This window comes from Equus caballus, chromosome 2, assembly GCF_041296265.1.
Source record: "Equus caballus isolate H_3958 breed thoroughbred chromosome 2, TB-T2T, whole genome shotgun sequence".
In the NCBI taxonomy this organism is placed as follows: Eukaryota; Metazoa; Chordata; class Mammalia; order Perissodactyla; family Equidae; genus Equus; species Equus caballus.
This window is the reverse complement of record NC_091685.1, coordinates 112,820,821-112,892,909: the sequence shown is the minus strand read 5'-3', so window position 1 is coordinate 112,892,909 and position 72,089 is coordinate 112,820,821. Positions and strand designations below refer to the sequence as shown.

Sequence of the window (72,089 nt, the reverse complement as noted above, 5' to 3'; positions counted from 1 at the left end):
CAAAAACCCCATAACATTAAATTTACCATCTTAATAATTCTAGTGTACATTCAGTGGTGTTAAGTATATTCCCATTGTGCAACAGATCTCTAGAACTTTTTCATCTTGCAAAACTGAAACTTTATGCCCACTAAGTCCTGATTCTCCCTCCCGCCTTCCCACAGCTCTTGGCATCCATCCTTCTACTTTCTGTTAATATAATTTTGATTACTTCAGATATTTCGTATGAGTGGAATCATACAGTATTTGTCCTTTCGTGACTAGCTTATTTTGCTTAGCATAATGTCCTCAAGATTTGTTCATGTTTGTAGCGTGAACAGGATTTCCTTCTCTCTCAAGGTTGCTTGATATTCCATTGTATGCATATTTCACATTTTCTTCATCCATCCATCTCTCTATAGACTTTTGGGTTTCTTGCACCTCTTGGCTATTGTGATTAATGTTGAAATGAACATGTGTGTGCAGATAGCTCTTCAAGAGCCTACTTTCATTCTTTTGGATATATACCCAGCAGTGGGATTGCCAGATCATGTGGTAATTTTATTTTTAATGTTTTTAGGAAACTCCATTCTGTTTTCCATAATGGTTGTACCATTTTACATTCCCATCAACAGTGCACAAAGGTTCCAATTTCTCTGCATCATCACCAACACTTGTTATTTTCTGTCCTTTTGATGGTGGCCACTTGATTTCTGTGAGGTGATATCTCATTGTGGTTTTGATTTGCATTTCCTTATGATTAGTGATGTTGAACATCTTTTCATACACTTGTTGGACATTTGTATATCTTCTTTGGAGGATTGTCTATTAAAGTTCTTGATCCACTTTTTTTTTAAAGATTGGTACCTTAGCTAACATCTGTTGCCAATCTTCTTGTTTTCTTCTTCTTCTTCTCCCCAAAGCCCCCCAGTACATAGTTGTATATTCTAGTTGTAGGTCCTTCTGCTTATGCTATGTGGGACGCTGCCTCAGCATGGCTTGATGAGCGGTGCTAGGTCTGTGCCCAGGATTTGAGCCTGTGAAACCCTGGGACGCTGAAGCGGAGCGTGTGAACCCAACCACTCGGCCACAGGGCCGGCCCTTGATCCATTTTTAAATCAGGTTCTTTGTTTTTTTGTTGTTGGGTTGCAGAAAGTCCTTATATATTCTGGATATTAACCACTTATCAGATATATGATTTGCAAATATTTTCTCTTATTCTGTAGGTTGCCTTTTCATTCTGATCATTGTTTTCTTTGATGAACATAAGTTTTTAAGTTTGATGTAGTCCCATTTGTCTCTTTTTGCTTTAGTTGCCTGTGTTTTTGGTGTCATGGCCATGAAATCATTGCCAAATCCAGTGTCCTGAAGCTTTTCCCCTATGTTTACTTCTAAGAGTTTCATTCTTCTGGGTCTTACACTTAGGTCTTTAATCCATTTTGAGATAATTTTTGTACATGGTGTAGAGTCCAGCTTCATCTTTTCGTGTGGATATCCAGTTTTCCTAGCACCATTTGTTGAAGAGACTGCACCACTGTGTAATGTTGGCTCCCTTGTCAAAAATCATGTGGCCATACATGTATCCAATATTTTATTTCTGGGCTCTGTTCTGTTCCATTGGTCTATATATGCCAGCAGCACACCATCTTGATTACTGTTTCTTTGTTGTATGTTTTGAAATCAAGAAGTTTGAGGCCTTTAGCTTTGTTCTTGTTCAAGATTGTTTTGGCTATTTGGAGTCCCTTGAGATTTCATAAATTTTGGGATGGTTTTCCCTATTTCTACAAAAACTGTCATTGGGATTTTGATGAAGATTGTACCGATTCTGCAGATTGTTTTGCACAGTATGACCATTCTAACAATACTAAGTCTTCCAATCCACAAGCACAGGATGTCTTTCCATTTATTTGTATTTCTTTGATTTCTTTTAGCGATCTTTTGTAGTTTTCAGTGTATGTCTTTTACCTCCACGATTAAGTTTATTCCCAAGTATTTTATCCTTTTTGTTGCTATAGTAAATAAGATTGTTTTCTTAATTTCCTTTTAGGATTGGTCATTATTAGTGTATAAAAATGCAACTGATTTTTGTGTGTTGATTTTGTATGCTACAGTTTTGCTGAAACTGTTTATTAGTTGTTTAATAGTTTTATTTTTGTGGAATCTTTAGGGTTTTCTGCATATAAGGTCATGTAATCTGTAAACAGAGGTGATTTTCCAATTTGGATGCCTTTTATTTCTTTTTCTTGTTTAATTCCAGAGTGTGTTGAATAATAGTAGTGAGAATGTGCATCCTTGCTTTGCTCCTGATCTTAGAGGGAAATCTTTCAGTCTTTCACCATTAAGTATGATGTTAACTGTGGGCTTGTCATATATGGCTTTTAATATTTTGAGGCAGTTTCCTTCTCTTCCTAGTTTGTTGAGTGTTCTTATCATGAAATTATCTGTTTTATTTATTTACTTTGTTATTTTTTGGTGAGGAAGATTGGGCCTAAGCTAACATCTGTACTAATCCTCCTCTATTTTGCACGTGGGACACCATCACAGCATGGCTTGATGAGCGGTGTGTAGGTCTGTGCTTGGGATCCAAACCCGCGAACCCTGGACTGCTGAAGCAGAGCGTGCAAACTTAACTACTACACCACCAGGCCAGCTTGATGAAATTATCTGTTTTATTTTTGCTGAATATATCAAGTGCTTAGAACTGTGCTGGCACATAGTAGGTACTCAGTAAATATGGGAGGGGAAAAAGAAAGAAAGAAGAAAAAGGCAATGGTGAGAGGACCAGTCTCTGTACCCTAAATCATCACATATCCAGAGAGCAGGCTTAGCCCTTGAGGTAAGATAGGAAAGGTATACTGTTTTCTCCTCTGGGAAAGCATTCTTCTAGTGTGCTTTACTCATTTGTACAGAGAAAAAACATGTTCTAGACCAGTACTCAGAAGTGGACTGCAGAAGCATTACCTGCTCTAAGGATTGGCTCAAGAAAAGTGTGGAGAAGAGAGCCGCTCACGGTGACAAGAAAGAAAGGGGAGGAGGGAGTGATCAGTCTCCAAAGCTGCGCACCATCACTTTCACTTTATTCTGTTAATGAGAAGTGAGTCAGCTACAACTACAGCCAAACTCCAAGGGAGCTGATTGAGTGCCATGTCTTGAAGGAGGGGGTATCAAAGAATTTGTGGATATATTTTAAAGACAACATTAACAATACGGAAATGCAAGAGATACACTGAGAGAAAATATTCAGAGTACCTACATCTGAAAAAGGATATATTCTTTTATATATATAAATAAATATATTTATATATTCTTTTTATAGTATAAGAAGACAATCCAATAAAAATGGGCCAGCTTTTTGTACAGACATTTCAGAAATGAACGTATATAAATGGCCAATTAGCACAAAAAACATGCTCAAATGAGATACCACTACATACCCAATAAATGGCTAACATACAATAAAGTAATCTCAATACCACGTGTTAGTGAGTATGTATAACAACTGGACCTCTCATACATTGCTGGTATATGTGTAAAATGATACCATTCTTTTGGAAAACTTCTTGGCAGTTCCTTATAAAGTTAAACATCTACTTACCCCATGATCTTGCAATCCTCCTTTTAGGTCTTTACCCAAGAGGAAAAAAGACATGTCCACAACACATCTTAAATATGAATGTTCATAACTGCTTTATTCATAATAGCTCAAAGCTGAAAACAACCCGAATTTCCATCAACAGGTGAACAGAGTTGTGATATAGTCATACAATGGATTACTACTCAGCAATAAGAAAGAACAATGTGCTGATATATATACAATAACATGGGTGGATCTTCAAAACGTGATCCAGAGCAAAAGAAGCCTGATACAAAAGAGTACCTCCTGCATAGCTTCATTTATATGAAATCCTGGAAAGGAGAAATCTAATCTATAGTGAAAGAGAGCAACCAGTGGGTGCCTGGGCCTGTGAGAAAGGGGAAAAAAAGGCGAACTACCTGGAATGATGGAATGTTCTAAACATCTTCATTGTGGTGGTGGTTACATGGGTGTATAGCTTTGATGAAACTCATAGAATTGAATGCTTCAAATGGGTGCATTTTATTATATGTTAACTACTCCTTAATGAAGTTGATCAAAAAAGGAAAAAATAGTATTTGGCAGCTAGATAAAAAACCCAATATAAAAGGAAAAATTTTAAAGATTTTTCAAAGTAAGAGAATATCGTTTTCAAATGATTATATTTTCAAAGTAAGATCATAAAGATATTCTATGATCTCAAGGTAAGAAAGGATTTCTCAAAACCACAAACCATAAAGAGAAAAAAACACAACCTGTACACTCTTTTTTCACTCAAAGTTTGTCATTTATGTTCTCATCCATGATCTTTACATTTGTGGAAGTTATTATGAGTTTGTCTTCATGTCTAAGGAAACTTTTCTGAGTTTTCTTGACAAATGCACCCAAGGTTCCATGTGTCCAAATATGCTTTCTCTTTCCTCCTCTCATGATTACAGATGGACTTTACCTTTTTAAATTTCCTGATGTCAAGGCGGCTCACCTGTCTGAGGACACTCGAAATCGTTGTGGTGTAGTAGAGATCTCATGCAATTCAAGGTCACTATTCATTGTGTGAACGTCCGTCACACTTTATTTAAACTTCAGTTTGTTTTGCTGCAAATTAAGATTTCCTGGTGAGGATAACATGAGCTAATAAATGTGAAAATACTTTGTAAATAGAAGAAACTAAATAATTTTCTTATTCTTTCATCTTTATTCTTTATACTTACAAATTTCTTTACCCTAGTCATTGGGGACAAATATCCCGTGTCATGGAAATAGCTACTCCTACCACTTAGATTCGTCATGCCACTCCTTTCCGAGTTCTCCGAGTCATTCGCCCATAAATTATCTGCTATCTGGTTTATATCTTCAATGACATCCTCTCTACTGGTTCTGGTTCTTTCGACAACAACATATTTCTACCACAACATATTTCTACCATGTAGTGTAAAAAACAAGCAAACAAACAAGGGAAAACTTTTTCTTACTAATCCTCAGACTTCCTCATCCTATACCCTCTCTGTACCCTCCTTTAACATTACTGCTTTCATAATTTACCCCTCTCTCTTTATCCTGCTGTAATCTACCACTCCTACTCCTAACGTGAAGCGGTATTTTTAAAGGTCAACAAGACCCTGATAATCATAAAAAAGAAATATTTTAAAATTTTGCCCTCACTGTGCTCATCTTCTCTGAAGCTTTTGACACTATGGACCCCTCCCCTTCTTGATTCCCTCCCTGCTATTTCTCTTTTCTCATTCTATAAGTGTGCTCTTTGACCTCTAAGTACTATAAGTTTAGCCCATCAAGCTTGCTTACTCACTTACTCTTCTATCAGTCTTCCCCGAGTCACCCTATGCTGCTGTCTCTACCACAAATAGTCTCTCCTCTCGGTTTATAAAGCCCAACCCTTTCATGAAAACCTTTTTGATACTAACCAGTGAATTTGAGTTCCCATCTTTCCTCTAAATGAATGTACCCCTAGAACTTATTTTTTAATTTAATTCAATTTTTTATTTTTCACTGCAGTAACATTGGATTAAAACATTATATAACTTTCAGGTGTACATTGCAACATATTTCGAATTCTGTGTAGATTACATCATGTTCACCACCCAAAGACTAATTATAATCCCTCACCGCACGTGTGCCTAATCACCCCTTTCACATTTCTATGTCTCTTTATCTTGTTTTTGTCTCTATAATTCACTGATCTACCCATCCTCACTTCAGTTTGGAACTAATTTGGAGGTAAGACATATTTCACTTAAATGTGTCTCTCACAGAAAGCCTCATGTATCTTGCACATAATAGGTATGTATCATAGCCTCTACAAATAAAATTATACCTGGGGGCTGGCCCAGTGGTGCAGCAGTTAAGTTTGCACGTTTCGCTTCGGTGGCCCGGGGTTCACTGGTTCAGATCCTGGGTGTGGACATGGCACTGCTTGGCAAGCCATGCTGTGGTAGGCGTCCCACATATAAAGTAGAGGAAGATGGGCATGGATGTTAGCTCAGGGCCAGTCTTCCGCAGCAAAAAGAGGAGGATTAGCAGATGTTAGCTCAGGGCTAATCTTCCTCAAAAAAAAAAATTAAACCTAACGACAGAATGTTGTAAGGAGGAAGGAAATATCTGGTTTTGCCCATTATAAGCATGAGGGAGTGCTCAATTGTGCTACAATAGATATCATCAAGGTACATATTCATACTTGAGCCCTGGTATTCTTTATCCATTATGGAATCAAAAGGAACCATCGAGAAAGACTCATCTCACACTGTGAGATTAAAAATACTTTATTTTACTATAGGTAGTTCTAAAAGTGGTGAGCCTATATTGCAAGGTTAACCACCATAGTATATGTTTCAGGTAGTGCATTCCCTGTTTTAGGATGTAAGGTTGAGAAAGCTATTGCTCCAGGAAAGTTAGTTATGGCAGAACAGAAAACAACCAACCAACCAAAAGGCAACCTTGACTCTTGAATTCTAAATAGACTCTAAAAGCTCAGAGCTGAGATAATGGATTAAGAGAAAAGGTTTTTAAGTGTGAAAAGCCTGAATTTTGAGAATAAACAGCTCAAAATTCATACCATAAAGTGTATTTTTGAAATACTATATGATGATATGAGATAATTTTGTGACTAAAAATGAAAGAAAAATATCTGTAGAGCTGGGTTGAGAAAAGAAGAGATGAAAAATAAAGCAAGAAAGTTAGTCTTTGATGAGTATCTCAGCATGAGTTACCCCCACCCCTGGGTTAAAGTCTGGGAAGTTGAGGCAACAAAACCGTGAAAAAGTTGAGTATCTGAGAAGAGATGAAACTTTGTCCTATCTGAACTTTGGTCTTGAAAAGTGACATCACAGCTTTCCTTGTGCCAACACAGCGCAGCAGGGTAGAGTAGACCTGGCTGCGCAGACGGAAGAGCCTGGACCCTGTGGGCTCCATACCCTGCAGATACAAGGCAGGGCCACTGATATCTCAGTTCTAGATTCCATGAAGAGAGGCGATGACCTCTGAGCTGAAGACATGACAGGACCCAGCCGAGACAAGTTCATTACTGGGTACAAGTGCTCCCATCTGATGCCATGATGTCCTTACAGAATACCTATAACTTAGGTGTTTTCCTAGGGAGAAAGAAGTGACTTAACCTCAACCTTAAATGCCTAAGAAGAACTGAGATTCTTCGATCGTATGTTCTGCCATCAGGTGAATGGCAGTATGGGGTAGAGAAGAAGCCGTAGAAAATTTTTTAAAAAGCAAAATTTTTGAACAATTGTGTATATATGACTAAAATGTCACCTGGAATAACATACTACAGTTCAAATGTTGGGTTACAACCCATTAGAGCGCTATCAATTTGTGTGTTGCACCTAGCATTTTCAAAATAAATTAAATAAATAAATAAAATAAAATACAAAATACCATAATGCATCATGCATAAACAGGGTAAATATTATTTTAAAGAATTCCTTTTCAGGTTTACACATATGCATATGGATACTGTGTGACACAATATGTATGGATACACATTGTGACCAGAGTTTCAAAAGTATGAAAACTCTTATTTTGAAGGATAGATAATTGATTCCAAGGTACAACTTTATTTACTCTTCATAAGGGAACTGGCACACAACCAGAGGCACTCACAACTAGAATATACCACTATGCACTGGGGGGCTTTGGGGAGAAGAAGAAAAGAAAAGATCGGCAACAGTGGTTAGCTCAGGTGCCAATCTTTGGAAAAACAAAAAGGAACTGGAGATAATTACTAATTAAAAAAGGGGTAAAGAAGAGTCCTTTGTTGGTATTTCTTTCACAGAACAAGGCCATTCCTTAGAATGAGGCATCGAATCACCTGGTGCTACAATGGTTGTGCAGTAGCGTTGAAGATTCTGGAGGGGCCAGCCCCATGGCCGAGTGGTTGAGTTCAAATGCTCCACTTTGGTGGCCCAGGATTTTGCCGGTTTGGATCCTGGGCGTGGACCTAGCACCATTCATCAAGACATGCTGAGGTGGCGTCCCACATAGCACAACTAGAAGGACCTGCAACTAGAATATACAACCATGTACTAGGGGACTTCGGGGAGAAGAAGGGGAAAAAAAAGATTGGCAACAGATGTTAGCTCAGGGCCAATCTTTAAAAAAGAAAAAGATTCTGGATAGGTTGCATAAGCTAACTGAAATACAGACCATTACAAGAACCAAAATGATGATTATTTATTATAAATGACTGAGAAGTCAGGAAACTAGATTGCTGCATCCAGACCATGAAAACGAGACCCATAAAACAGCTGGGTCTGTTCCAGAGCAACAGGTGGGGCTTCCCTTAATTCTAGTCTCAAACTTTCCCACCTGACTAGTGGTATTTATTCGGGTGCAACAAGAGTGTTCGTCAGTACACATCCTGCCCCTTGTGTAGCTGACACAGATCAAGGGCTCTATGAGTATCCGTGATAATCCTCACCAATGAATTTCAGTTAGTTTTTGGGCAGCCTCAAGAGTATTTGCAATGTTACTAACAACTTCTTCTTGGGTTAGAAACAAATTTCATTCATTTTACCTATTTTAATTATGCCTACTGTTGGAATAACAGTCCACACTCTGCACATGCCCCCGAGTGGGAGTCTGACTCCCTCATGTTACCCCTTCATATAGCTCCCCTGAGAAGTGCTTATTTTACCCATTTTGGAGGTACCTAGGTGTCCTCTGAAAGTCTCTAGCTACTACAATGTATACACAAGAGAGCTGTGCATGTTAAGTAATTAAAAGTCTCGTGTCCACATAAAAATTAATATCTTAGGAGGGCACAGGTTATCATAATAAGTGTGAGTTAATTATTGATCCTCTGCACTGGCTGGCAGATTTCTTGAGTGGAATTAAATAGTTCCTGCAAAGATGGCTGGAGAATCTAAAAAAAAAAAAGAAAAAGAAAAAGTAACAGATTAACTACTGCAGCCAAAGTCATATATCCAATATCTGTTCTCAACTCAGGTGAGGTCAATGCCACTGACGTGCCTGTATAGGTTTCAGTGGAAGTATTTTGTTGATTTCCCTAAAGCTAAAGATGGGTTTAATAATGTGAGGAAAATTCAAGTACCTGACGGGACCAGTAAAACGAAATATGCCTTCTGATATTTCAACTGAGTAGTTATCAAATTTTTTTAGCAGGATCAGGTCAGGGATTCCAAATCCAGTAATCCATTAGATTCTCTCTCCTTTGGTGGTAGCGAAAGGCTAGAGAAGGTCAGGCTTCTGAAAATGATATATATGTGTAAAAACATATTGATAAACCTTTTGGGGGCAATTCTAGGGGTTACCAGTATACAACAAGTAAGAAAGGATAAATAGTCCAATGGCCCAGGGAAGATGATTTGTGGTTTTTAAATTAGAAAATATGGATCCAAGGATCAATGCCCAGAAGCTTACCATAGTACTGTTGTGATCAGTATCTGATAAGGTCTTTTAATCGAAGTTTGAGGACAAGCTTCTTCTAGAAGACTAAATCTCTGGGTTTTAGGTCATTCAGAGTCCGCTTAGTAGGATGTTATGGGGATGCTGCTCATACTTGCTGATAATAAGACCAAGCACGTGCAGGAGTCTGTTGCACTACTGGACCACATCAGCTTGCAGCAGAGAGGGAAGGTGAAATTCCTAAATACATGGGGCAGTCTCTTATTAACACACAACGTGAAAGCTGATGAATTCCCCAACATAGTTGATCTCATTGTCATTAAAGCTAATGAAAAACTTCAGGCCAAGGGAAGTTGAGTATTTCTGAAAGCACTGCTAATCTTAGTCTTAGAATTTCATTTACTGGCTCCACTTTTTCTGAAGATTGGGGATGAAGTTTTTGCTAGTAAAAGCCAAGTCTTTGCCAAGTTCATTAATAAGAGTGCCAGTGAAATGTATGCCCTGTTGCTGGAGAGATGGGTTAGATTTCCCCATATCACAAACAAATTTTTCACTACCATCAGAGCGTTCCTTTCCAGCAGCAAAAAGCCTCAATGCATCCTGAGAATAAGCAATGAACAGAAGATAGTTATCGCCCACTTGTGGAGGTGCAGTGGGTTGGATTCCTAGCCATGTCCCATCTTCACAGTCCTGCCGGCATTATGTTGTTGGCAAGTAAGATGAGCACTGGAAACATGTTGGGCAATACTCTTAAAATTACGCAGCCGGTGGTGATTCAATATCACAGCCAATTCAGGTATAGTCTCATGGGCAAAATAATGAAGCATTTTTTCTAAACTCCAGAAGGTCATTTTGTATGACCACACAACACTTTTGTGAACACCACAATTATCTTCAAGCAGTGTGCATTCTCACCTTCCCCAGTGTTATCTCTCGGAATCAGGGGCTTACCTTTGGCGATTAATGATGGCCTCTTTGAGTCTCTCCAAGACTTTTCCTTTGAGTGGTATGGGGGCAATAATCTTAGTTAACCATGCCTGTTTAGCATAGTGGCCAACTAGATTATTATTGTAAGGTTCTTGATCATTATGCTTTGAATGAGTCGCCACTTTTATTACACTAAAAATTTAATTTTTCCTTTTTTTTTTTTTCTGCTGAGGAATACTTGCCCTGAGCTAATATCTGTGCCAATCTTCCTCCATTTTGTATGTGGGATGCCACCACAGCTTGGCTGACAAGTGGTGTAGATCCATGCCCAGATCTGAACCCACGAACCCATGAACTCAGGCCACCAAAGCAGAGCATGCCGAACTTAACCACTATACCATGGGGCTGGCTCCAATTTGTTCCCATTTGTAATGTGAGTTTCTGCAGAGGTCAGGACACCTCTTTGATTCCAGAGCATTACCTACATCAAGGTCCATCCTGCAAGCTGACCTGCTGTTGGTATAAATATTTGCTCTCTAACTCTTGTGTCTTGGCTGTCTCAGAGGGGAGCGATCAGTTCAGCCACCTGGTGGATTGAAGGTTCGTAGAAGCTCATATTCTAGTGGTGAATCTCAGTCTGTGATAATACAGCCTGCTTAACATTTTCCATTTCTTATTTTTAGGTACAAATAAATTTAAATCAGGGTCATCCAAGGGAATTTCCAAAAAACTTGTCCCACAAAGGCCAAACAACTATAGGATTCTCCTTCCTTAGGTAGAGAAAGGAGAATTGCTGGGTTCCAGGTGTTATAGCAATGGATAGAGATATTTCAAAGGGAAAGTATCAGCGTTCGCTTGAATATTGGTAAGGTGCCTGGTTGAGAAGTGCTGGCAGTCTGCACGTTACGGAGAATCATCATGTTTGTGGAGATAACAGAACTATATCAGCTGAAGCTTTCTCAGACTCTGCCACTGCGGCCTTTCCACAGGTGCACATGCAGTGGCCAATGGACTGCCATAAGTAATAGTACGAATAGTCCATACTGAGTTTTTCACTAGTCTCCTATTGGTAGATATCTGGACCATGTCTAGTCTTTTGCTACCAAAATAATGATTCACCTCAAAAATTTCACACATGTGCCAGTCTATCTAGAAGAGGAAACGGCTTCAGGAATAGCTAGATCCAGGGCAAAAGAATGCTGGCAGGGCCTGCCGTGTCCATCCCAGGCTCTCCTTCTTTGGCGTTATTCTCAGGAAGGCTCTTCCCACATTGCCTGGCCTGGGCTCTGTCACCAGACCCCCATGTTTAAATCCTGGCTCTATCACTTACTGGTTGTGTGATTTGTGGATTTACTATTTTTTCAATGTTTCAGTTTCCTCATTTTAAAAATGGAATTGAAAATGATTACTATTTTATAGGATTACTTGGGAGAATTCAGTGATTTTATATAGAAATTATTAATACCTGTTTACTAGAGTTCTTGTAACATAGTAAGCACTGAATAAATATTAGCTATTATTATCATTGTTATTTTTCTAAATGATTATGGAGCCAGTCACCATGACCAGGGTTAAACCCCTGTAAACTATACGTATTGAGAATGGTGAAGCTTCTCAAAAGAGATGCTAGGAAGAATAAAAAGTTTATATAAATATAGAGATAAATAAAATACATCCTATCATAATCGCAAAGTACCACATAAAACTAAAATTTGAATAAATGTGCATGAGAAGAGAATGAAAGCTAATTTATCAGAAATGTAATAGTGATTATGTTTGAATGGTCGGATGTTGGTACCTTTTTTTCAACTCCTATGTTTTCAAAAATGTCTCTGTCAAATATGGATTGCCTTTATAATAATAATGTAACCAATAAACCATTCAACAAAATCTTATTGAGCGCCTGCTAGCTACGCATTCATCTGGGCATTAGGCATGGAGGAGAGAGTCAGAGACAAAATTCCCTGCCCTGTGGAGCTCACATTCTGACAACAGCACTCTGCTAAAAATTAGAAGAGACGCAGACCTGGATCTGACAGTAGAACTGTCAGCACAGTTTTAACTCCCCTACTTGCAGCTGTGTGATGGTCAGACAGTCACTTAACATCTCTGAGCCTCAGTATCACCCAGAAGGTAGGGATAAAAGACCTACAGAACAAGGTTACTGTGAGAACTAAGCAAAACAATGGGTGAGTACTATAAAATGTAAATCATTGTATGAATATAGAAGTTGTGATTATCATGGACTTTTCTAAGTTAAGAATAATACCGTCAAATTATTTTTATGACAAATTGTGTCTATAGAAAGTATTAAATGATACAATAGTTAAATCCTTTTTGGTGGAATTGCTAATAGTAGGAAGAGCTATCTGAATGTAAAATTGTGTCCAGTTTTACGTGATGAAGAAGCTGGACTTTAAAATGTCCAAGATCTCATTGTTTATAATAGGAAACATGAAAGTATCTTTGGATAAAGCTGGTAGTTGAAGTTTTATCTTGGAAAGGTATCAGATTTCTACCACTCCTGAAATGCATTTTCTAAATCCTGCCTAATTTGCTAAAAATTCCATTAAATTTAAGCTATAATGAAATGCTCTTAATTTAAATATTATTGAATATGTAAAATATTGCTTTCTGTCCTGCCATTTCATTTTCACCAAATAGTATTCTTCAGCAATCTCATCCAACTAAAGCCTGCATGGAGTTACCTACATTACGAATCATAGAATTTGAAGATTGAAAAGAACATTACGGATTCTCCAATCCAATCCTGAAAAGCTAAATGACTCTCACTCACCGCCGTGAGGTTACCATGTGCACAAGGCCCCTCGGTTTTGACTCCCAGTTCAGCCCTACCAGCTTAGGGCTTCTCCCAATGCAGCCAGAGCTCGCCACAGTTTACGCCCTTCTGTAAGTTTCCACGGATCCTTGGTTCAGAGCACCCAGCGATGTAGGAAACGAAAACGTAATAGATATATTGTTAGATGACACTAGTGTTATTTTTCCACAGAATAGTTACTATTTCTGTGGTTGAATTTTGTAAAAGTTTGCTTCATTGAACTTGTGCTTTCTCTTCCTCTTGGTCCAGGTCATATTAATTGTCACCCAATGTGTCCCTTCTAACAATCGGGCTCTGGACTTGGGGAGCAGAGCAATAACATACTTTGCCCTCAACTTCTTTCAGGTTACATCTAGATCTTCATTTCGAAGGAAATAAGAGGATACCTTCTGAACTGGAAACTTTTATACTTATTTTTTTTTTACTATCAGCATTTTAATATTCATTTTTTTTTTTTAATTTTTCTCCCCAACCCCTCTCCCCCAGTACATAGATGTATATTTTAGTTGTGGGTCCTTCTAGTTGTAGCATGTGGGACCCCACCTCAACATGGCCTGATGAGCGGTGCCATGTCCACGACCAGGATCCGAACTGCGAAACCCTGGGCCACCCAAGCAGAGCACGGTAATTTAACCACTCGGCCACACCTGCCCCTATATTTACTTTTAAAGCAGCTCATCCCATTATCTTATTGCTAAGATTGTGATTTGACCCCCATTCTTATTTGAAATCCCCCAAATCTATATCTTAGAGACAGGGAAAACAAACAAAGCAGACAAGAGAACCTTCCAGTTGTGCTCCTGTTTACAATGGTGTAAGAGACTAGCGCTGGTCTGTTTCCTGCCTCCCACTGATACTATGTGTAGCCGGGGAGACTCAGACTCCCCTAAGAGCCCTGTACCGGCTTCATCCTGCTCCTGCTCTGCAAGGGGTGGCTTCTCCGGAAGCCTTCTGCCTTGTTCCACTTGGGGCAACACCCAGCGGCAGCATCCCCTCCAATGAGTCCAGCTTCTGCTTTTGTGTCGTTTGTGGCTTGTTCTTACTTTAAAGGATGTCGGGATGGAGAGTTTCTGTTTCTGTACCAGCTCTGGCATTTATTAGTCCTCATTGCCTGCAGCTCTGTCAAGTAGTGTTTTTAGTTTCACCCAGAGGCTTGCAAACAACTGGTACCTCGTAAGTTTCACACAGTTGTTATTAATGATTCCTGCTCCTTAGCACCTCCATAAGTAAGAGTTGGTCAGGACTTGTTTACCAAAAGAAGATAGTCTTTCTTTAGACAGGGAATGTCTTAAAGTGCAGCTAAAAGGAGAACAGATTTATAGGCCAATCTCTCATTTTAATGTTTTTATTGCAAATCAGTAAATGTGATTTCCAAAGTAAAGCTTAATGTAAGTATTTTTAATGATCAATGTTGTTGCAAGTTGGAAACATGTAGAGGAGTAGAAATATATACTCCTGACCAGCACTTTCACCATTTAAATCTGAAGTTTATATTTGCATGGAGTTTTGATCATTGAAAATAATTCTAAAAAATACTTACCATGATCAGGTCACAGTTTGCTAACTAATTTTGAAGTTGTGCCAGAGAATGGAGAAGCTAAACGAAGGAAATATTGTAGAAAAAAAGACTGGAGTAGGACTCAAGGAACAGCCTCTGTAAATTGCTGTATGACCCTGGGCGACCTGCTTCCTCACTCTGAGACTGTCTCTTTAACTTTAAACTGAGAGTGTTTGACTGGATTAGCTGAGAGAGCTCTTCCAGGATTAATTATCTATAGTGGTCTCTATCTCTCTAGTTTTATGACTTGCTAGAAATTACTGGGTGTGTAGGGGGGAGATTGTTTCCATTCTGTTTCTGAATTGTTGACAAGGTATATTGTTCATTTCTCATCATTTGAGCCCATCTGTTTCATAACATTGCAGATTTACAACCCTTATTTCAAGGCCCCCACATTATCTATATTGCAAATGTGGAGGGTCACAGAGTATTTTTAATAAGTTAGGACTGAAACAGCAGGGCCATTACATAAGCTTCCTAAAACAGGCATGTGTTGAAGAAACTAATCACAGAAGCTCAAGTCATAACATTAAGCAGACCCAAAAGAGGGGCATTTACCCTCTATTGCAAACAGTCGTTTTTACTTGGCCCTTGGCAGAGTGTAATGTTTGGATAATACACTTAAATGGTAGAGTTTGCCAACTCCTGATGCATAGGTTATTATTAACACATACTTTTTCTTCTTTTATCGAAGTGATAAATTCTCCACGGTTAGTTTGTGATGTAGGCAATGGGAAGTCATTGAATTTTACAGTTTTAAAACGCATGTGCTTTCCAAGACTCTGTTGTAGCAGTGTTTTCCACGGACTCCATTCTGGTTTATAAGTAGGCAAAACCTCTGGTTTATAAGAGGAAACTTTAGTAAAATTAATGTCAACAAAAAAAATTTGAAGGCTGTTTTTCTTATCTGAAATTAGGTTTAGTTTCAATGCAATTTCCTCTTTTGATCCTGATGTCTGCAATGGTGTCAGCAACCTTGAGTTTATTTATGGCTCCCGGGTATAATCTAGCTATGTGTGAAAGCCTGGTACCAGGCTTCCCTGAATGCCTTGGTGATAAAGGTCAGTCAGAGCAGAACTGTGAGGGGGAGCAGCTCTCTTGACTCTGTTCTGTTTGACCTAGCAATAACACATTGAGCTGGGGTTAGAAGTGGGCTTCTACTAAGGAAGAAAGTTTAGAGATGGATATAGAGATGTGTATTTTATAGACATAGACGTATATACCTAAATAGGCATTCAAATACGATCTGGTAAGTTGAATTTGGGAAGAGATGGCTGAGGTCAAAAATAGTAAAAATCAAAAGATTGCAGCGGCCCCAAAGCAGCAATTTTCAGCTGTATCTTAGGTCTACAATCAAGGCTAATGCCATCACCATGGAAAGAAAGTCAACAACACAGAGGGAGTTTCCACCTTCTTGAGTTTCTGGCACTTAGATTCTATATCTTCTAGAAAACTCAACTGACTCCCCTAAAATTTTGACTTAACATTTGTAAGGTTTTCTTAAGCAATCAAGTCTTTACCTAAACCTGAAGATCAAATGTTAAATACAGCTGAAATAACACCCTCAAAGCTTGTTTTGTTTAGTAGCATCTTTCTTTTATCCATTGAAAATGGTGAAGAAATATTTGTGTGGGTTTCTAAATTCCATTTGCTCTGTTAAAACAACATTGCAGCCAAAGACCCTAATGAAAGTTTCCCTGTGACAAGCCTAAACAATGATCCAATAGGAAAGAGAAACCAAACTAATGAGAAAATGATGTAAAAGGCCAGCTTTCTGCTCTCCCCACAAGGATTTTAATTACAGAGAAATCAGCAGCTGTGCCAGGGGTAACACAGGAGTGCTGGCCATGCAAAATAACACCTTGGAGGGGAATGAATTTAAAGTAAATGGGCTGGAAATATTGGCTTTCCAAGCAATCAACAACAACGCATGAGGGGAAACATGGAGCCTTTAATTAGGTTAAGTGTGCTGATCCCAGACTTCTCTGTAGCATCCGATGGCAGGGAGTGCAGATCCTTACTTGCGATCCCTGATTAAATGGGAAAATAATGGCTCATATAAACTGCCCATCACAGGTCTGGGAAAGCAAGATGGCGTTCAGCCCAGGATCTCCTAGGCCATTGTATACTTGGTCCACTTGGGAAAGTAAATGTCCTCTTGACTCTGTGACGCACCGCAGGAATAGAATATTATCCATTGTTGCCATTGTCTTTTTGTACAGCTCACCTTACACAGAATATTTGAAATAAACACTTTTTGTCTCAGTTAAAGAGGGTTTACACCTTTTTCTCTTCCTGCGCCTTTCTATGTGAAGGTTATAGTTGAACTTAGAGAAATTACCAAAAAATGCTCTTATTAGTCAGCCCACTAATGAGAAGTCCAGATAGGCTGACCAGTACCTGAAATACCCTTGTGTCAACCAAGAATGTCACGGGTTTTGTCAGATGGGTTCAACATGGTAAAAAAAGACAAAATCCAAAGGAAAAGAGAAGCTGTTTTTAGTTTTTGTGACTAGACACTAATCCTGAGCTTTTATTAACACTTTGATTTTTTACATGAGTATTGTGATGCGCTTGACCGACTACTTGAATGTTCTGTTACACATCACGAAATGAAAGAGAATCCCCACTGCTGAGGGAGATAATAAGCACTTTAATTCACCAGTAAGGAGTGTGGCAAGGTGTGGCCCTGTTCACGCGCTCTAGGCCCTCCTTTCTTGGGGACAGGCAGCTGACCATGTGTGATGACACTGCCCTGTCCCTCAGGGCTTTCTGCTCCGAAAGGGCCTGTGTGTTGGAGTCAGATGTGAATTCAAGGTTCCACTGTCCAGTCCATGCAGTTTGCTCAACCTTCCTGAGTGTTGGTTTGCTTAACTAAGCAACTTGTCCAAATGACCTTGTTAGTAGGTGAAGGGGCTGGCATCTGAACTTAAGGCTGACTGACTTTAAGCTTGTGCTAATTTTTCTTTTCATGGTGAAGATGTGTGTCTATATGTAGTCAATAGAGATAAGTTGAAACCTAGATGGATTTCATTAGAAGGCTCAACTTCCTGAATGCTTTACAAAATTCTGGCTGCTGCTTACTTGGTATTAACATGGCTCTGAGATGCCACAGCTCTCGGCTTTCACTGGGTGTTCTGTGGCTGTGCTCTCTCTGCAGCTCCCATCTGCTCCCGTGGCCCAGGTTCTGCTGTAAGTTGTGCGGATAGGAGAACCCAGAGGGGAGGAACTTCTACCTTTCAACGTATCTGCAAATATCAGAGGCCAGGTCTTGGTCTCCTGATCCATGAAAGACAGGCCTGCATTCTGTCAATTCTTTTTACTTCAGTTTATATCTTAATGATTGCGATTGCTTCTAAAGAATTGGATGCCTTCTTCTCCCTTTCCTCCCAAGCTAAAATATTTGGGACTCAGAAAATGTTTGGGCTTCTCTCTGTTAGCTGTACATTCTGACTGCTGGAGCCAGAAGTAACCTCGGTAGGCATTGCCTCAACTTGGTTGTCAGAAAGAATAGTGTTTGCTAGACAACACTTTCTGGAAAGGCAGGGACCACGTCTATCTTTTACCTTTTATGTACTCAATACCTAGCATGATGCCTGGTCCATGGGGAGCACTTGGTAAATATTTGCTGAAAGAATGAATGAGTAAAAAATAGTGACTTTAGTTTTAGAATGATTTGTATACTCATTCATTCATTCTGCAAAAATCCAGTAATCTCATACAGTGGACACATTCATTTAGATGCTTAGGAGTGTATTTACACCAAGAACTCTCTGTTGGATTAACTAGAAAACTATATTTTTCAATACTAGACATGTGCTGGAAGCATTTTTGAGATTTTTCTAAGGTCATGAAGCAATGTATATTTCTTTTAATATTCTCTATTTTTTAAAACAGCTTTAGATTTACAGGAAAATTGTGGAGATAGTACAGAGGGTTCCCATATACCGTACACCCAGTTTCTCTTATTATTAGCGTGATATATTAGTATGGTACATTTGCTATAGTTAGTGAACCAATATTGATACAATATTATTAATCAAAGTCATACTTACTGATATTACCTAATGTCTTGTTTCTGTTCCAGAATCCCATCCTTAAGACCACGTTACATTGAGTCATCGTGTCTCTTAGGCTCCTCTTGGCTGTGACCATTTCTCAAATTTTCCTTGTTTTTGATGATCTTGACAGTTTGGAGGAGTGCTGGTGAAGCATTTTGTAGAATGTCCCTCAATTAGAATTCGTCTGATGATTTTCTCATGATTAGGTTGAGGTTATGGGGTTTGGGGACCCAGGAAGATCACAGAGGTAAAGTGCCATTTTCATCACTTCATGTCAAGATACTTGCTGTCAAGATGGCCTGTCACTGTTGATGTTGGCCTTAATTAGCTGACTGAGGGAAGGTTTGTCAGGTTTCTCCACTGTAAAGTTGCTCTCTACCCCCTTCGTCCTTTCTGTTCTGTACTCTTTGGAAGGAAGTCACTATGCATAGCCCATGCTAGGAGTGAAGAGCTAGGTTCCACATCCTTGAAGGGAGAACATCTACAAAACTTATTTGGAGTACTGTCTGGGAGATTTGTCTCTTCTCCCCCATTTATTAATTTATTTAATCATTTATTTATGTCAGTATGGATTCAGGGATTTTTTTTATTATTTATTTATTTATTTATTTTCAGGAAGAGCTAACATCTGCTGCCAATCCTCCTCTTTTTGCTGAGGAAGACTGGCCCTGAGCTAACATCCATGCCCGTCTTCCTCTGCTTTATATGTGGGACGCCTACCACAGCATGGCTTGCCGTGTGGTGCCACCGAAGTGGAACGTGCGCACTTAACTGCTACGCCACCGGGCCAGCCCCAGGGATATTTATTTTATACTTTGGGCTTAATCCAATACTACTCTATTAATTTTTTTTTCTCAAATTGTTCCAGGTTTGACCATTGGAAGCTCTTCCAGCTGGCTCTTGTGTCCCTTTGACATACCTCCAGTCCCATAATTTTTTAAAAAAATAGTTGGCAGTCTGCAACCCTTATAAGGGCCTTCACCAGAACCTGACCATGCCGCCACCCTGATCTTGTTCTTTCAGCCTTCAGAGCTGTGAGAAATCAATTTCTGTTGTTTATAAGCCACCCAGTATGGTATTTTGTTAAGCAGTCTGAACGGACTGAGACAGAAGCTAAGATCTGGGTGCTCGCTGTGCTTATTGCCATGGGGGTGTCATTGCATCATTGCTTCCAGGTCCTCTCAGCTGACAGAGCATGGAAATATATGTGTGCATACTAATCCATGTATATACACAAATTTTTCCATATGTAGCCATCTATATCTATATTAATCTAAATATGAGTTTATGCTGCTGTCTCTAATTCTCTTCTATTACCATGTGGATCATTCTAGTCTCTTCTCCTTGCTTATCAATAAACTACCATTCTAACAATGATAAACCTGTCTTCCTCCATCTGCCATACATTTACCTAATAGTCCAATTCCAGTATACGTGTATAACAGTATCAGAATTGCTAACACTTACCCCCTGGGAAACAACTTTGTCAACTGGACTACAGTGCTTATGTACAGTTTCTTTTGCCCTTAGTCTCACGAACCCCATTCATTTCCAGTTACTTAGGTCAGCACCCTTTCCCCCTTCCATCCCCTCCAGTGAGCTTGATTCATGCATTTGTAATACAATCACATTTTCTGGGCAAAATCTGCGTTCTATTCTGGGATTTCCCGACCTCCTAAATGATTTTTTAAAAATTTGCATACATTTATTTAGAAGAATATTTAAAAGAAACCTGAAGTTGCTTTCTTTTTTTTTTTTTTTAAAGATTTTATTTTTTTCCATTTTCTCCCCAAAGCCCCCCAGTACATAGTTGTATATTCTTCGTTGTGGGTCCTTCTAGTTGTGGCATGTGGGATGCCACCTCAGCGTGGTTTGATGAGCAGTGCCATGTCCGCGCCCAGGACTCGAACCAATGAAACACTGGGCCGCCTGCAGCGGAGCACGTGAACCTAACCACTCGGCCACGGGGCCAGCCCCTGAAGTTGCTTTCTTTGAGAAAAATAAAACGATAGAGCAGCTCTTGGGAAAATTTAAGAAAATGAGACAATTTTTAAAATAATAAACAAAAGTATAAATATGTAGAATATTTAAAGGTCATAACATAGTACTACAAACAACTTTAGAGCAGTGCCTTTGAAAATTTAAGTAAAATGACAAGTTTTAAAGGAAAATAGGAATTACAACTTTGAGTCAAGAAGAAATAGAAAAAAATCTGAGTAGAATACAATCAGTATATAAATAGAGTAAGTAGTCATAACACTTCAAAGGATAAGAGACCAGATGGTTCACAGGTGTGTTTTATCAAATATTCAAGAAACCAATGACCCCTAATATTATACAAGTTGTTTCTGAGGATAGAGAGAGGAGGAAAGCGCCCCAATTAATTTTGTGAGGTAAAGATAACCTTTATAAGAAAACCAGACAACGGCAGTATGAGAAAGAAAAATTAGACGGCGTTCTCATTCTGGAACATGAAAGCATAAATCCAAGACAAATATTTTACAGTTACTATATTCTATATAGGGTTTCTGTAAATAACTTTATATCCTCTGTGTATATGTATAAAATAAACATCATTTTTTTGTAAATACATATAAAATCAGGACTTGTACAACAAACCAGATGTTGGCATTAAGTGTATGTTTTATCTTACCCAAAATGCAGATGTAATGATCATTTTTATTATATACTGTTTAAAAATGCTTTTCAATTCTTAGTTTAGTCCTCTATAGATCCCTTGAGAGTAGTTCCGTTTTACTTTTTTATGGTCATTTCGTTGAACCAGAGTTTGGAATGAGCATGAAATGAGGATTTTAAAAGTATTTGTTCGAGCTCTTGTCAGAGAAGAGTGTCATGCCATTTAACCCCAGACGACTGAGACACTAAGCCCGCGTCTCAGCCCCTTCTGTTCCGGCCGTGTCAGTCCCCGCCCTGAACACCCCAAGGAGCAGCGTGCAGAGGAGGAAACCTCCAGGTGTCTTAAGTCGTCCGTCATTTTCCCCTCTGCCAGAACGGTTGGCAGTAATGGGTGAAAAGATGAGAGACCCGCCTTCCCCAGCAGTCCCTCCCCAAACAGGAAACTGATTTGTGTTTCCAGACGCATGTAGAGTGAAGACCTGCTTTGAAAGGATTTGGTTGCTTGCTCTTATTGGATTAAGAGGGTGGCGGGTCGAGGTTTATGAGGGGGATAGTAAAAGAGAAGCCAGGGATGACCTGCTTTTAACCCAACCTCTGTGTCACATGGACTCAGGGACAATTTCTGCCTAGAACATCAGCTTCACTTGCCAAATGTCAACTCGATTCGTGTGGAGCAGAAACATGGGTCATCCTAAACAGTGTTCATATAAATGTTAATATAAAAATCACTTAAACTGGGCTTTGGCAACATTTTCTTTGAACTTACATTTGAATACATTTGTCCAATTCTTAGAATTGCGTGTGCATTAACCTCTAAGCAATATTCCATATTGTGGGATGAAGACTTTCTCAAAGATACTGGTGAGACTAAAGGTGAAGTGAGGTCTGGAAGTATTTTACTTGTGTTAAAGAAAAAGTTATTCTGACACTTGTTAAAATGGTAGGGCAGATTTTATTCAGGACTATTGCAATAGGTGTAGAGAATACTGCCATGGGGTTTTCCAGTAGGGGAGAGAGATTGGGTTCGACTCTGGATATAACAAAGGAAAGTAGAGATTTATAGTCAAGGAGGGATCAGTGGATGGAACGTTTCTATTGGAGTGTGGCAATTCTTGCTAAACTGAGCTAACAAGATTCTTGCAGAAGGCGGGCCAGGGTGATAAGATAATCCCTGGGAGGTGGTAAGAGATGAGGAGTTTGGTCATACCTTGAGAGTTATTAGACATATAGGGTGGAGGATTCTGGCTAAAATGACTTAGCAGGACTCTTGCTAAAATTGGGCTATGTAGGCCCTATAAGGATGAACACTGAAGATCCAGGCATAGATGGTTTAGAGGAGCCTGACTAGAGTTAGGTCAAGGAGAGAGGCATTGTCTCTTGCTGGGAGAGGAAGCTGGTATGAAACAGTGAACACAGGAGAGGTAAGTGATGGTTCAGCACTGAATTCAAGAATGGTTTAATATGGACTGACATAGGCCACCCCTGGGTTTATACTGATACACACTTTACGCATCCGAGGAGAATGTCTGGGATGACCCAATGTTTTAAAAAAAAGAATGAGATCAAGCTGACATGGAATGTAGGCCAAAATATCAAGTTCAATGAAAAAAGCCAATTGCAAAACTGTGTATTTAGTATAATTCCATATTTGATAAAATGAATGGTAATATGAAATATTAGTTTAGGGGGCTGGTCCTGTGGCCGAGTGGTTAAGTTCGCATGCTCCGCTGCGGTGGCCCAGGGTTTCACGGGTTCGGATCCTGGGCACAGGCATGGCACTGCTTGTCAGGCCATGTTGAGGCGGCATCCCACATACAACTAGAAGGACCTGCAACTAAGATATACAACTATGTACCGGGGCGATTTAGGGAGGTAAAGCAGGAAAAAAAAAAAAAAATTGGCAATAGTTGTTAGCTCAGGTACCAATCTTATAAAAAAAACAAGAAATATTAGTTTATATACAGAAAAGGAAAAAGTACTAGAATGTAACCAGAATTGTTGATAGTTTTCTTTGGGGAATGGAATTAGAGTGAAGATTCAAGTCTCACATAACGTGTTTTAGTAAAGCTGTAGTTTTTTGTATAACAAACATTATCTTAGCAATTAGAAAACAGTATTTTCAAAGTGGGGGAGGGGCAACAGGGTCCTCATCTCTCCTTAGCATCGTCCGGGAAAGAATTCAACCAAAGGAGCCACATCAACGATCTCACTGGCCCAAAAGGTGACACCTGAATTGTGTCATCAGCTTGCTTCTTCCCCATGCAGGGCACACAGTTCAACTTTCAGCCTGGGACTCACGCAGCGGCTGTGTGAGCTTCCTAGATACCAAGTACACAGGAAGAATTTAGATGGGAACCCAGGTATAATAAAGTGAATCAGAAGAATATCAATAGCAAGTACTCAATGTGCCAACAAAGCAAGTCCTTAGTAGAATGAGCACAAGTCCAATAAACTTTAAAGGTAAGTTTGTGCCACTGGATCCCAAGGAAAGCACAGTCAGAGGAGATTTCCCAAAGGCAGGGAATGAGAAGCACCCCTTCCAACATTGGCTTTATCTATAACCCTGGATTTGACACTGGGCTGCACCCCTTATTAGCTGTGCGATGATGGGAAGTGACTTAACCTCTCTGACTCTTGGTTGCTTCATCAGTGAAATGTGGAAAATAATAGTATTTACCTCGTAAAGTTGTCTTGTAGATTAACAACATAACCCCTTGGCTCAGGCTATAACTCTCAGCGTGGGGCTTGACATATCATGAAGGCCCAGGAAATATCTGCTATTAAAAAACTATAGTAAAAGAAGGTAGATATGTATACGGACAAAACAGAGACAAAACCAAACAACCACAGACAGCTTTTTATATGCTAAAACAGAAAAGCTTTAAATAAAGCTTTATTGACATCATATGACAGACATTATATCACGTGTAAGCATTACAGCAAATTCTATATAAGATACACGAGCAAATACCAAGCAAGGTTGTTGTGATATAGTATAAGACACCATGAAAATGGGGACATTCTACACAGTAAGAGGAACTTAGCAGTACTTTGTGAATTATTTCTCTTTTGTCTCTAGCTCTCCATATTTATCCGTGTCTAAGACAATTTGACTATAAACGTTCAGGCCTAGCTTGAAGGTATTTTAACTCCTCCCCATTTTTTTCACTCTGCTCCCCATGTATCCTATTCTGGTGAAATTCTGGTTCACTACTAAGCGCTAGAGCTCACAATCATACAAGTGGAAGTAGAAAGACGCGGACATTTGGAGCCAGCTGTATCCACTTTGTTTTCGCTCTGTGACCTTGAGCACATTATGTAATTTCTTTGTTCTTTGGGTCCCTTGTCTGTTCAATGAGAATAAAATAATGTCTTCCTCTCCAGGTTGTTAGGAGGATTAAAGAATTGTATTTCCCAAGCCTGGCACTCAGGATGTGCTTAAAGGTTGTTAGCGTCCCTGCTTTTCCAAAAGGAATCTTAGAGATCATTACTCTTCTCCTTTTAAAAATGAGAAAGCTCAAGTCCACAGAAGTTATGAAAAAACACTCACCAACAGTCCCACTTCTACACTCTCTCCACTGCTGTCCTTTCTCTTCTTCGCTTAACTTCAATAGAGGGGAGGAAACTCAGTGGAATCAAAAAGTATTCTTTTCCTCTTTTTAACATAGGTAAGCCACCAAGAGACTTTTAAAGTAGAAGTGAGTTTTATGAAAGGTAATAAGTAGTCTAAGAACTGTTTTAAATCCTCAGAGATATTAAAAACAGAAGTTCTGTTCTTTCAAGATTTCCATAGCAGAACATAAGTATTCTGTATGCTTTGGCACCAAAAACTCCAGAACTGAGTATTTATCTGCACATTTCAACTCAGGCCTCCCGGAATGCTTGCCCACGGAATTGGCAAAGGAATTTCAGTATTTAGAGCGGTCAAGTTTGCTCAGCACACAGCTGTATTTGAAGCACAGCTCTCTGCCATTAGTCAACGGAACTTGCACAAAACCCAAGTAATTTAAATGTAAATGCTGTGACCTTACCCTGCTTTCACATCTCTGTCATCTTTTTCCACATCTGAAGATCACCCGTGGGTAACCCAAGAGAACCCGTGATCATGGGCGTGATGGAAAACAGCAAAGTTCAGCAACCTGTAATTTAGATCTTGGCCTCTTTATTTGAGGAGGAATGGCAAGCTTTATTAAGCAGGAAGGAGATATTCAATACTACCATTTAAAAATAGGCAAAAGAGTCTGTTATTTCTTTAAAAATATGTTTTAAAAAATGACATTTTACCATAATAAAACTGGTTGAATTTTATTTGGTTATTTAAAAAATATATGTCTACTTGTTTGTCTCTCTCCCTTGTCTCACTTGCCTTTTTACTTGTCTCAAGTAAAGTTCTTAACATATCCAGAAAAAGCTGGAAGCGTTCAATGTCGCCAAGGCTACTTGTGGCTGCTATGATACGTGGAAACTCAACCATTGGAAAATGGGCCGTTTTTGTGACTCCACCAGTTGCTCTTAGCAAATTGCTCATATAGCAAACTGTATCTGTTGTTATAACTATTAAACGGTTAAGCCACAATCCAGTGATTTTAGCCATATGGATCTGCAGACTAGCCTGAAATGGGTCAGAAAAATGCAGAAGCCTGTGAGACATTTCTGTGGCTCTTGAGAGTAACACACTGCTTCAAAAAACGGCTCGTTGATCTGGCATTGTGGAACTTTTCCAGCCTGCATGGGAAAAGTAGCTAATGCATTAATTTTATTTAATAGGTCTGAGTTCATTTTATAGGAAAGGATGAGACTGAACAGTCAAACCTCTAACCCTGCTATATATTAATGTATTTGGTTCTGTTTACTATAAACAGTTTTTCTCAGAAGTAAAACCTGTCATAGTTAGAATTAAATATGGACATTTCTGGGTCTTGTCAACTATAGCTTATACATTTATAGTCTTCTGTGCTGCCCTATTTATATAAGTTGGAAGGATTATACCAAGAGCTAGCTATAGGCAAGAAATGGGTATTCGCTTATTTCCAAATTATGGCAATTGGATTGAATACGAATCTTGGTAGGTATTTACACAAGAAGAGAGGGACCAGAAGCATTTTGAAACTGCTGCTTAAAACTCATCAGTTCCTGACAATAATACTACACACAAAAACAAAGCAACACATTAACCACATCTCTTGGTTGTAAGATGGTTATTTTTTCTAGACTGTTCTGTCTGGATCTCATCATCCATAATGAGAACCCAACTGATTTACACCACAGTCTCAATTCAAAAAAATTATTTCAAATTCTGAAGTCTTGGCACGCGTCCACATCCTGGGAGGCTGCTTGGTGTGTCCTTGGCTCAGAGTCTCTAGAATCTACATTTCTAACAAGTTTTGAGAAAATCTTACGCTTCCCTGAAGGTCCCCCCTCTAGCATAATGGTCAGGTGAGTTAGATTCATTCTCATTTCTGCTGTGTAATGGGTCTTTTACTAGGACTCGGTCCCTCCCTGCGCTTCTCTCCTCCCCCTCCCACCCTTATCAGGTAGCTCTTCCCACTGTGCCTTTATTAGCATCGGAATAATGACAATATAGCAATGGAACCATGCCTAAGGCCTTGTACTCTTCAAGCTTAGAGCCAATTATTTTTCTCTGGTGGCCATCAATAGGCTTCTATTTCTTTTACACTTTGAAAGAATATTTAAAAATATCTTTGAAAGAGGTATAAGGGCGGATACGAAAAGCCATTCTAAGTAACTTCATCTCTAAACTTTGATTACTAAGTGTGTTTCTCAAAGGTTGAGAAGGAGGAATGTAAATAAACAGAAACGAAGGAAATCTACCCAGATACATGATCAACCATTGCTACGGAATGAGAATGGCCATCGGTGGGACACAATTTTAATCAAGGGAATGGTGACTAGACCAAGTTTTCCAGTGTAAGGGTGCATGTAGGACAGAATCCAAGACCTTCATAAAATTAGGCCATGTTAGAGCTCTTGCTTCCCTTGATCTCTCAGGCTCCTTAGAGAAAGAAATTGGATTAAACTATACTTTTCTCCATGTTCCACTTCCTCTCTCTGCTCTCTTCTCTCTCACTTTCCACCTTCAAAACAACAACAAAGGCCCAAATCCCAAGCGACTGTATATTTTTCTGGCCAAAGCTCTCTGGGGAAAACACAAGGCTGAGTGTGCCCTGATGCCTTCCAGGTCCTGCGGCCACTACAAACAGAGGCCAGCTGGAGTCTGGCAGTGGTCACTTCGCTTGGTCTCAGGGAGAGAACCCAAGGGCAAGTTCCCCGCTGATGTTATCTGGATCACACATATCAAAGGGGGGAAGGAAGTGACTGGAGATGCTCCAAATGACCTTGTTCATCAAGCGAGATGCTAGTTTTTGTTTTGTTTTGCTTTGAGGCCAGTGAATAGAGACGAAGAAGTATGCTCTGGGTGAGTTGCTGCACGCTTTTGTGGAGTGAAGTGCTTAAAATGAAGTCCTGCAGTGAATGTTAAACTGGGAGCACAGGAATCTGGGTTCTAGTTTTAACTGGGCATCAATTTCCTCATCTGCAAAAGGTGGTGGTAGAACTGGGTGATCCCTAAGAGGGGCTGGCAAAGTATTGGAAGAAATCCTGATTGGTTTCAGGTGCATCAAATTTCTTCGAATTGTGTGCACAACTGAGTGAGTGTATGTGTGTGTGTTTTCATTGAAGGTGTCTGCACCTCCCAAACTATTAAGAACCATTAAGCCAATTTCAAACTTTAAAGTTCATTTAAGTGATTTTTTTTAATTAAAGTCACTTTATTGAATTGAAGTCACCTTTTCAAGGTGCCAAAATCATAATTTTTTCAAATGTATGTGGAGTAATGAAAATAAGGAAGGCGTATGTCCTTTCCAGCACTAATCCTTTAAGGCAGGTTTTAAAAAAATCAATCTAGACATTGATTATAAAGTAATTTAACTAAGAAAATCATCTGCTATAATTTTTTATAGATTCTCAATAGTTTTAGATTTAAAAAATACAGGGCTTATCATTAAAGCAATTGACTAATGATCCTACAGCCTCGAGTTTGTGTGTGCATGTAAACCTAGATTAGAATACTTTGTGTTTCTAAAAATAATCACAAAATTTTCTTTCTTACAAGTTTTAAGTTTTCAGTTATAGGTTATACACACATTGTTATGGAAATCTGAAATGGGCTTTAAGAATGAGCTGCTTTGAAATCATAAATAAGACAAAAAGCTTATTTCCTTTTGGAAAATGATCCACAAGTGACTTCTTTTTTTCCTCCCAAGAATTGGTGATTTATATTCTGGTAGGAATTTTAAAGTCTGGGCAATTCCACAATTTATCTGTTTTGACTCTGAGAACTTTATTTTTATTTCTCTGGTCTTCAATTTCTTTTTGCACCTGAAAAATAAAGATAGTAAACTTGAACTAAATGTCCTTAAAGATTCCTTCACTCCTCAGCGATACTCTGATTGTCCTTGGTATTCTAAATGCCCTGTTCTCAGCTATCTTGGAGCTCAGTGGAGACAAGCTGGTGCTTTCATTTTAACTACTTTCTAATTTTTCTTTAATCAAGAACAAGTTTTTCTTTCTTGTTCTCAGTTCACCTGAATGCATTAGTAAATAAGAGAGCTTTATTTTTAATAGGTTTTTCTCTTTCTTTATGAGTGATAGAAGTTTCACAATGTGTATTTAATTTTCCTATAATTTTTAAAAGGCAAATTTCACTGGGGCCAGGAAAGAATTCTCAGATTTTATCCAGACTCTGTAGAAACCACCATCGCAGCTGGCTGGAAAGTAAAAGCTTGGTTAAACTGACTTGGCCTGGTTCCCAGGGTTTCCCAGGCATTAAACAATATCGGAGAGTTAAGTCCATCACTTTCAGAAGCTGCAATAATTCTTTGATTCACTGTAGTCCCATTTAGCACATTGTTCTGTAGTAATATATTTGTGAGTAATATAAGAAAGTTGATTCTCCTTCCAAAGGTATCAATTTATAACTTAGGATATAACATCTCTGGGATGTTGTCAATTTTAAAGTTCTCCTTCCAAGTTGGTTGGTTACATGGCCATTGGGTACCTCTTCTTTTTTTCTTTTAAAAAATTATTTCAGGTGTCATTACTGTTTTGCGCAGATGTGATAAATTTTATTTTGATATATTAACACTGATGAGTTGGAAGATACGTTTTTAAGGGGCATATTTTTTCCTAAGGTGAGCAGAGCACCTTTCATAAGGACCACCTCTTATAGTACCTTAGCCACAGTGACTCTATACTCCACAGGAGTGCTACTCATGCACGCCCACCACAGGAAAGGTGGTGCCAGTGTAGAAGGGACAATATAGAGGTTAAGGGATTAAACCTGTCCCCACTTGTAGGTACAGAAACCCTTTGTAATTTAGAATCATAGAATCCTACAAAAGACAATGTCTTATGATGGAAGCTATCCTGCAATGTTGTCTTATCCAAATCTGTCACCACCTAGTTTTACAAATGGGACAGAGGGACAATGGGAGGTAACGGATTTTCCTAAAGTCACATAGCTTAGGTGATTGTAAATTCCAGACTCTTCTGAATCCTGGTCCAATGTGCTCATGACACCTCATGCATAGACCCTATGGAGAATGAAACTGCCTGAAACTGCCCTTTTGTATAGAGTCTTTGATAAATGGTATCTGTTATTACTTGCCTAAATCTTACCTTATACCTAAATTACTTTTTAAGAATTCATGAAAACTCAAAGTTAAAAGTATCTGCCTGTTAATATTACAAAACAGCAGCTCCGTAGTGTTCTCATTACCAATTACAGTCCTAATGGGTGGTTGCTCAGTTGCTTCAGCTAGAAATCAAGGTCATCATTTTGCTAGTGTTCAAGCAGATGGAAAATACTGCAACTATCCCAATTTTGTACTTAAGATAGATACTTATTTTTAAAATAGAAGTAATATATTTTAGGTCATTAAGGGCGATTTGTTGAATACTTATGACCTACCATGTGTGGTTTGTCCGTCGTACACTTAAAACAAGTCCATCGGAGCTCTCTCGCCTCTCACAACAGCTAGCTCCCATTCACTGTCAAAATGCAAATCGTAATAACTGTCTCGAATGCCACAGTAACTTTAGAGAGATGCAGCATGCCTTTATAACTATTAAAAAAGCGTCAATTCTAGTGCCAAATTATGTGAAGGCGCAGGTCTGGGGACAGAACAGAAACTGAATACACCAAGCTAGCTGCTTGGGAAATGAACAGTATATAATCTAATATCTTTAATTTTATGTACATGAATATAACGTATGTCAACTTTGTACATGAGATACATACAGTATTTAAACATTTTACTCAACAGATAAGAATTTACAATAGCAATATAACTGACTAGAGGCCTGTCCACTTAATATACTTAGATTAGATCTGTACTTTAACAGGAAAAGATTTTAATAGTTTACAATCATAGAAACACTGACATTTGAAACAAGACTTTATAAAATAATTTATATATATCCTAGCATCTATAGAGAGGAATGATTTGCATTTGTGGATGTGTGCAATGAATGGCATATTTTAAATTTTTAGGTAATAAAATAATTTAGAAGCAGTTCATGCAGTGGTCAAAGCAAGGGATGGCAGTTCCTTCAAGATGTCCTCTATCTTGGACATCAGCGGCCATCAGACACTAGGTCCCGCTGGGGCACACTCGAACAAGTCTCCTCCAACAATTACTTATATAAACACCAATATACACAAGTTGATATCCTTCATTCCACAGTACAAGTTCAGCTCACAACTTCTCTCAGCTGTGAGAGTAGTCAGTCTCTACTTAAAGTGATTTAATGTCTCTCCTGGAGTTCTACATAATACATCTCTATACAAGGTAACTAACAGAACTTCCTGGTTTTCACGACTTTACTCTGATACTTCACAGAGTGGCCCCCATGTCCTATGACATAAACATCCAGCAGGTAAGATTTTCCAGGCTGAAGACCCTTAATGGTTTCTGTGGTCACTGCTTTTTGCAGGTTTTGACTGTGGAAATATTTACAGAGAACCTTTTCTGATTTCTTCCTTGTATCTGGTCCCAGGCATTGGTTTTGTTCTCTTCTCTTCTGGTCTTCATTGTAGTTTTCATCCACTTCCTTTTTGTAGATGCAAAACTTGTTCCTTTCCTGAGTGCCCAGCCAAGCCACGGTGGCCGAGGAACAGGTGCGCAGCTTGTCGAAGGCTTTGATTCTCGTGTCTTCCGGAAGAGAGGGAAACGCCTGCTTACTAGGCCTTGTGGTGGCCAGGATTTTCAACATAGATGCTCCTTTCTTGTTTCCTTTCAGTCGAATGAGATATTTTGCTTTGGGTTTTCCTCTAAGCTGAAACTGCCGGATGCCTTCCACATTCTGAGACAGAAGCAGCTTCCCGTCTCTTCTCACTTGGATTTGGAGAGCATCCAGACAAGAGTGGATGAACAAGGTGACTTTTTGGTGAGAAGAGACTGGAGCAAACCGTAGAAACTTCGCTCCCTTCCTTTTAACAAAGACATCTGTAACTTTCCCATCTTTTAGCTCAACTGTCTTCTGTTTCGCCTCTTCCTTGGTCCTGGCGAAGGTGCCGACGTAAGCAGTGCTCATGTTGCTGTTGCTGTTGGCCACAAAGACGTCGAAGTAGTACTGGGTGTCGGGTTTCAGATCCGAGACGGTGAAGATGTTCTTGTTTCCTATGCAGATCTTCTGAATGTCCACCTTGGGCCTGGAGTACACGTGCCGGCCCAGTTTGGGAGAAGGCTTGGTTAGGAAGCTGCGTTCTTTACCCAAATTATCTGAAGGAAATCCGAAGTGGGCAAAGTCAAAGGGGCTAAAGTCTAGACCGGGTTTTGGCGCCATCATAAAAGCATCATCCGCACTCAGTTTGGCTTCCACTGCACACAGACTTTTGAAGTTGTGCTCTTTGTTGATGACCACGCAGTACTGAATGGGCTGTTTCAGCAAAGAGGCTGTGGGGCTCGGTTTCCAGGCCAAAGTGACTGTGGTGCGGCCCAGGGAGGTAACATCCACCCTTGGGTCATAAGGTAATTCAGGATAGGGCTGATCAGACTCTGGAGTTGTGGTGGCATAGACCTTAAAATGTGTGTCTTTCTCTGTTGAAAGAAGCTCCAACTGATATAAACCAGATGGAGAACTCGAAGATATAAAATACTCCACATCGTTGCCTTTGTAGGAGAATAACTCTGTGCCTTCCTCATTAATGATCTGCTGCTTCTGCTGCTCCAGCGGCTCTGGATCACCTAGGAGACACAGAGAAGCACAGGATACACATCAGGGCATAGGCTGCGGCTTGCCTTAAGTTGCGTTCTTAAGACTATCTTAGTTTTTCCCCATTATAAAAATAATACATGTTCCTAGTAGAAAATTAGGAAATGGGGAACAAGATAAAAAATCATCCATTAATTCATGATCCAGAGACAGTCTTCTATTAATATTTTGGGTTATTTCCATCCAGTCTTTACTTTTACATATTTTTATGCAATTGATCTTATTGTTTCATTTTTCTCTGTAATTTAATAACATTTATCATGCATATATGTACCTAGACAAACCTCCACGTTTGAATCTTGTTTTTCTCATTTAATATTACATCATCAAAGTAATAATATTGGTTAATTTTTGACCATTATAAATAATGCTCTTATAAATTTGTAAGGCTTTTCTGATTTTAAATTCTTTCTTCACGACAGACTCCAGTTAGTGGAATTTTTAGGTCAATGACTGCAACCCTTTTAGAGATTAATCACAACAGTCAATCTGCTTACCAAAAGGATTCTATTGGCTTGCATTTGGATTGGCCAGCCACTTCACTGATTTCAGTTTTGTTAGCAGGACTGGACAATCTCATTAAAGTACACAATGTAAAGCACCAGTAGAGACCTAATTTTCAATGTGTAGAACACGTGCCCAGGAGTAATGTAGGGGAAGTATTGAAACCAGCCTCATTTTTTCCATCTTCTGTACTCTTAATATCAGACATCACACAGATATCCGTGTGTAGAGAGGTTTAGAGGACCTGGAGAGAACTGGGCAGCCAGAGTGGGAATGAACCTTTTCTAGCTTATCTCTGCAGAGTGAGGGCGGGGTATGTAGAATTTCATATACCTAAACCATGAGATTAACACGACCATCACACAACTAATCATCTTCTCCATCTCAGTCTCAACGCTCCCCCTATGCACTGTCAATATTTTCCTAATGACAGCACTCCCCAATCAGTGTTTAAGTATCACAGCTTGCTAGCACCCTGTGCCTGGCACCCATGGTCAAGCCTCACCTTTATGCTATGATGTCTTCGCCCCTTAAAGGGAGCTGCATCACTCCAGGGCCTCAGCAGACTCTCCTCATTTCCTTGGAGCTTGCTTTTTGCTTTCTACCATCTGCCTCTTCTTAAACGCCTAACCCACTCCTCCTACTGACTATCTTCTCCTCCTGGACTTCCAGTGGTGGTGAATGCCCTTTGCTTCTCTCTGTTTCCACCCTTTACTCCCCAGAGATCAGACATTCTTAACTTTGGACACATATCAGAATCTCCTGGGGGGAACTTTTAACAGTCCCAATGTCCAGACTACACTCCAGGGCAATTAAATCAGAACCTCTGAGGATAGAAGGCAGACATCATTAGTATTGAAAGCCCTCAGTGACGATTCCAATGTTCAGGCAAGATTGCAAACCACAGCTAGAGAAGCTAGTCCAAACCTCTCGCCTTTTCCTTGTTCCTTCAGTCCCCACACCTGTCTCTCCTAACCTTTCATTTTACCAAGATCACTGTCATCTGATGCCATCCCCATTTCCCTCATTTCCACTGCAAAATTCCCAACTTCACCTATGAATCTACTCTGGTTTTCCCACTAACAGAGGGCTGTATGTTTCATGAACCTTTTAGCCATCCACGCAGAGTTCTGGGGCCAGATCTGTCGCCCTGCTTACCTGAGCCTTCCCCGCTTGTCTCTTCCGGCAGCTCCTGGAGGCTCAGCTTCCACTCTAAAGGTGCATCACAGGGAGTCACCGTGACTGATAAGGGAGTATTGTCTTCTTCAACCATGAAGAAATACCTGTGGGAAAATGGACCAATCAGACGGAGATAATTCATTCTAACACTCACAGTCATGACTTACTGGAAGAATCACTTGGTTTAATTTTTATTCACTTAACAGAGAATAAAACTACTGTTTGACACAAATCTTGATACTTTCAGCATTAACTGTGGAAGTCCCATAGCCCAACCAGGTAAATCTGCCACCAGATTTACCATCAACACAGTGTGAAATCATATAAAGATGTTGAACTAAAACATGCTATTTGAGTTAAGAATCAACACTTCCCTGTTTTGGGGTGTTATTTAACATAGGCCCTTCCACTGCAAAGGAAGTCACAACCAAGAGGAATTGTCAGCTATGTTGCCTTCCAGGTGCTGTGTTTTCTGTAAATTTGCTGATCAATTTGTAAGTTACCCTTAGGGCACTCTGACATAATCACCAACTATTTCAAAAGATCATTTTCACAGCATTGTAGTTCTAAAATGCATGTTGGTCTCTGCCAAAATAACAGTTTTCATGTTTTTCCATGATTGACTTTATTCACAGCTTTACTATTCCATATCTTTTTGGATAGAGTTATTTAGTCACCATTTGAGAAACATTTTTAAAGTAAAGATCACTGTGTTAGTCAGTGGAGAGACACTTTTCTCTATCACTAAGATTGTTACTGCACAAAATTGGGGCTCTCTTGCTTGACGTGCATCAGAAAACCCAATTATTAACAGCATCAGCTTTTGGGAAAAGAAATCAGCTTTATTGCTAGATCCATCTGTGAGGAAACAGGGGCGTATGCTCTCAGATTTGTCTCCCTGATCCAGTGCTTGGGGCACAATTTATGGGCTGAGGGGCAGGGCGGTCTGAGGTGTGGAGGTAGATGATTGGAGGTGAGAAGTGAGGTGATTGATGGTCTGCGCAAGTGTAGTCAAGCTTATAGCTCTTCACAGGACACGTGTTCACAAAATGGTGGTGCTAGTGTTATCTGAGGGTGGAGTTTTTAGCTCTTTGACATCAAAAAGGTCACTTATTGGGCATTTGTGCAGGCCCAGTTGATGGGTTGGTGGTCTCAACTGGCCTGAACTGGACAAAGGGTCTCAGTTCCTGAAAAATCACTCTTAATTACTCTGCTGATAAGATGGGGTCAGTTGAACTGGTCTTAGAGGGTCTGTGGTTACAAGACTTTCTGTTGAATTAACTTATCCAGTGATTTTAAAACAAATTTTAAAAAATCCAAACATTCTGCTCTATGCTATCCTTTGAGATTTCTTTATGGCTCAAGAGACTTTTCAAAGAGAATAAAAATATTGCCTAACTACATCAATGCTATATATTCTTATTCTGAATAACTTAGATGATTTCATTTAATTATCTTTCAAAGCCTTTAATCTTGCAAATGGGGAAACACTGGTTTCAAGTCTAGCCAGCTCAGAGTTACTCGCTGGTTCCATGGCAGAGAACAAGCAAGTTCTCCCTCCTGTAGATTGGACCTCCTGGGTGTCTCTTTCCTCTCCATTCTCTCCACATCCATCACCAACACTCTCCAAACCGACCACCGTAGCCCTCTACTCTGTCAGTCTCCCCCGCGGTTCCTACTCACCTCCCAACCTCTAACCCGTGGTGTGAACCAGGGGTCTGTGTGTGGACGTCTCTCTTCTATGCTCGTTCCCTGTGCAATCTCACCCAGGCTCATGGCTTTAACCTAATCCTATGTCAACAATGCTCAAATTTAAATTGTCAGCCTGAACTCTTCCCTAAATTTTAGATACAACTATCTTCTTGCCATCTTCACTTAGATATCACTGAGAATTTGAAACTTATGGTATCTAATCCAAACTTCTGATTCTCTCCCCCAAATCAGCTTCTCCTGTAGTCTGTCTTGTCTCAGTAAATGACAACCCCAATCTTCCAGTTGCTCAGGACAAACATTTTAGAGCCATGCCTGACTTTTTCTTTCTCTTCCACTCCACATACACTGAATCAGCAGACATTTTTGGCTCCACCTTTAAAATATAGCGAGAATCCATCACTTGGTCCCATTTTCCCTGTTAACTCCTGATCCAAGCCACCATTATTTCCTGCCTGAGCACTGCAGTAGTCTTCTGACTGGTCTCCTTGTTTCTACTTTGGCCCCCTTAGTTTATTGACCCCTTTCCAGGTGAAGTGATCCTTGTCCACCTGTCAGAACATACCACTCCCCACTGCTCCAAACCCTCTAAGGGCTTCTTGTTTCATTCAGAGTAAGAGCCAGAGAACTTGAAATGATTTGGGTCCCCAACCAAATCTCTAAACTCGCCTCCTCCCCCTCTCTAACTCCTTTACTCCTCCCCGTCTCTAACTCCTTTACTCAGCTCCTTGCTGTCTTTGGAACATAAATGGCAGACTCCTGCCTCAGGGCCTCTGCACTTGCTGTCCCTCCACCTGAGATACTCATCCTTCAGCTATTGACCTTGCTTGCTCAGTCACTTCATCAGCTCGCTACTCAAGTACCATCTTGCCATTGACCTGCTCTCATTCTTTATGTAAAATACCACCTTCCTCCCCATGAAGCTCCCTTTCACTCCTCTTCATTTTTCCTCAAAGCACTTATCACTACCTGACATTATATATTTCTTTGTTTACTTTTTTATTTTTTCATCTCCCCCAACTAGAATGAAAGCTACAAGAGGGCGTGGCATTTGGTTCACTGATGAAAACTTAGACACTAAGAGAATTCTTAATAAATATGTGTTGAATGAATTAATGAACAGCTTTAGATTTTAGCTTTTGGGAAAAAGTCCTGAATTGTTCACAGAGTCTAAATCTTCCTCCGTGGTGGGGCCCCTGCCTATCTCACTGTCATGTCACTGTCCCTTTTGCTTTCTGTGCTTGAACCGCATAGGGCTTCTCTAGTTTCCCTGACTGCACGCCATCTTAGAGCCATCGAGATACTGCTTTCTCTGCCTGAAATACACGTCTCTGCCCTTACTAATATTTCAACGTCACTCCCTCAGGGATACCTTTTCTGACGACTCATTCTGGATCAAGTCCTCTTATAAACTCTCAGAGTTGCCTATACTTTTTACTTTGGGTATTTATTGCAATTTGTAACTATATATTTATATTATTATTTGGTTAATGTCATTTTCCTCACAAGGGCCCACTTAGAGTTCATTTTCCATGTCTTTGTATTTCCAGCACTTAGCACAGATTTTTGCATGTAGTAGGTACTTGATAAATATTTTGTTTTTTGAGGAAGATTAGCCCTGAGCTAACATCCGCCACCAATCCTCCTCTTTTTTGCTGAGGAAGACTGGCTTTGAGCTAGCATCCATGCCCATCTTCCTCTACTTTATATATGGGACGCCTACCACAGCATGGCTTAACAAGCAGTGCATAGGTCCGCACCTGGGATCCGAACCAGTGAACCCCGGGCTGCTGAAGTGGAATGTGCAAACTTACCCGCTGCACCACTGGGCCGGCCCCAATAAACATTTTTTAATGAATGAATTACTAAATGAATGAATAGAACTGAAGAATTCTAGCACCAACCTTACTGTTCCTTCCTGAGCATACTAACACCTAGAGTCTGTTTCTATCTGAAGATACAGAATCAGAATGGAAATATACGTACTTTCCCCCTCACTATTCAAAGATGAATGAGGAGATGGAGGGTGAAGATAGGGCTGTGGGAAGGCAATAAAGACCCTATAAAACCAAAAACAACTTGTTCATAAAATAGGGAAGTTAGACAGTTATCCAGACAAAATAACTAGATGACAGAATTGTTTACCGTGTGGAAATTTTATGTATCATAAGCACCCTAAGAACAGATGTCAGATGGTTTAATTTTCAATTCAGTCCACTTTTTGAAGAGTGGAACTTTGTTCCTTCGGCCAGGTTGCATGGGAGATATTAACCACATAAGCACAACTGAATCTATCTGTGTTATAAAGAAATAGGTGTGGCAAAATAATTTATTTGGCCTCATGTAAGTAAAAGAGCATTCAAAACTTTTTGTTTTTGTTTTTTATGTGGGTAGCAGAGCTAGCCGATGCTGAAGCAGAGAGCAGCATGCAAGTTCATCTATTACCTTCTGTTTTCATTTCAAACAAGAAAGTAGTTTATTTCCCAAAATAAGCAACTGTGTCTTAGTAAGTTAAGTATAGGCCATAGGCAACCAGTAATAAATAAAACTACACTTGCATTCCACAAGGTAATCCTTATACATATAAAACAGCAGGGAGTTCCTCTAAGTCAACATTTTCACATGGAAGCACTTATGATTAGGGATAAAAGATAATCTGAATACAGTTTAACAATTTGACAAACATTTATTGTCTACCATGCACCAAGCACTCGTGGAGATAGTGGCCACGAGAGAGGACGGGGCATGGGCTATGTGCTCCAAGTATTTACTGACCATTGAGGGAGGCAGAAAGGAGATGGATATGCTCCAAATTATAATGCCAAAGCTGAGGGATAAACACTCCATGAGCCATTTAGACTGTGGAATTTATGGATAAACATAAGAATAATTAATGAGTTTGTTGTCTTTTGCTATTTGCTGCAGCTACACTTTATCTGGAATTTCATCTTCAGCTGTAATATCAACAGTGTCTAAGTGTGCCTCTCATTGCATATTTCAGCCCCAGAAATGTTTCTATTGTGGCTGAAACTCTTTACTTCACTAGTGTAAGTTAACATTTCATCCAAATGTAGATATCAAAGCCCTCAATCGTTATTTGTGGGAAAAAAGAAAGAATGAACAAATGAAAGAAAGAAAATCAGAGGGAGGAAACGAGTATGTGCTGACTGTTTTCAAATGTCTTGTAATAAAAACACATTGTTTCAAAGAAAAAAATGCAATTTTAAAAACAACTCAGAACCAAAACTTATTTAATTTTTAAGAGACTAGAAGATCAAGGTTAACCTATTTATTTGCTAAACTGATTATGATTACATGGTGTGGAATACTGTACTTAAAAATTACAGCAAAGCAGGACACAGTGCTTTTGGGAAATCAAAGGAATTTTTAAAGAAAAATTTTGATTCACTCAAAAATTTCAAGAGACAAAATACATGAAAAGCAAAGTGTGTTCAGCAAGAATTCAGCTGCTATTTAAGACATTTCAATTATTAGGACTGCCTCCTATGTCCTGTCCTGTTTTCACAGACTGAGCCTCAGTAAGTAGGAGGACATTGAGTTCTTTCAATGGAATCATCCTAGCATTTTGTGCCTTCACTCTTATGTCATTGAAATGATATAATTGAATTGTCATTGACATAAATTATGTCAAGGACACAAATTGAATGTCATTGAAAGATTCATAATTATTTTATATATTACTGATAAGTCAGTTCCTAATCTATGACATTCATTCAAACAAATAATTTCATTCAGGCAGGGCTAAAATGATAAACAATATATCACGTCAGTCAAAACAGGAAAATGGATCACCTGCTGTCATTCAGACTGACCGGATGGTACTGCGCCTGGGCCATTCCAGGGAAGGGGTGAGCCGCCTTCCTTTAGTATTGTGCATCAAGGCTGAAGTGACGGGAGAAAGATGACCTAAGAATTTGAAGCACCCCAATCTTTGGAAAATGGATTATTGATGACATGACATGGTCTTCTCCTTTGGAACGCCAATACATCCCAGGTTAAAAGGAGAAATTGTATTTGAAATACAGCAGAAAGAGGTTTGGGCACTGCAAAGTAAGTAACTTTAAATATAATTAGTTTATATGATATTTATATACACATATTTATTTATATGATTTTTATATATATATATATATATATATATATTTTTTTTTTTGCACCGGAAGATTTGCCCTAAGCTAACATCTGTTGTCAATCTTCCTCCTTTTTTCCTCCATTTTCCCTTCCAAAGCCCCAGTACATAGTTGTGTATAGTTGTTATGTTCTTCTGGTTCTTCTGTGTGAGCTGCCACCACAGCATGGCTTCTGACAGATGAGTGGTGCAGTTCTGCACCCGGGAACTGAACCCGGCCACACCAAAATTAACCGCTGGGCCATCAGGGCTGGCTCTATATGTAATTTCTAAATGTCAAAATATTGAGAAGCATTATGTGAGCCCAATTTGTTGATGGTGGAGTAAAGGTAAATGAACTGTGTCAATTGTTATCACCATTTGGTTTGATTCTCTCAGAATCTGATCATATTAGTCGAAGAGATATTATCCTTATAAGAGTTAATGCAAATCCTTGAAGAATCATATGCACTCAATTAATTTCATTTTAATCTTACAGAGTCCTTCTTAGAAATTTCCTACTGTCCTGAAGAAAATAATCATTCCAAAATGTGAGAAATGCAAAGATTGCCCTCTCCACCCAAAATGAGATCACAATTGGCAAGAATCAAAGAGCCTCTATTTAATCCTTAGAAGTTGCTCTGCCATATTTTTTTTTCTTACTTAGAGAAGATAGACAACGCTTTTCAGAGGTTGACTGCACATTTTCTAAACTATGTCTAAAAGATTACTTTCTTTTTTAGAGGAGCTTTTGATAAAGGAAGTACTAAAAGAAGAATACCTTTTAGGTGTGTCTCTAAAGAGGTAACTGCTAATTTCAGCTCCGTCTGGAATGACTGATGAATCATGAAAAAACGCCTTGTCCCGGATCTGCATCTGGAAAAGCTCCTCATCTCGAGTGGGTAGCTTCTGAGTCCTTGAGCTGAGTGGTAAGAGCAGCCACAGCAGACACCAGCGGAGAGGCACCATCCTGGGGCAACGGAAACGATGGCTTAGGTTAGTTCTGCAGGCAGACGCTGGGGCAAGTTGCAAACTTTCTAAAGGGTTAACACTGTTTTAGTTTTGACAGAAAGTTAAAGCTGTATTGGGTACTTTGGATACATGCACACGATCTTGAAGTTCAGAGATTCAAAAGCTTCTGAAATGAAAGGACTCTTGATGCATTAACTTCCTTGGGTGTTCAGAGAAAAAATTCCCACTTCATTACGGCAGAAGCCAATAAGGTCACTGTAGATATCTGTATACAGATGTCTCAAAGCTTGGGCCATAACATAAGTCACGCACACCCATTAAGAGCCAGAAAATTACCACTGTACAATTATTTTTATTCTTCCTTGAAATTTGACTGAGGGTTATACATGTATAGAATTATTCTCATTCCTAAAATCAGATTCATAAATCAGAGATTTTTAGAGATTATAAAGAGAGATTTAACTTTCTCATAGGTTGAGTCATTTGTCTAAAATCACAGGTGAGCTATTTAGCAGTCTAGTTATTCCAGATAACCAGACTCTTCGACACAACATTTACATGTAAACTGTACCATATTAGAAAGCGGGCTTGGATTCCCGCTCTCAGATCAAGTGAGACCGTTGGAAGGTTGTACAGTCAGTCGTCTGTCTTCACCTCCAGCAAGGTTATATATTTACTACTCCAGCAGAGTATTTTCGTTGCATTACATTTTGGCGTTTGTCTCTGACTTTCGTCAAAGATGCCATGAGTAATTATGGATCATCCTCTACTGCACATTGCTGGAGGGGTGTTGTCAAGGACACCATCTTCTACACCTTTCTGTGTCCCAACAGGAAGCCTCAAGTAGGCAAGTTCTTTTCATGTCAAGCGCTAGTGAAAGGCTTTGCTTCCTCTGAGGACTGGGTGCCTTTTTTCCCTCACAGAGAGAATGGTGTAAGAGTTGTTTCCCTTCTCTCTTTGACAACATATATCAAGGAATTCAAGCATTAGGGAAATATAGCATTTTCACATTTAAGTACTTTAAATAGTGAGAAAGTCACGTGCAAATATTTGTGATAATTTGAAATGAAGTGAACACCAGTTTTATTTCTAAACAGTCATTACTATAGCTATGAGGTCACTTCTACTTAAACCATCATTTGACTTTAATTCTATCTTTCTTTGAGTGCTATCAAAAATAGATTCATACAACTGAAAATATTTTTGAGGGGAATAAGCTTTCCTTTTTTTTTTTTTTTTTGGTGAGGAAGATTCGCCCTGAGCTAACATCTATGCGAGTCCTCCCCTACTTTGCATGTGGCATGCCTCCACGGTGTGTAGGTCCACAGCCAGGATCCGACCCTGAGAATCCCAGGCCGCTGAAGTGGAGCACGTGGAACTTTAACCACTGGGCCACAGGGTTGGTCCCAAGCTTTTCTTTCTATGAGAGTGTGAGAAGCAGTTTTTCACAGTGAGCTTAAAAAGTTCATTTAACTTCTTTTTTCAATACTTTGTTTCTATCATGTGTTCCACAGTTTTCCATATAAAATATCTGCAGTAATTGAGAGGACCCATGGGTAAAACACGGTGCTGAGTTCACTAACTGCATTATTGTACTGAGTCCTCACAATAACTTTGTGAAGCAGGTATGATTCTTATATAAGAACAAACTGGGGCCAGCCTGGTGGCATTGTGGCTGAGTTCACGCACTCCACTTTGGTGGCCTGGGGTTTTGCGGTTTGGCTCCTGGGCATGGACCTACCCACTGCTCATCAAGCCATGCTGAGGCAGTGTCCCACACAGAAGAACTAGAATGACCTACAACAAGGATTTACAATTATGTACTGGGGCTTTGGGGAGGGGAAAAAAAAAGAGGAAGATTGGTAACAGATGTTAGCTTAGGGCCAATCTGCCTCACCAAAAAAAGCCTGCAAAAAAAAAAAAAAAATAGAACAAACCTCCTTTTACATAAAGAGAAAAGATCAATCCAGGTGGATCTGACTGAAGAGCCCAGGAAGCTCTTCTTTCCCATCTCTATTTCTCAATTGTCTCGTAGTTGAAGGAAAACTAGACTGAGAGAAGAGAAACTTTACATTTTGGTTTCAGCTCCTAACTGGATGTGTAATCTTAGGCGATTCACTTAACCACGCTGGACGACAATTTTCTGAAGGGTTTGGATAGATGAGCTCTCAAACTCTCTAAACTCTGAAAACGAGTGATGATTCTGAGACTGACTACTAACTCCTAGCAGGTTAGGAATAAGACCAGGCCTCCTCAGGTTCATTGGATAGTCTGTGCCTCAGATAGCCAGACAACTGTCGAGATGAAATCCCAGGGAAGCTGGGGATGTCGGGGGCTCACGTGAGTTACCAGGAGCAGACAAGGGTTAGATCCACAAAGCATGGCTGGATGGATCAAAACCAGAACTCAGCGAACCTATCTGAAACAAACAGGAACATGGACTAAACCAAATGGGACCTCCACTTGCAGCCTTTGGTCCCTCCACTCTGATGCCTTTCCTCCTGTAGCCAACAGAAATGGAAAATCTGAATAGAATTTGATATGCCGCCCCTGTTAAAAAATACTTAATATTTCAGCACAATAAAATATATTCAGTTTACTTTGTAGTAACATCCCTGAATCCTTGCTTCCTGAGAACAGAAGAGGCCAGACAATAAAATATGTCTCTTTAGAGGGGCAGGTCCGGTGGCATAGTGGTTAAGTTCACTACGCTTTGCTTTGATGGCCTGGGTTTCACAGGTTTGGATCCCTGGTGTGGACCTAGCACTGCTCATGAAGCCACACTGTGGCAGCATCCCACATAAAATAGAGGAAGATGGGCACAGATGTTAGCTCAGCAACAATCTTCCTCAAGCAAAAAAGATTGATGTTATCTCAGGGTCAATCTCCCTCACAAAAAAAAAAAAGAAAGAAAAAATGTCTCTTTAGAAGTGGTTAGAATGTGGCTTTCTGCACTCATTAGGAACTGAGAGCAAACATGTCAAGGTGGCAATTGAGTAGGGGATGCTGCGCGTAGTTGCCCTAGAAACGCTCAAGGGCAGCCTCACCTCATTAGGCTCCACGTTTGCCCCTAAGGCTGTCAATTGCACAGTACCATAAACCACTGAGCAGGACGAGCTGCCAATGCCCCAGGATATTTGGGATATTTAGGTCAGCCCCAGAGTTAGAGAGCTAGCTGGTTATGATTGGTGGGAGTTTTCCCAGCATCCTCAGCTGCCTGTGGGAAGAACTTTCTCTTTATTAAATCAGCTAAAGATAAGAGAGAAATTTTGAGGGGCTGGCCCAGTGGCGCAGTGGTTAAGTTCGCACGTTCCGCTTCTCAGCGGCCTAGGGTTCACCGGTTCGGATCCCGGGTGCGGACATGGCACCGCTTGGCATGCCATGCTGTGGTAGGCATCCCGTGTATAAAGTAGAGGAAGATGGGCACGATGTTAGCTCAGGGCCAGGCTTCCTCAGCAAAAAAGAGGAGGACTGGCAGTAGTTAGCGCAGGGCTAATCTTCCTCAAAAAAAAAAGAAAAAAAAAAGAGAGAGAGAAATTTTGAGTTAATAGCAACAACATTAGTAAATTTTGTTGTGTACATGTGGCACGCCAGGCACTCTTCTAGGTGCTTTATACGTATTATCTCATGTAATGCTGGCAACAGCCCTAGGAGGGAGGCATTATTATGTTTCTCATGTCAAAAATGATCAGACCAAGGCTTTGACAGGTAAGATCACATAGTGAAAACAATATGATGTGAGGAACATGAACCATTTATCATGTGTGACTTTAAATATGTGGTAAACATGATGATCACATATTCCCCACATCAGCTATGTAGCAATTTAATACTTAGTAAAGTGAACAACTTCAGGTGATAGGAATATGCAGAGTAAGTGTTGACAGACAATTCTCCACAGGTCTCTGCACTTGTTTTTGCATATTTTGGGAGCAGAGGAACCGACTGCCTTTGTTTCATGTTATCTTTTCAAGGATGTTTGTGTAGTGGACAGCCTTGGAAGATAAAACCTCTGGGGCAAAAAGCCCGCAGGATTACTACCCATTAAAAAAGATCTGGGTTCCTTAAGCTCAGGGATCCTCTCTTATGATGAACCCCACTATATGGGCTGGTGCCGTCTGGTCCTCTTTGCGTTATCTTGTGGGAACTGGGGTCAGGGTGCCAGTGGGAGAAAAGGATGATACTGTGGATTCTGCTATTGCTCTGAGTAATAAAGTCCTTTGTCTCTGACCCAGGGGTCTCGTGACATCTAACATCCAGGAAACTATGTCAGGCTAACTCATTAACTTGCAAGTAGGGTAAAATCTCACACTCTGCACAGTTCTTGACACTAAGCTTTTACTTATTGAATTATTTTACTGGCTTATCCACTTTACTGGCTCAGGTAGGCATTTGTATTTAGATTACCACCAATAGGGAATAGACTCAGCTTCATCTCCTGCTTTCTTTATAAAAAATACTGTATTTCCCCAGCTAAATTTCTACTGCATCACAATTTTTGTTTCTGAAACAATTTTAACCATTGTAATTGCCACATCAATTAATGAGCAAAACAGATACTTTTCAGAAAAGTATTTAAAAATAGTATGATCCCTTTTTTCTCTTCTTTTTATTGTATCTATATGAGAAGATGGATGCTAGCGGAACCTAGTATGGTAATCATTTCACAAGACACGTAAATCAAACCATCATGCTGTACACCTTAAATTTATACAGTGAATATGTCAATTATTTCTCAATAAAACTGAAAAAAAGTTAGTATAATCCAAAACACAAGACTTCATATTCTGTAGGTTTATAGTTTTCAAAATGTTACCTAGTAACATTCATCTGTTTTCAGGGAAAAATGTACTCAGTTATTAGGGACAGTTCATTTGTTCAATCTGAGCAGGTTACAGGCAGAAAATATTTTAACGAGATGTATTTAAAAGGAGCGATAAGGGGCCGGCCTCGTGGCAGAGTGGTTAAAGTTTGGCCCTCTCTGCTTCGGCAGTCTGGGTTTGCAGGTTTGGCTCCCGGGTGTGGACCTCCTCCACTCCCTGGCCATGCTGATGGAGGCATCCCACATGCAAAACATACAGGAGGACTGGCACAGATGTTAGCGCAGGGCTAATCTTCCTCAAGAGAAAAAAGAGGAGGACTGGCAATGGATGTTAGCTCAGGGTGAATCCTCCTCACAAATAAATAAATAAATAAATAAGTAAAAATAAAAGGAGCATTGAACATAGCTAATCAAAAACTATTATGCAGACATATTGTGCATATTTTTACAACTTATCTTCACTGATTCAAATTTACAGCTTTAGTTAGACATTGTTTAAAGGGTGGTTTTAAGATTTTACAGATTTTTTTCCCTACCAATAAAATGGTCTCTCTCAGACATTCAGCTTGAGAATTAGTCACTTTAAATAAATAACTGAAAATACATTCTTAAGGATAAGCCTTGGATAAGCCAGTCTATAAGAACAGACTTTTCTTCTAAGATTACAAAAGTGCCCTCTAATGGCATAACTTTTCCTCTCATTTCTTTTTGTTACTTCTAGGTATCCAGAGCTTATCTAGACTTGAAGTTCAAATTAAACAAGATTTTTCAGAAATTTTCTTTCAGCATTATTTCTTTTGTCGTGGGCATCTGATGGATAACCTAGGAAACGTGTCTGTACAAGAAATCTTGCTGTCTTTCTACAATCAAGGGTTGGCCTAGTTCCACCAGAAGTAGAAAGTTGCTAGGATGACTCCAAGTACTTTTATCTTGCTAGGCAGATCAATCACCTCGGCGGCACAATTATTCACAGCCCAGCAAAACAAGATGGTATTATCCTATTACCGAGAAGATTGACTTTGTTTCAAATGAAAAGTTCTGATGAATCAAGAATACGGATGCTAACTGAAAACTCTAATATTGGTTATGTTGTCAGACGCCTTCTTCCTTTTTCGCGCACACCTTCAGATCCTGCCAAGACAGAAGTGAGAAAAGGAAAAGGACCTAATGATTTGATACACCTCAATCTTTAAGCTTGATTATTAATAATTTAGATTATTGGTGATGTGAGATAGTTTTATCCTTTGGAATGCCAATGTGTCAAAGATTAAAAAGAGAAATTGTTTTTAAAATATAATTGTCCAAAGATTAACCATGTGTTCTGTGCTTACAAAGGTAGAGAGAGGTTTGGGCACTGAAAGGTTAAACACTTTAAATAGAATTATTTTTTGTGATACACTCACATCTTTAAGGTCAAACTATTTAGAAACATTATGCGAATTCAGTTAGTTGATATTAGAGTAGGAGTAAATGAGAAGTGGTTCTAAAAGAAGGACTTTTTACCTATAAAAATTTATTTTTATAGGGCTGGCCCCGTGGCATAGCAAAGTTTATGTGCCCTGCTTCAGCGGCCTGGGGTTCACAGGTTCGGATCCCAGGCACAGACCTACACACCGCTTGTCAAGCCATGCTGTGGCAGGTGTCTCACATATAAAATAGAGGAAGATGGGCCCTGATGTTAGCTCAGGGCCCATTTTCCTCAGCAAAAAGAGGAAGATTGGCAGCAGATGTTAGCTCAGGGCTAACCTTCCTCAAAAAAAATTTATTTTTATATTTGCTGCCCCCTCCCTGGTGAGTGGGTAAACACTAGAGTTCAGGAAGAGTGGAGAGTGGTTTCCTCTTGAAGGTTTTAGGGCTGTGATGACTAAGGCTGCGTCTCCCGCTCGTCTCTTTCACCTTCTCTGCTGGGCTCTCTGCTCCCTCACCCCACAGAGAGGCGTGGGGGAGTATGGACTGCAGGGGATGAATTGAAGACTGGTTTTAAAGAAAATGCCAATGAAGAAAAATGAAGCATTTTTATTGTTCCATTAGGGGTAGGGAGTAGAGCAGACGATAAATAACTGAAAACAGACAAATAATTCTAAGACTTTATTTTCAGCATTGATTTCAATTTTTTATTCTATGAAGGCTTTTATGTATTTAAATGGTCAAACTGACTAGTATATCCTCTTCCTGCAAACTTGAAATGCTTGAGAACAGTTAAATGGTCAAATGGTAAGGGAAAAAAAAAAGAAAAAGAAAAGAGAGCTTGAATAATTTACCAATGTATCAACTAAACACGCAGGATGACTAGTATCACCACAAAAACAGTATGCCTCAGAGCAAATAAAACTTGGCTTGGGATGTCTGCAGAAGCTCCCTGCTGTCATTTTGCAAAATTTACCTTCAATTACATAAGATCAGTTAGTCAGTTTACTATCTCGGTTAAACCACTGGTTCACTTAGTGAAAACAAAACCTTATTGAAATTGTGTAAACTGATAATAAGTAAATAAATTTGGTTAACTTTTCGCTACTTTAAAAAGTATATTAAATGGCTTTAACCACAAACCCTAATTGAGAATCTTGTCTTAAAAGTAGGGGACTATTTCAAACCACTAATAAGCTTGCCTTTAAGATTTATAGACTGCTCTTTAGTTATATTCTCTCACTAATGTAAGAAATTTGCAAATCTGGTAAAGAAAAAGTGCTTTCAGGTTTTTGTGTAACTGTCCCAGGCTTTCTGAATAGAAGGTGTCACATAAATTAAGGGCATTGTGACCTCTCTCAGCACTCCAGATCCATCAGAACAGCAACCCTCAGCTCTGCCGACCTGTGAGTAACATGAGCAAAGCAAATCCCCCATCGCTCCACCGCCAACCACCAAGGTCTCGCAAGTTCCTCGCAGAAACATGTGCATGTATTTGCAAAATATGTCATCAAGCTCTTATAGACATTACATGCTATAAATCTTAATAAGATCAGATTCATCAGTACAAATATGCCACACAAAGTATACAATTAAAAAGGCTCATAGTGTCATTAAGAGTCACTTAAAAAGTATCAAATGCGCCCAATCCCGTGGAGGCCACGGACACGAAATAAATTTACCAGACCCCAGAGAAGGATGGGCATTCTGAATTTACTTGAGGCAAATGCATCTGGAATAAATGAAACCTAATGTTTAATTACAGAGAGTGGAAAGTGCATGATTATAATTTAGGGCGGATAATTCCAAGGAATGGTCTGCCGCGGATTATTTTCTTTTTCTTTTTAAATGCAAATATTTAGGCTTTTAACTTCTATTTTTATACTCGAGGGCATTTGTTTTTGTGTGACTCATCCATGCCACATCTGATGATAAATCTGAAGCATCTGATCTAGCTGTAAAGAAAAAAATACACCTTTGGTCGGGGGAATGGCCCGGTATCTGCCATGAATGCCTAATGTGGACGTACAGATTCTTTCAAGGCAGAAACTTTGCAATAAAAAAGCTGATCTTCCAGAAGCTGTTTTGTTCTGTTGTCCTTTGCAACAATGAAAATGTTACCTGAAATTAGTTGGTCATTCTTATAAATATAGAAATACCCTCTGCTGTGGCTGAAAATTTGAGGGAAATAGAGCATGTTGTGGTTTGGTATGTTTCCACATTTTCAAAGGGTGAAATAAGGCAAGGGAGGTGAAGCGCTCCTGGTCTGCCCAAAGGAGTCGTCGCTGGCATGGGCTAGGTATATCTTGTTCTGAAGTAACTGTGGAGTGCCTGAGATATGCTGACTCCTACAGCCCAACAAAGAGGAGCCAGAATGAGGCACAGAATCCACAAGCTAAACCTCTCTAAGTGCAGGCTGTCATTACATAGTGGAATGATTATTAAGGGTTTTAGAGTTCATTATGTCAATAATCTATGGATTAGGGACCTTCACATGCATTTCAACTACGATTCCAACCTCCCCTACCACTTCTCTAAATGATTGCCAACTTTCACTCTGGAAGGAAATTAAATTAGTAAGAAAAAGCAACGTAAAATTAAAACATGCCAAAGATTGGAATAAAGTTTCCATTCTGTCATCCCCTCCTCTTTGATCCTCATGGTGTGCAGTTCATAGCAGGGCCAAGGCCAGGGCATTCTAGTTTTAAAAGATGGCCAAGCCTACAGAATAAGAACAGCTTGAAAGAGGATCAGATTTTAAAGTAAGTAACCCCATATTCCCACCATCACTAATGCCAATAAAAAGAATAATGAACAATAGAAATGGCCAAAATAAATGTACCATAGATAGGAGGATTCTCTGATCCAGGAAGCCAGATCATTTCACTAAAGAAACGAGTAGATCTCCTAAAATGCATCTGATAGGTGATTAGAAGACATGTAAATTCGAAAGCAATTTAGAAGACAATGCAAAGTAAAACTGGAACAAAATACTGAATATCTTCCCCCTATCAAAATTTCCTGCGTGTGTGCAATTGAGATAGCTGGGATAATTCCCACTATCTTCGGAGAAGCTAATGGTTCCTGGAATAACGAAAGGCCCTAAGGGAGGAATAATATGCTTGGTTGCTTTTCTTACTTTAGTTTGGCAGCTAAGCCTTATTTCCTGTTGATCTGCAACAAAATGAAAATGACTTCCTGTGCAACGTTCCCCAAAGCAGTTAACAAACTGCACACCCCATCCTCCACTGAAATTTAGCTAAGATGGGACATGGCAGCATGCCAGGAGCATCGAGCAACAGTATGTATCAGCCTAGAAGACGAGACATAAATTGTCATGGTCAACAAATACGGAGTCCCTGCTGTGGGTAACATCCTAAAAATAAACAAAGCACAAAGATATTTCATATGGACCCATACTGTTCCGCTGTTTACAATCAAGTTGAGTGGATATTAATTAAGCATAAAAGTACCCTGCAATGGAAGGTAACACACCACGAGTAAAACAGCGGCTCAGATAATCACTGCTTGACGGAGTTGGAGTGAAGGCTCACCAAGAGCTGGTGGAGACAGAGCAAGGCTCAGAAAGGAAGTAGGATAAGGGGAGAAGAAAGAACTGGACCTGGGGAAGGGAGATGGAGGTGGGGAGATCAGGAGCTGAGGCACAGAAGTAGAAATGCCTCACTGGATGTTAAACAAACGTTAATTGAGCACTTTCTATGTGCTAGACCCTGAAGGATGAGCCAGTAACACAAGACATCCTCTCTCCTTGAGCTATGTATGGTCTAGCAAGAAGGGAGGAAGAAAATATTCTCACACAGGGATAAAGAGAGATCAGCAGGGAACTAATTGTGATGGGTCATAGAAGCAACATCTACCTTTATAAAGGATGGGAAAACAGAAAGCTAAAAGATAACTGCTTAACGGTTTACAACCTGTTTCCGAGCAACTGCTGGAATTCCTGGGGAGGGTTCTAAGAGGGCCGCTGAAGTTTCACACCATGTCCTCAGACCACTGGGAAAGACTACGGAGGCAAGAACAAGTCTTTCCTCAAAACGAGCTACTTTTTCAAAGATCACTACTTGCACTACTTTTCTTTTCCACACAGAATTTCCCTCCCCTGCTGCCCCCAAGGTTGGGAAGCAGCTTCAGCGGAAGGATCACAGACTGAGAGTCGGAGCCCCCCGCTGTAGGCAGGAGACCCCCGCTGTAGGCAGGAGACCCATCCCTGTGGACCGCTCCTCGGCCCAGGTGTTCCCATGGGACCCTGCACGTGTGAACCGCGGAGAGTCTCGGCTCAGCTCACTGTATCTCATATGAAAGCTGGCAGCTAAGACAAAAGAAGTTTCTCACGGATGCACAGCACAACTAGGCTTCCTCCGCACCTAATTCTAAGACAAGAAAGAAGAGGCTAAGGACAGGAGTGAAGAAAAACCTACTTTTATGGAAACATGTCTACTTATTTCACGTTTAATAGTTACTGTTGTCGGTTAACCTTGGGAGAGGGTTTGCCACAACTGTGGTAGCTAGCACAGAAGGATATTCATGTGAATTTCTGTTAGCGAGTAAACTCAATTCTGATTCCCTTGGAAATAATCATTAAGACACCAGAAGTGAGTTGTTGTAGTCTTAATGCAGGTTAAACCTATAGTTCGTCAATCATAGATTTAATATTTTTACAGTTATTTTAGCCAAGAAGGGAACTTTTCAGTAAGATACTCCATAGATTTGCTAAGATACGAAAAACTAAATATGGTCAAAAGAACTAAAGATCAAGAGAATAAGAATTTTCCAAGTACTGACTCCGTACTCTGAACTGAACTGGGTGATCTGAGGGCTCAAATGAAATATCCCAGTTATTTAAAATCTACTTATAAAAACAAAGCTTACATACTTGGGCAACAGAGCTCAATAATGTCAGTACCTTCACTATTTTTTTACTCAACATATATGTAATGAGTCCTTGGAACATGCCAGCACTTTCTAGGGACAGTGATGCTCTCAGGAAGCCATGTTGGAGTGGGGGGATAGTGCGTGCCCAGATACAGAAATAAGAAAACATGACTGGCTGGGTATTCATTGCTATGCAGAGAATTAAAATTGGCCTGTGTGAGAGAGAGTGTGGTGATGCACAGTTTAGAGAAGGTTTCTTGGAGGAAACAATATTACTCTGAGATGTGAACGAGAGGAAGCTGGCGAAACAAATGTCAGGAGAAAGAACGTTCCAGGTAGAGAAACAGCTGGTGCAAAGGCCCTAAGGTGGCACTAGGCTTGGGGTATTGATGAAAGGAAAGGATATCAAGGTGCAACGGAGAGAGTAAAGGGGAGCGTGAAGGCAAAGGGCAGATCACATACAGATCTGCAACCATATTAAGGAGCTCGGACTTTATTCTGAGTGTGATGCAAAGTCCTATAAGCAGGCCAGCTCCAGGATTTGATCTATGTTTTTAGGGATAACTCTGCCTATGGTGTAGAAAATGGATTTTAGGGAGGAGATAATTACAAAAACAAAAAATGATCTCATCTTTGCAAAAACAAAAAGATCAGAGGAAGGCTACTGCAGTCCTGCACGGCAGACATGACGGTGGCTTAGACTTCGCAGAGGAGATGGAGGGCAGGGGAGAGGTCGGGGATATGTTTTACACACAAGGCCACCAGAATGTGCAGGTGAGTCGGAGGTAGGAAGTTAGGAAAAGAGAGGAACCCGTGTTCCTGTAGTCCTTGATTATAAGAACACAGGTACAATAAAATGATAAAGTATAAGTAATGACAAGATGGAAGAAATCAGAGAGAAATGAATCAGTCAAGCAGAATTTCCAAGTGGCATCAAATAATTTAAGAATTGCTGGCTGTCTTAGATGCAATTTTTAAAAGCTAATTCTTATATGAGATATGTTATTAGAAAAAGAGGAGAGGGGCTGGCCCGGTGGTGCAGCAGTTAAGGTCGCACATTCCGCTTCTTGAAGGCCCGGGGTCTGCCGGTTCGGATCCCGGGTGTGGACATGGCAGTGCTTGGCAAAAGCCATGCTGTGGTAGGTGTCCCACGTATAAAGTAGAGGAAGATGGGCATGGATGTTAGCTCAGGGCCGATCTTCCTCAGCAAAAAGAGGAGGATTGGCAGTAGTTAGTTCAGGGCTAATCTTCCTCTAAAAAAAAAAAAAACACAAAAGAAAAAAGAGGAGAAAAGAAGATTTCATCTTTATATTAAGCAAACATAGAGGAGCACAGGCCAGGGTAGCAAGTGCGAGATGAATGGGTAGAAAGACCAGAAGTGTTGATTTCAGTCATCATGGTGGGAAATGGAATCTGCTGGATATAGGGAAGGTGGACAAATAATATTGTCTACACACACACCAGTAGTTGTTTATTTGAACTTATAGTTCAAGTGAAGGGATGCATAATATTTGAAGCTGACTAATTTGTCACAGTACACTGAAGAGGAAGCAGTCCAAGGGCATATTTTAGTTCTGGTAAGGAGCTGTTTATGATAAGTTAGCAGGAAGCTAAGAGAGACAGAAATGGAAGTTTTGAAGGAACTCTCATAAGAAAACATTGCAATTTGGCCGAAGAGACCAGACTTCTTCATAAGCTGTGTCCAAAGGGAGAGGCTGCGAACCCACCGCCTACTATCATACAAGGGATGCTGCCAGCACTTCTCGGGCGGGCAGCACCATCGGGAGAGGAACCTTAAAGGCAGTGAGATCATATGAGAATAAGGTGGACTACACAGTGGAGGCATGGAAGAGGCAAGAGGTGAGCTCAGTGAGATGGAGTCTGGAGAAAGTAAAGAGGTGACCGGCGAGGTCACAGGACAGATGCCAAGCTTTGAAGTCAAATACTCTAAAGGAGAAAAATCAGCCATCTTTTCAGACATTTTGTAACACACATATTAAGTGTTCATTAAATTCTGATTAACCAATGGACCAAAGTGAATAACCACTCTGTCTTCTGAATCGAGATCATTACTCGTTTTGTTCGTTAGTGACAGCAAGGATAAAACTAAGACTAAACCAAAATACTGGAGCAGGAACAAAAGATTCTAAAACAATCAATCTCTTCACATATCCATCAGCAACAACCTTTAGTTTTTATATGCTCCCCATCCATCTCACAGAGTACATCCCAGTTTCTCAAGGATCTTTAGAATTCAAAGGCTTTTTTAGTTCTATTCACCCTACTAACAAAACCAGGTATTTAAATTATTCAAGTTCAAAGATATTCCTTTTCTTATGACAAACCTGGTTTTAAAAATTGCTTTGGTAATTCTGCCAACTGTGTCTGCTAAACACATAGCTGCTTCTTCCCTAAGGTTCTGATCAAAGAAATCTTTTATAACCCAGCTTCTAGTGATGTAAGAAAAGGTGATACCCATCGACAAGGCAGTGACAACAGAAACTTTCTGAAAAGAGCAGGCATGATGGAACTACAGAGTTCACTGGCTGATTCAACAAACATTTACTGGGCACTTTCTCGGTGCTGCGCACTGCCTGAGATCCTGGAGATACAGCAATGGACGAGGCGTGTGATGATCTTGTGCTGGCAGAGCTTACAGTGTGCTGGGTGAGAGAGATGACAAACAAGTGAACAACTACATATGATGATTCCAGAGAGCAGAAGCGCTATGAAGAAAATGAAACAGGCGAAGAGGCTGGAAGGGCCCTATGGCGGGGGGAAGGTCGGGGCTATGGAGGCTAGTAATGTGTTGAGGCTGAGTGGTTTCTGAGGAAATGACATTTCAGCGAGAACTTGAATGGAGAGGAGTAAGCCATGGAGAGATGCAGAGTGTTGGGACTGGAACGGACTTTTTACGGAGTGGAAACTGAGGAAGACCCATAGGAAGGACCTATTTAGTCAACTGGGCTTCATATCAGGAATCGGCCTCATCTCTGCCTTAACCGCAACTGTCAGCCACCAAGACGGACACACTGGCAAGCCCTCGGTACCAGAAGACAGACACTGACTCACTGAGGCCGCGACAGTCACATCAGGTAAGGAACAACAGACCGGTGTTAAACCCAGGGGTGCTGGGATGGGCGGTGACACCAGATGTCTTAAGGTCCATTATCAGATGGAAGAGGGATCAGAAGCGCTCTGGCTAGCCCAGAGCCAGCGGCCGGCAAGGCATCACGGGGAAGTAGAAGGAGACTGGAGCTCAGTAAAACCAAGACTTGGCTGACAAAGCCATTAAACTGAAAAGAGCAGTTTAAAGAGTAGGAGGTGTCCTGACAGAGGAAGGATGCTTCCTGACTCTCCGGAGGGAGATACCAAAAAAAAAAAAAAGAGTGCTGTAAAATCTCTGGGGAGAGTCTTAATAGGATTGCAGGAGTGTGGTGTTTACTTAGATGGCTTGTTATCTGAGCTCTCTCTGCACACCGGCAGTAAGTGAACTGTGTTTATTAAGGGCCTATTGCAAGGCCCCGGGGGACCTCTGATAAGGCGGAATCACAATCCTCCGGTGAAACCAGACACTTTGATTCTTAGGGTACTTTCTTATCTCACCTGAATTATAGCTATTTTTATATTTTTTCTTGTCCTTCAGAAAAAAAGGCTCTTCACGAGGCTTACATAATATGAGTTTATTCAAGTAGGTGCCCATTAGACAAAAATGACTTTTTACTCATCTTTATATCCTCTACATAGACTCTTTTAGTTCTTGCACAAAGCAGGCACTAAACAAATACATGCTTAATTCTACTGCATTCAAGAAGCTTACAGCAGAGAATGAGGTAATTGGAAATCCCTCCCATCAGAAAATCCTAAAATGTTGAGGCTATGTAAGGAAGTTGGGGGTAGTTGTTTTCTAAAGCGTCAAGACAGATCCTTAACTCCAAACCCATTTTTCCCGTGCCCAGACATTACCCCCCAATGGCATGAACCAGCTCAGCATGGGCCTCGCCAGGCCAGACTCAGAGTCAGGCTGGAATTTGAATCTGGGCCCCATTCCTTCCTCTGCCAGAATTCCTCTGTATCGTTGTGACTGAGGGCAGGTCATGTAACTATAACCGCTCTGAGCCTCGCTTTCCATGTCTGTTGACTGAAAGGGAACAGCAGTTCCTGACAAGGCTGCTGAAGGGTTGCTTGAGATGCTGCATGAAAACCAGTACACATTAGGGGCCAGCCTGGTGGCGTAGTGGTTAAATTTGCATGCTCTGCTTCAGCGGCCCAGGGTTTGCGGGTTTGGATCCCAGGCACAGACCTACACACTGCTCATCAAGCCATACTGTGGCGGCATCCCCCATACAAAATAGAGGAAGATCAGCACAGATGTTAGCTCAGCAACAATCTTCCTGAAGCAAAAAGGGGAAAGTTGGCAATAGATGTTAGCTCACGGCCAGTCTTCCTCACCATAAAAAAAAAAAATCAGTACATGTTCATATTACCTCAGCAGCACAGTCCTGCCAGTTACTAAACTAGGAACCTCAATGTGACCTGATTTCCCACTCCCTATGTCCTGCTAACCATCAAGTTTTGCCAATCAACCTGCTGCATATTCTCTCAGATTCGCTCTCTCTTCTCAGTCCAAACAGCCAATGCCTCAAATTCTCCACTTACTGCATCTCACCTAACTGCTCACACCCATTTCCCGCATCTCTCTCTTCAATCATTTTGAACAGAACTGACACTGTTACCTTTATAGACAAAAATTGGTTTCACTCTTCTGCTAAAAAAAAGGAGTCAAGTGGCTTCGCACAATCTAGAGGTTCTGAAGCCCAGGACACTCTAGGTCCTTTACCCTCCAGCCGCTACTCACGCTACCAAACCCATTGCCTACAACTTCCCCCACTTGGTGTCACGTTGCCAGCACCGCCTCCAGGCCTCGGCAGAGGCCACCTCCTCGGGTAGGATGCCTTTGCCGCTTCTCTGGGTAGCAAACTCCTACTTAGTCTTCAAAACTCAAGCATCAATAACCACAGGGAAATCTAGTTGTACACTTTCCTATGCTCATACTTCTATTGCAGACCATTTTAAATTCTGTTTGTACATATTCTCGAGATCTCCAGGGTAGAAAGGAAATCCTCTTTATCTCTACAACGGTTATAAAGCTGACCACAGCGCCCAAAACCAAGCCGATGCTCATGACATTTTGTGGGTGTGTAACGAATGAATGAAAATGAAAATAATAAAGTTCACTATTGTTGCTGATTCATGGAATTTGTCTCATAAGAGATAATATAAGCTAAATAGGAAATAAGTTATAGAAGCTTCTGATAATTTGAGAGGTGCTAAACTTACAACAGGTTATTGTGTGAAACTCAAAAAAGTGGGACAGTATATCTTTAGTCTTTCGAGGTGGACATCATGGACATCTGCTGGCATGGCTGCCGTAAATAGACAGGGTGTGCTGGATGGCCCAGGGGCCTGGTACAAGGACGCATCTTTTCTGTTCTTAAGAACCCAAAAATGTCCTGGTAAGAAGGACACAGCACATTACTCAGGAGGGCCTCTTTCCTCTGGAAACATGTGGAATCGGTTTGGTTGGGATACATTCTGATCTGAGAAGAGGAATGGTACAGACCCTTGCTTCTCAAACCTTAATAATGTGCACACGAATCACCCAGCTTTCCTGCTGAAACGCAGGTGCTGATTCAGTAGGTCTGGAGCGGCCCCGAGGCTCGTCCCGTCTAACAAGCTCCAGGAGATGCGACTGCTGACAGTTCACACGCTGCACTTTGAGCAACTCTGCCTCTCCCAGTCCTATGACCTGTCAGTGGCGACAGCAGCACCCCCATTTTCATCTCTGGGATTCTCACTCTTTGAACTTTCTGACTTCTAATTTTCATTCATTACGAAAGTTTACTATTTTAAACATCTATTTAGGGAGAAGCATGGATGAAATACAGATTGTCCATATCTTTTCTTCCTTTTACTTTGGGAGCTATTACTATATCCACATGATTTCACAGCTTTCTCTCTTCTGTACTTTCTTTGCATAAAAAAAAAAATGCCACGGGGACTATGTCTATGTTTATCTTAAAGCCTGGTAATAGACTAGTGGAACTTTAGGAGATTGTGACCAAATTCAAAGTTACACCAAAGTTTCTAATTTGTTCATATACTTAATAGAGTTTGTGTACTAACAAGTAAGATGCTATCAAGAAGAAATCGTTCAGGGGCTGGCCCAGTGGCACAGCGGTTAAGTTCTCACGTTCCGCATCTAGGCGGCCCGGGTTTCGATGGTTTGGATCCTGGGTGTGGACATGGCACTGCTTGGCAAAAGTCATGCTGTGGTAGGCGTCCCACATATAAAGTAGAGGAAAATGGGCATGGATGTTAGCTCAGGGCAAGCCTTCCTCAGCAAAAAAAAGAGGAGGATTGGCAGTAGTTAGCTCAGGGCTAATCCTCCCCCCCCCCAAAAAAAAGAAGAAGAAGAAATCGTTCATTATTACCATAGAATAACAAATATCACAGACTAAAGAAGTAGCATTGATTCCACGGGCCCAATCCCATGTTTTCCCAAATATCTGATGGTCCTGAAGCTTCACCCCCCTCATCTCCCCTGGCAGTTATTTGATATGACAGCATTAAAGCCTGTCTCCTCTCGCAGAGGATGTGAGGAGAGGAGTAAGAAATTGTCTTGTTCTTGTAAAAAGAAATAAGGTAAAGTAACGTTTTCAAATCTGTATTTCTTCCACCATCCCTCTTACAAAATTCAAGGCCAATGAGCGTGGATTTTGAACATGGGAACTCAGAGGAGCCGCGTCTGGAGAGATGAGATAATATTCTCCAAGGACACTGGCTCCTGACAATCTGGTCGTTGAGAGAACCTAGTAGAAAGGATGGTTAATATATCACTTCCTTTTCTTTCTCAGTCTCGATCTCTCTTCCATCTCATGTCTCAACATCTCAGGTGAGCTCTTCCCACATCCTGGGTTCCTGTCAATACAAGACTGGATTTTCCTACAAATACTGGAATTTAATTTTTGGCCTGTTCTTTACTCTTTTCCATCCCCCACTGTCGTGTAATTTTTATGTCTCTATGCATATATATATTCACTCATTCATTCATTCATTCATTCAAGTTTTGGGACAGTTAAAAGGTTGCCAAACTAAAACAGCAAACGCTCACTGGACTTAGTGCCAGAAGATTTAGGCTGAGGAAGTTCTGACTGAACCGTGATTGGCTTTGTACTTTGAGCAAGTCTCCTAATCTCTTTGAGTCTCTCTCTGTGTCCTCATCTATGAAATGAAGACAATTATTCCTAGGACTGTTATGAGATTAAAAATAGTGGATGTGAACGCTCTTTTAAAAGTAAAAAAAGTTCTATTTATCTACAACTAGTATAAACCAGCTTCTCAAAGTAGTTGCAAAATTTTTATTCCACAACAAAAGACACGTTTTGAGTTGCTCTTAAAACAGGGATATGACAAGGAGTTTCAGCATCAGATTATTCTATTTACTTAATCTATCAGGCAAAAGGTCAGGTTCCTATTTAATCAGAGACCGCCTAGAAACATAGAGGAAAGGCCAAGATGTTGGGTTTTTAAAAATAATCAAAGAAACAATGGGCAACTCTTAATTTTCTTTTCGTTAGCCTTGATACACCATAGCTGAGGCCATCACTATTATTTAGTAAACAAAGCTGGATTAAAACTGGTTCAGGCTTTTTAGGCACGAGGTCCAGCAGAGGATGGAAGGTGCACGTGTTGAGATTAGAGAGTGGAGGATTAGGCTCCGTGCCTGGGATGTTCTGCATTATTATTTCTGGATTAAGAGATGATTAAAGAACAAGACACTCAAAAGGCAGACGATGCGGACAGACTCCACAGCCACTTTTAATGAAGAGTTTATAGCAAATTATGATGAAATAATACAAGCATATAAGCCTACAACAATTAGGGAGATGACAAACCACAAAATGCTGACCCAAAATGGGAATTCAGACACAATCATTTCATCCCTTTCCCCCCAAAGAAAGTAAGATATAGAGTTAGGTATGGTTTTTCTTTTTTTAAATTTTTTTTTTTAAAGAGTGGCACCTGCACTAACATCTGTTGCCAATCTTCTTTTTCTTTTTTTCTCCTTCCCCCCAAGGCCCCCCAGTACATAGTTGTATATTCTAGTTGTGAGTACCTCTGGTTGTACTATGTGGGAATGCCACCTGAGCGTGGCCTGACAGGTGGTGCCATGTCTGCGCCCAGGATCCGAACCGGCGAAACCCTGGGCTCCCGAAGCGGAGCACACAAACTTCACCACTCGGCCTCGGGGCAGGCCCCTAAATTGTTTTTTAAGAGAAGCATTAAGGAGAGCTTCAGCTGGTGAGCGTTGGAGGTCAGCAATGTTCAGTGGACGCTACACAAGATAGAGTCTGCCAAGAGAAAAAGATGTTTCGAGACTAACTCTTTGTTGTCACTGCTTTGTAAGTGTGAATAAATTCTAACTGATATTTTTTAATTATAGGCTGAATTTGGTGGCTGACGTTTTAATATATGTGTGTGTAGGTATAAATACTTTCACTGTCTGAACTGAGAAATACTCGTTATGTCTTAAAGGGTTTGAAACTGTTAGAATATTTGGAATATCCTATCATAAGTGTCTATAACAGTGCTCATTTCCACATTGAGTACAGTTTCATCCAGTTTTTTGGAAAAAATCTTAGAACTGATCTAACTTCAAATCCTACCTCTAAAAAATGCCACGTTATTAATGGAATAACTGTAGAACTGAATTACTATTAATTACTACTAATTTAAAAAGAGATGCCGTGGCATATTGATTTTTCAGCGTTGTACCTACCATACATAATTGGGATACGTTTCAATATCATGGGTCATCTGTCTCTCATCAACTTATAACTCATTTTTCTAATCCTTAATTTTCGTATTAGACTCTATTTACTGAAGAAAATGTTTTATTATTTCCTTTTCCAGGCAACTTGTCTCCAAAGTATGTTAAAGAGTTTGTCTATTACACACGCGCGCACACACACACACATATCAGACTCAATAAAGAGTGTATTGTGGGGCATTTTTAAACCTGTGTTTGAATGGCTGGTCAGCTGGACTAATTAAGAGGAGGGTTGAAGAAAGGAAAAGAAATTTGCTTTCAAGAGTTGATTCCATGGCTAGAGACAGAATTAATAAAGCAAAGAGATAAACTAGCTGCCTTTTGTGATTGGAGTGAATCTGTGCAAATGGTGGTTGGTGGTTGGGGGTGTGGGGGAGGTTTACACCAGAACTTACATATATTCAGAAATTGACACCCCATTTCACTTTCAACAATTTTCCCTATTAAAAAAGCCTTTAATTTTCTAGAAGGACAGGTGTGGGGCATTATACACCTATATATCACAGCTAGCCCTTTGTCTTATTTTGAACCAGAATATTTTTACTCTCAGAAACAAATTGTTTCGGCATGACCTTAAACACTGATTTAAAAGTCAAAAAATGTAATCATTTTTTCCTAGAAAATTCCCTAATAAGTTAACTATTACCAAAACAAACAAACATTTAATACAGAAGCAGCCTATGATTAAGTTCTTGGGGATTTAGACTAAATTAATGATATTTTTGAATCATTAAATTGTAAAAAAGTTCTAAGCAAACTGCGTTCTTTCAAATTAGTTTGGCAATTAATCTCAATTTAAAAAATTTTAGACATTTCCATCAATTTTGCTTCCAAAACCAAAGAGTTGTCACTTTATTTTAAAAGTTTGTGAGTTTAGGTAAGTCTCTTAACTGAAACTGAGTCTCAGATTTCTTGGAGTAGGAAGATATAATATCTTCCTCTCTGGGTTCCTGTGAAGATTAAGGAAAACGATGGACGTGTTAGTATCTTGTAAACAATCGAAGGCTATACAAAGTTTAAGATTATTAATAAATAGAATCATTTCCATCCACACTGTGAAATTCAAACTTTAACATAAGTTAAATTCAACTTTAACATGTTAATAACTGACAGCCTTACGGAAAAACAAAATTTCAAATAAAAAATTCAAAATGTGGGGCCAGCCCAGTGGCACAGCAGTTAAGTTTGCACATTCTGCTTCAGTGGCCCGGAGTTCACTGGTTCAGATCCCAGGTGCAGAGGTGAGCACCGCTTGGCAAGCCATGCTGTGGCAGGTGTCCCACATATAAAGTAGAGGAAGATGGGCACGGATGTTCACTCAGGGCCAGTCTTCCTCAGCAAAAAGAGGAGAATTGGCAGCAGATGTTAGCTCAGGGCTAATCTTCCTCAAAAAAAAAAAAAATTCAAAATGTAACACAATATACATTTTTATGAGAGCTTAAGAAGGTTGGATAACTTTTTTTAACTCTTAGTATCCTGAAGTTTCCAGAACATAATAAAATATAATATCTATTTATTGGTAGCAGAAGAATTATGAAATGTTTATACAAATAACTAAGACATCTTGAAGATACTGGTGACTAATTTATTTGAGGGATCTTTCAGCTTCATATTCACCTCCTTTCAAGACCTCTGGCCCTGTAATGTGTTGTCTCCAAATCTCTTAGAATTGCGATTAAAATATATATATTTCATATACATAAAATAACAAAGCACTCTATACTGGGACCAGTATCATAGTTCATTATAGCGGATGAAATTGTATATTTCAAATCTTTTCCTGGTTAATTTGTGGGCAGGGCTGACTTCTTGTCAGAGCTGATTAGAATGTCATTGTTTTCACTTTGTATTATTTTTACTTCATAGAAGCTGTCACCTGTGCCATTTTTTTCATTCTTTTTCTTTATTTATTTTTTGCTGAGGAAGATTAGCCCTGAGCTAACATCTGTGCCAATCTGCCTCTATTTTATATGTGGGTTGCTGCCACAGCATGGCTAATGACTGGTGTAGGTCTGCACCAGGGATATGAACCCATGAACCTGGGCTGCCAAAGTGGAGCATGCTGAACTTAACCACTACACCATGGGACCAGCCCCCACCTATGCCATTTGTTATTGTTCAATGATCATGTGATATGCTGAGTAAGAGTGCCTTTGTCAATAGATACATTAAAAATATTAACAAAACTTCTTTGCCTTCTTTATATATGAGAGTAAATATAAATAGACCTCCTGATATTTTCTCCTTTCATCATAATAAGACATCTTGTGCACCATAATCAGGCAAAGAGGACACTCCTTCCTAGAGACCTCTGCTTTACTTGATTGACACTATCAGAAGCTGGGTACTTGTTCAGCATGATTTTCGAGGCAATGGGAAACTTCCATCTCAATTGTTTAAAAGAGTATCCTGCATCTTTTGTTTCACTTAAAAGACAAGTTTTTAAAGACAAATACTCACTGGACCTCGTTCTTGCAAAGGTAATCTCGAATGTCCTTTCCAAGTCCTTGACATCAAGATTCTATGTCATAAATTCACACCAAGATAGAAGGAAGGTGAGTTACATAATTTGTGGGGCCCAGTATAAAATGAAAATTTGTGAGGTCCCAGTGCTAGGTCTCTTGTTCAAAAATTAAGAATTTCAAGATGGTGGCAGCAGAGCAGTCAACTAAGCACAGGGCCCTGCTACAGGCAGCCCATGAAGCTGGCTCTGGGTATAATTTATAGCAGAGAATAGGAAACCAGGAGTCAGTTATCAGAGGAAGAGAATAAAGAGCAGGCATATACTAAAGGTAGGCTGCCCAAAGAAGGAGAGGCTACGAGATCCAAAGATACAGATCACCCCTTTCTAAAATTCGGTCTTAAGCCAGGCTCCTTCCAATCTGGCTTTATCTAGCTACTAACATCTTTGAAAGATATTAGGTGATATCAGCTTACCCTGTTTCCCATCCCAGGAGTATTTTTATATTTATAGGGGACACTGAAAAATGAAATTAAAGATGAAGAACCATATTTTTGCAGGTAGTGTTTTAGTATCTTGAGAGGCCTTGGCAAGAAGTGGAGGTAGGGTGGCTTCCCCAGTACCACTCAGGCCATCTCTCAAGGGACCTGTCTGTTAGTTCATCTGATCTTGCCACTGCCATCATTCGAGTGTTACATTTTTATCTCCCACTTAAGAGGCAGTTCTATTTTTTCATTAAAAAAAGGAATATATTTTCATAGCACATTTTAGCAAACTTTAAAGGATCACCCCTAAAACAGAGATAGCTGAAACTTGGGGGCACCAAGAGATAAAGGCTTGCTGCCTTTTCTTAGTTGGCCAGGTGTTTCAGCGAGCACTGCTGTTTCTGATCTCTCTCACCACTGCTGGCAACAAATCTCTCTTCCATTACAGGATCCACTTACTTCTGAATCAATCCCAATTTGAAGCTTTTGATAATATCAGTGAATGCTGTAATTTAATATGAAATTACAACATTTACTGAGCGCTATCAACATATGAATAATATTTAGATTTAAATCTAGTGTATCCTTATGCGTAAAAATGTATTTATTATTTGTCTTTAAGTGTATTTTAAACAAGATAGCTAAAATGGATCAAGTACATTTATGTGTGTGTATGCGTGGTTTTTTTTTTGTATGACTGATAATTTAATCAGAAACACGTTTTATTACTGGAATAAAATGCATAATGTTACACTTGGCAATGCCTATGCACTTAGAGTACATATGACCTGAATAAAAAAGAGCAATCGAAGCCATCTCCTAGGTTCATAGGATCGCTATGGTTTGCTTTTCACTACAATGTGCTATGAATTGTAACCATCTATACTCCAGGAGCCACCTAACGCTTGCAGCACCTAAGTTGGAGAAATTAATCCTAAATAAATCAAGCCTTTTTACACTAGCTTTTTCTTTTTAAACATAAATATTTTCAAGTAAGTACCACAATTTTGCCCTTCATTTTGTCGGTCAACTGTCCACGTGTGTTATCTATCTTTGTATATAAACACTTGTTCATAGTTTCTATCTTATAACTTAAGATATAGTCATGCTGATTTCAAAAGCAAGATATCACACATTACAAATCTTTCCAAGTATGAGTTTAGTGTTTACTACTTTTTTTAGAAAATGATAAACTTCAGTCTCATATTTTATCTAGATCTGTGTGTATAAGGACACTGCCTCAGCGAACAAGATGTAGCTATGATGATTTTTAGTTGTTGATAAAACACCTATTTAAATATAGTCCATATTTTTGGCTTTGGCTTTAGATTGTGGAATAGAAGTTCTCTGAGCACACAGCTGGATGAAGAGGGTGTTTACCTTGATTCCACGTTAGGGAGAAGAAACACTGAGAGACAGAAACTTGTACTGTCGCCATCTACTTCAGTCAGTCACCACTATTTGTGATATTGGCTGAAATCATTCCAATTAGAAAACAGACAAGAGTATATGATGCTAACTCAGTTGTTATTTGGTCATTATATTCAAGCCCTCCATTTTGCAGAGGCAGCGGCTCAGAGTTCCACCCAAATGAGCTGATTTCCAATCGTGTGTAATCATGTTTTCATTGAGTTCCTTCCAAACTTTATATAACCCCATTATTTCTAAAAATGTTTTTTCTTTCATAACTATATAAAAGGCAGCAAATTCTTTCACCAGAATAATTAAAAGAGACATTTGATAAGTTAGCTATATACTTTCTGCCATATTTTTTAAAGAAAAGATTCATTTCAGAGTTTTCACAAGTGAAACTAAAAATAAATATTTCAGAGAAATATATGAAACATTAAATATGTGTCATGTTCAATATGCTACAGGAAGAAATTAACAAACGAAAACCAAAAACTATTCACCAACTTTCTAAAAGAAATTAGTTTCCAAACGATCCGGAAACTATTGAAGGAATAATGACATGTAATACTGGAAGTTTCTATACTTATAAACTTGAGGTCTGTGGACTTTAAAGTGGAGTTTAAATCAAATCTAGCTGAGTGAGTTCTTAAAAAAATTGACATTGTAACAGGACCCAATATCCAGCTGTTCTGTGGTCAAATCTGTCTCTTCATCCCAAAGGGAAAAGTGTGCAGAAACATATTGCTAGTTCGCTTTTATTCCACACTGATCAAATACCTTACCTTTAGTTTTCAAATGCAAAACGAGCAACCCTTTTTTATTTTGGGTGAATTAATATTATGTATTTCATATTTTCCAAATATTTCAAAACACTAAAATGTATGGAGTGGTTCATTTGCAGCTTTTAGCAAAATACCAAAAGGAAGGGGGAAGGTGTAGGTAGAGTATCTGCAGGCATAGGAAGTATGTTTAGGAAGTAAGCAGCTGAGAATATACCTGGGTTTGGCACTGGCTTGGGCACTAGTGGGCTACAGAATAGCAAATGTCAGTGTCATCTCAGAAGTGGCAAGACACACAGGAATCTGTACCCACCTTCAGACAAACACAGACTCACACTAAAATGGTGTGGTTTTTCCCAGAAATACAACTGAATTTCTAGTCAACAACCACTACATGATGCAATAAAATATTAGCAGTTTGGTTTTTCCATGTCATACTATGTGATTCTTTTTTATCCACAACAGTAACAATAACAACAGCAAAGTATTTACTTTTCTTCCCAGGTGGAAATTAACATGTGGAAGCATGCCTGCATGCATTCTGGGTGTCAATGAGCATCTGTAACATACTGGAAGAATAAAGCAGACTTTAGCCTAACTTCAGGGTATAAATTGCAGAGTATTTTTTAATGGAGTATTTAAATATTGGAGGACTTAAAATCAGTTTCCAAAGCAAATATTTGGTGTGATTTACTATTCAACTATAACTCGTTTGACTGTTACTTCTGCTACATGATTGTGAACCAAAAGGGGAAGAATACATATATTCTTCAGAATAATTGCTCTAAAATAAATATTTAGAGGTTTAGATACTGTTTCAAGGTCAAATGAATAAACTGAATGATATTTGTAGGTTAAGCTTTCCTTTGACCCAATACAGATGATTATACTTTCTTTCTGGTGACTGGCTGATGGCAACTGACCCTAGCAAGGTCCATTCATTACCAGGCTGCTACTCTGCGTGCACAGCTCTCCAAAATAAGACCTGACAAGAAGACATGGAGCAAAAAAAGAGTGAGAGAGCACTGCTTGGTCACTAGAATCCACCACCTTGTCACTGGGAAAACTAAGGAAAAGAGATTAAAACAATTTAGATCAGTGCAAATTATGTGGACTTCACACTACTCCTACGCGACCTGTTAATTCAGGGATAACTTTTCTATTTCCAATATCTCCTCATCCATCATAGTAAAATGAAAAATAAGTTCTGTCCTAGCAACAATGACAACAGGAACAGAATCAGTTTTAAAACAGAAATTCTGACCTCTAAATAGACTGAATAGAGCTACTATAGAAATGAACATAGGAATCTAACAGACAAGATACATTTCATTTCTACCTTTCCCCCTTCATTTCAAACAATTTGTTAGAATTTCACAACACATTTTTCTCCCCTGTCACACAGAGAGTGGTCAACAAATCCAAGCAAGAAAACTAAAATCTGAATTGCTAGGTTCCTGAAGCAGATTGAAAAAGTCGCTACATGAAGTTTTCTGAAGACTGACCCAGCGTGGCTGCTTCGAATCAGGTTATGATGTTGCTCTTTCCTCTCTAACACTCTTCCTTTACCTGAATGCTCAGTAGACCCAGGACAAATAAACTGAGGGTCCCGGCTTCCCTCATTCTTAAAAGGATATTTTTCAGTTATACATTTTGTTACATCTTAAGAGATAAAAGCTGAATCTGCAAGTGATTAAAAGATGTTTTATATTCACTGTTTCATTTCTGCTGAAATAAATGTGTTATTTAAACCACACATAATTCATAGCAATTTAGGCCCATTACAAGGTTCTAGCTTCTTTTTTTACGATAGTTACTAATTAAAACAGAGTGTTACTGCCACATCGAGCCTGCAAGTTTGACATACAGGTTTAATGAATAAAATGTTCTGACATAGAAATCAAAACAATAATACAGACAAAGCTGTAAGCTGTTATGTTTCGAGTGTGTGGTAAAGATTAAGGACATTCACTAACGTTGAGAATTGTGCAGAGAAAGCACTTGTAATTTTCTTCTTTAAAGAAAGAAGTAGAGGATTTTGGAGAGGAATCTGAAATAGTACAAATTTCTCTAACTTCTGAGCCTCTCATTCCCAGCTGACCCCTCCCCCCCAGAATTTAAACTCATCAGAGTCACTTTTAAAGGATAAATGACGGGATATTTTAATATAATCCTGAATATAGGTTTAGATTGAAAATGGGAATTGGGACCATAATTAATTATGTTGCCAAGTTTTTTGAACTTTAAGAAGGAAGGGTGAGGCAAATGAGGACATTTCATACGACTGCAACCTTCTAAAAGTTCATGGGTTAAAACTTTGGGAAAATGACAGTATCGTTTTGACATCTGATTAATCCCATATGCAGAATGAGTGTGAAGAATTAATAGCCTTTTGGTGTTTTCACTTTCCGTAACCACTGTAATAAGAGACTGACATAAAATCAAAACCAAATTTAAACTCAGTTTTCAGCCAGGGTTACGGCCTTATTAGCTCTCTTAATAAACAATAATGAATAATAATAAATACCTATCGCCCTCAGTACCCTTTCCTCTGTACGCATATTTGCTCTCTCATCCATCCATCACATCTTTCAGGATAATAAAACAATACAATCCCATCAAATCCTCACCACCGCTCCCTCCGGAGGGATGTTTTATCGTTACTTCTGTGACCCCAAGGAGGATCTGACTTGTTTCAAGGGGGCGGAGAATGGAGCGGGGTCCTATTTATTTCCATTGACGACTCTCCTGGTTCTCACAGGCGCTCAGGGACCGGGTGGGAGGAGGACAAGGGGGGGCGGGGTGCGGAGATTCCCTCCTTCAGAAAAGAAAAAGGGTTCAGGAAGCGAGGCGGGGTGGGGGGTGGGGGGTGGGGGGTAGGAGTAGGGGGATGGAGGGGGAGAGGGTAGTGTGCTCGGAGAGATGAGCAACTCAGTGAAGAAATAAAGTGTTTTTTGTGATTTAGCGGGATCGAAAGATGAGAAGTAAACAAATTTACCAACCCAACTAAGTTGCTAAAAAGAACTTTGTTTATAAAAAGAAAAAAAGAATCAAACCCACAGACATTTTTTCAGGTTCATTTCCCGCTCAAGGTCTTGGTTTCAGGGAGCTCCTCGTACCGGAGCAGGAGATGGACAGCGCCCCGAAGGGGACCCGGCCCGAAGGACAGCTCAGCGCCAGCGCAGAGGTGCTCGCGGCAAACTCCGAGGGCCTCGGCGACCCGCGCGGAGCCCGTGCGGGGAGCTGCGGGGGCCCCTCCCATCTCGGCCTCGGGCGGGGGTGCAGGGAGGAGAGGGCACGAAGGGCGCACAAAGAAACGAAACCGCACCCCAAATTCAGCAGTTTGCGAGGTGCCCCAAGAGAACAGCTGGGACCCGGAACCACTCGTCCGGATTCCCGAGTGTCAGGGCCGCCCCAGCTCCCCGCTCAGTCCTGAAGGCAGCGGGGACTAGACAGAAGCCCGCCTGGCCCACAGAGGGGCTAGGGCACCGTCGCCCCGTCTGGGAAGAGAGGGAGCGGTCCCTCGGTGGAGGCTCTGCCCTCCCGGCAAAAGTAGGATCCGGTCCCAGGCCACCCTGCTCTGTTCCAGGAAGTTTCTCTAATGATGCTCGCCTCCCATGCAGAGGACGAATGAGGAGCCAAAGCGGTGGGGGGTCGGCCGGGAGAGGCGGCTCGAGCTCCCCGCGCCCAGGGCTGCGCGGCCCAGGGCCCCCAGCCGAGAACCTGCGCCCGCCCTGCCCGCGGGCGAGCCCCGCGCACTGCGCAGCGCCCGCGCTCCTCGCCCCACTCGCAGACGCGCCCGGCAGGACTTTCTCTAGCGGCGGGCAGAGGGCATGGACCCGCAGAGGGAGGCAGCAGGTCTCCCGGCCGGCGAGCAAGGTCAGAGTCCAGGCCAAGCCGGGGATAAAGGCTCTGCAGCTCCCCGGACTCCGTCTCACCCTGGGCACCCGGACCCCCGGGTCCCCGGCCTGGGCACTGTCTCTCCACCTCCTCCTAACGCCGCTCGGGCCGCGCAGCCACGAAGCCAGCCTGGAAAACCGAGGGAGACCTGCTCCACGCCCCTCACGCCCTCAGCTCCTCGGGACAGGGCGCCCTCGCCCAGCGGTGACCGAGAACCTCGCTGGGCCCCTCCGAGTGAGAGGACGCGCGCCTTCACCCCCGTCGCAGACGGGCCCTCGGGTGGGAACGCTTCCTGTGCCAGGTCTCGGGGTGGCGGGCTAAGGCGTCGGGGATGCTTTCCTCTCTCTACTTACCTTAAAAAAAATGTTTGTTTTTCCTGGGGGGAAGAGGAAAACTCCCTCTCGGGGATGTGGCGTGCGAAACAGTCCAAGCGCCCGGCTCCGGCCAAGATGCTAAGCACCGGTACTCAGGAACCGAAGGGAACGGAGGAGGAAGGAGGAGGCAGATAAAAGAGAAAAATTAAATCGGTCGAAGTGTCCCAACTTTGTGGTCGGCGCTGCAAACTTCAAAGGCGAGCGAGGGCTGGCGGCGCGTGGGCGCCGAAGTTGCTGCGAAGTGGAGCGGGGAGAAGCGCGGGGCTGGGGATCCCGGGCAGCGCAGGGCAGCGGCGGGAGGTCCTTTTAAAAGGCGGGCAGCGTGCGGGGCCGGCCGGCGGGAGGATGCTGCGGCGCGAGCGGGGCTGGCGCGGGCTCGGCGGGCGGGTGGCCGCTCGGGGCACGGGCGCCGGGCTGGAGCGCGGCGCAGGGACTGCCGGGCGCACCGGGCGGCGGCGGCAGCGGCGGGTGCGAGGTCGCTTCGCTCCGCTCTCTCGCGGCTCCGAGCGGGGAGTGTGTGTTCGCTCCCGAGTGTCACCGCTGAAGCCCGGAGCCGCTCCCCCGCCCGCCCCACCGCTGCCCGCCCGCCCCCTCCCTCCTCTGCCCGCTGCCTCCCCCGCCCGCTGCCTCCCCCTCAGTTCCTCCCTCCCTCCCTCCCTCCCGCTGCGCGCCACCGCGCGCGCGCGCATACACACACACACACACACACACGCACACACTTGCACACACTCGCACACTCCCTACACCCGGCGACCCAGCGCTCCCCGAACAGGGACCCTCGCGGGCGGCATCGCAGGGGACATACTGCCCTCCTGACCTCCCCGCCAGTTGTGGGGAAAGAGAAGGAGACCCACCGAGACCCCCTGAAAGCGACAAAACCCAGGGAGACGCGTACGCGGGACCATCGCACTGTCAGGGAGACCCTGGTGCACAATAAGGGGGAACTCTGGGGTTGATTTGGGGGCGGGGTGGGGAGACGAGCTAAATCAAGAAGGTTGGAGGCGGAGAACAGAGTGTGCAAACTGTGCATTCATGTCCCACTTTTCCCCCCGACCGCCTGCCTACCGCAGCCTCCGCCCGCGGAGCGCGTCCCCCTCGGTGCACACCGCGCCTCCTCCGGTTTGAAACTCAGCAGCTGTTTTAACAATTGAAAAGCAGCCCTACAGGACCAGTGAGAGACGGAGCAGAGTGTGAAGCCATTAAGGCTGACTAGGTAATTATGATAAGAAGTTACCTAATTAGCAACCTGGCCTGGGCATAGGAAAACGAGGGGAAACAAAATACTGAGTTATTTATTTAGAGATCTCATTTTCGCAACCGCGAGCCTAGTTTCCAGCAAACCTGATTTTTAGACTTTTGAATTTTAAGTTCTCAGAACATAGTTTACGAAGATATAGTGTCAATAC

The 72,089-nt window shown here is 40.7% G+C and overlaps 1 protein-coding gene across 1 annotated transcript; it reads right to left on the bottom strand.

Moving 5' to 3' along the window:
• Positions 1-30,709: 30,709 nt before the first annotated feature.
• NDNF (neuron derived neurotrophic factor) lies at positions 30,710-71,258 on the bottom strand. The gene is made up of 4 exons (XM_023636625.2): positions 70,663-71,258; positions 41,066-41,254; positions 34,425-34,549; positions 30,710-32,734 (listed from the first exon to the last, which is right to left on the bottom strand). Exons 2-4 carry the CDS (start codon positions 41,251-41,253, stop codon positions 31,341-31,343), a joined length of 1,707 nt encoding a protein of 568 aa, XP_023492393.1. The 5' UTR covers position 41,254; positions 70,663-71,258; the 3' UTR covers positions 30,710-31,340.
• Between the last annotated feature and the right edge of the window lie 831 nt (positions 71,259-72,089).

What these genes read in the sequence shown, in the direction of transcription:
- NDNF (XM_023636625.2), bottom strand. Translation starts at nt 41,253, where the DNA reads ATGGTGCCTCTCCGCTGGTGTCTGCTGTGGCTGCTCTTACCACTCAGC. An exon ending in TTTAGAGACACACCTAAAAG is followed by an intron (nt 34,550 to 41,065) that starts GTATTCTTCTTT and finishes ATTTTCCCACAG; the next exon opens with GTATTTCTTCATGGTTGAAG. An exon ending in GACAAGCGGGGAAGGCTCAG is followed by an intron (nt 32,735 to 34,424) that starts GTAAGCAGGGCG and finishes TGTGTCTCCTAG; the next exon opens with GTGATCCAGAGCCGCTGGAG.